We start from the raw sequence: 70,435 nt of genomic DNA on the forward strand, positions 1-70,435 counted from the left end.
ATTTCTTGAATGGAACACTTTTGTGTGGACAAGGCCTTAAAAACACAGGATGAAATTAAATTTAAATAATAAATGAGGAATTATTTTCTTGGGGGTGCTATGGGGGTGCTATGACAAATCCAGGGGGAGCTCTAGCGCCCCCTAGCACTGCCCATGTTGAGGTCATTGCTTATGAGCTGCTTTGGATCCTGCCCTGACAGCTTTTTTTTTTTTTCATGTGACCCTGCACGAGTTTGGATTATTGGATTGTTGTTTTCCATTGGCCCATTAGGTCCATATCGTAGCAGTTGGATGACATTAACACCCAGAATGCAAACATTTATCACAAATACTCTGACTGCTGATTCAACTCTAAAGTCCAGTCACATCACTGTGCTCCACTAAATCCAGTAAGCACTCGCACAACACCCTACGGGTGCATGAGTCTGATGTGACCGGGGTCATGGAGGGAGGTCACAAAGGAAAGCTGTCTGACCCATGTTGACATTTTCTGCTGAGCTGTTGACATGGGTCAAACACGTCAGTGTGACAAGTCTTCAACAGTCAGAATGTGAGTAACACAGAGTGGCACCTGAGGTCGCTGTGAACACCGCCATCACTGTTGTTGTTCTTCCTGTAGTCTGTTCCCATGAGCCTTTGCAGGGAGCAGACGTGTGTGTGTGTGTGTGTGTGTGTGTGTGTGTGTGTGTGTGTGTGTGTGTGTGTGTGTGTGTGTGTGTGTGTGTGTGTGTGTGTGTGTGTGTGTGTGTGTGTGTGTGTGTGTGTGTGTGTGTGTGTTTGCCTTTGAACCACAGGCTCTGCGGTCACAAGCGTTTCATTTGCAATCTAAATCTAAAACACACAGTGCTTGAGAGACACATCAAAAGGTTTTTTGATAGCTCAGATTGAGGAAAGACTTGAAATAAAACGGCTAATTGTGAGTGTTGATGAGCAGGCTGTGGACACTACGTGGTAATTAGATTGCACAATGCAGCACTGCTTTTGTTTTGCTGCATGTTTTGCAAAAACAGCTGAGATATAAAGGCTATTTTGGTGCACCAAAATATTTTTATCAATATGATACCAACAAAAGAACCTTCGGGGTCTCAGATCGCAACAATTTTGTCAAATTATTTACTGTATGAACATCAACTAGGGGCAATGATAGGTCAGTGTCGGAGCAAGGTAATGCTGCTCAGCTTTGCATCATAACTACTCTAATTTTACAGTATGTATTTTAATTATAGAATGTCTTAAGCACTTCAGCACTTCTCTTTCCCGTGCATTTTAATGACTGCAAACCAACATTTTGGAAGAGCCTAGGCATGCACCATGTACAATTCACTGACCTATATAATGAATAAATTGTGCAAATGTTCAACGGCCAAATGAATAAATAAATCTTGGAAATTAATTCAGTTTGTTAACACAATCTCTCAAAAACAATGAAAGTCATCACAGGGCTAATGCATATCCTGTGCCCTCTGCACACTGAGATATTTATTTTTTGAGCAAACAATGATTTCCTTTTATGACTTCCTTGTGGCTTCACCATAAGTGGCTACATCATAATCATCACATACGAGGTCTATTAGAAAAGTATCTGACCTTATTATTTTTTTCAAAAACCATATGGATTTGAATCACGTGTGATTGCGTCAGCCAAGCTTGAACCTTCGTGCGCATGCGTGAGTTTTTTCACACCTGTCGGTTACGTCATTCGCCTGTGAACAGGCTTTGAGTGAGGAGTGGTCCACCCCTCTCGTCGTTTTTTTTCATTGTTTAGGAATGGCTCAGAGACTGCAGCTTTGCTTGATCAAAATTTTTCAGAAACTGTGAGGGACATCAAAGTGGACACCATTCGAGAAATTCAGATGGTTTTTGGTGAAAATTTTATGGGCTTCAAAGAGATTACGGAGTGTTACTGTCGCTTTAAGGACAGCCCAGAGCAACTGGTGGTGCGCCACGCTCCGAAGCCGCCATCGACAGGCTGAGCGACCATTTCATTTCTAAACGGATGGCTGTGTGGATCAGTGACCATCGTGTGCAATTTCTCTGGTTATCACAAGAGCTGGACATCAACCATTTTCCGGCAGATTTCACTTTTAACAAGAGATTTTGTCATAGAAAGTCAAGCGGAGGCTTCGCGCGTCACGATGGATTCGCTACTGGAGCGAGACAAAACCACCTCCGTTTTGGTCTCACAGGACAGCTTTGAGATGGCGTTCAGACAGCTGTCAGTGGTTTTTCCATCGAGTGATTATCCGAGAAACTGTGGATGTGCCTGGACATGCCAGAACATGTCCTGTGAGGCTTCATCACGGCATTGCTGTGCGCCATGCGGCACGGCCGCGACGCGCGGAATTCCTCCGCACGTCTGTCTCAATGTGCCGAAAAAGTGCTGATGTCCACATCTTTTCACAATTCCTGTGCTAGTCAGACGACATCCCAGATAAAACACAGCGTCCAGTTTGGAAATGAACGACACATTCCACTGTTACAGGAGCTTTTGTCATGGAAAGAGGAGCGGAGGCTTCGCGCGTCGCGGCGGTGCTGCATGGCGCAAAGCGATGCGCGGAACTCCTCCGCACGTCTGTCTTAATGTGCCGAAAAAGTGCTGATGTCCACGTCTTTTCACAATTCCTGTGCTAGTCAGACGACATCCCGGATAAAACACAGCGTCCAGTTTGGAAATGAACGGCACATTCCACTGTTACAGGAGCTTTTGTCATGGAAAGAGGAGCGGAGGCTTCGCGCGTCGCGGCGGTGCTGCATGGCGCAAAGCGATGCGCGGAACTCCTCCGCACGTCTGTCTTAATGTGCCAAAAAAGTGCTGATGTCCACGTCTTTTCACAATTCCTGTGCTAGTCAGACGACATACCGGATCAAGACAGCGTCCAGTTTAGAAATGAATGGCACAGTCCACTGTTACAGGAGTTTTTGTCATGGAAAGAGGAGCGCATGGTGCAAAGCAACGGCGTGATGAAGCCTTCCAGGACATGTTGGGGCATGTCCAGCTCATGCACAATCACAATCGGATAATCACACGACTGAAAAGCAACCAGAATCCATCTGAAATCCACCTGAAAGCCGTCCTGTGAGACCAACACGGAGGTGGTTTTGTCCCGCGTAATGAACGGCTCCGTGGCGCGTCCCTCCCTTTCCATGAAAAAAACTCCTGTAACAGTGGAATGTGCCGAAAAAGTGCTGATGTCCACGTCTCCTGCCTTTTTGTGAAAGTCAGACGAGGTCCCGGATCAACAAAGCCTTCAAATTGTAAATGATCTGGTTGTTTCAGCGGGGTCTGAGCATGTCGATCGGCGCTGGGAGTGCAGTTGTGGGCCGTCCTTAAAGCGGCAGTAACACTCCTTAATCTGTATAATCCCCATAAAATTGTCCCTGAAAGCCATATTAATTTTCCGAACGGTGTCCACCTGGAGGTCTCTCACAGTTTCTGGAAAAAAATTGATGCAGCAAAGCTCCAAATCATTCAGACATTTATTCGCAATAAAAATCCGACAAGAGGGGTGGACCAGTGCTCACACAAAGCCTGCTCACAGGCGAATGACGCAACCGACAGGCGTGAAAAAACTCACGCATGCGCACGAAGGTTCAAGCTTGGCTGATGCAATCACACGTGATTCAAATCCATATGGTTTTTGAAAAAATAAAAGGTCTGATACTTTTCTCACAGACCTCGTATTTTGCTGATCATAATAAACTTCAGATCACCTCTCCAACCCTATTGGTTGCAGAGCTACAGCAGAAAAAGTTTTTGCACCATGTCTGTTGACCTTACCCTTGACCTGTGTAAGATCTGCTGCAAAAGTTAATCATTTGGGGATGTCTGCCAAAGTAATACTCCCACCAAGTTTGGGGAAAATTCATCCAGTCATTTTTGTTTTGATTTGTTTTGTTTTGCTTTTTTTTGGGGGGGGGGGGGGGGGTATCTTGTTCATGGACAGACACACACACACAAGACTGATTACAATACCTCTGCTTCACAGCTTTACCAGCATGCAGGCAGGTTCCAAAGTGAGTCACTCACCATAGAAGTCCATGTAAAATGTCAACCTTTACAACTGCAATAAACATATTTCCAACCTGGTACAAAAAACTGACTGGGGGGATTTTTTAATATAATTCCTCAATGTAAGATTAAGGCATAAAGCTCTGAATAATGGGCGTGTGGTCGCTTTGAATGCCAGTGTGCCGGTACAGGCAGCCACCCGCTAGCAGAGGCAGCTATCAGTGGTCACTAGCTACTGTCGACTCAGCCGTGTTTGTTGCATTTTGCTCAAATATCTGAGATAATATTTGCATCACAGCATTCTATTCTTGCCTTTGGTCAGCTGGTCCAGGACTCCAGGTTTCCACTACCTCATCGCTGGCCTGTGAGGATCTCCAGACAGGCCTGCATGCAGGAGAATGTCCACCCACTCAGTTGTGTTTACCAGCGACTGATGGGCCACTCACTTCATGTGGCGCTCATCACCAGATCGCTTACAAGTAAGATTTTCATCCTGAATGACTTTTTCTCCACTTGTGCTCTGGACTTTATCCTGTTAATGCAGACCTGGCTAAAACCAGGTGAAAATAGATCTTTTCTGAGCTCCTCCACCCCCCTTTGTCAGGACGGGGAGGGGCCCATCACCAGGAGCGGCTGGACCTGCAATACAGACTTGCAGATTAGGCTTAGGTGTGGGAGGAAATCATGGTCTTTAATTCAGGCTTGGGTTTGGTACACAAATAATCAGTCAGCGCGGCAGAGGTACAAACAGGGTCAGGCTGAGACGCAGTCATACACAAGCAGGGTTCAGAGGCACAAGCAAACACCCACATCTGGGATGAGGCGAGAGGGATGGTCAAAGAATTCAGAGCAAGGTTCAGAACACAGCAAGACAAAATCAGGACTGTGAATGGGCGGTGGAAAGCGTACGAAGACAAACAATCTGACAGTGAAGTGAAGGACTGTGAGGTTTAAATACAGGTAGACTAATCAGGATGTGAGATCAGGAACAGGTGGTGTTAATGAGGTGCACGTGAGGAAAGACCTAGAAGGGGCGTGGTTAGTGAACAAAGATTATACACGGGCAAGATTGTGAGGAGGGGAGTGCCCAAACTGATGTGATGTGAAACACAAAGACATGTGAGTTGGTGCAAGAGTGGGAGTGAAATGGAAACACAAAGCAGACAATCAAAGTGAAGGGAAAAAACATACAGGTGCAGGGCGTAAAGTGAACAGAAATAACTGGGTGTGAGATAAGGAACGAAGACATGATGGAAGGTGCCGAGTGGAAACAAATGGCCAAAAAACAGAACAGAGCTAAAATGGAAATCAGTGGCAGAATATAATGCAACAGCAAACCAGACATGAACATGAGAACTGAAAGAAAATAAACACCAAGACAAAACTGAACTGGAACTGACTAAGAAAACAGAGTGGTTAAACAAACCAAAAATTAAAACAGAGACTGTGATAACAAAACCTGACACTAAAGCACAACAGATAATTACGGAGCCTGGAAGTGTCATTGCAAAAGTTTTGCACGTTTTTGTTAGATTGTGCGCACGTTTTGTTATATTGTGCGCACGTTTTGTTATATTGTGCGCTCGTTTTGTTATATTGTGCGCACGTTTTGTTATATTGTGCGCTCGTTTTGTTATATTGTGCGCTCGTTTTATTACATTGTGTGCACAAATGTTCATTCAATATTGTCATGACACATAAATGTTGGCTATTAACCAACAAACCAGCAGACAGTGTAATACATTTCCCCTTTAGAAATGGATCTGGTCAGAGTATATCATCATGGTTTGGGCGCACAAGGACATACAGAGAACTCCAGCTGCCCAGCATGGCATCATTTGGAGTTTAAGCACATTAAAAAGGATGCTGAGGGCGAAGCGTCTCCCCGTCGTGAGGATTACAATTTAGGTCATATTATGAATTTCATTTTGAACGAAAGGAAAACGTGCACGTTTTATTAATTCAAGGGCTCGATTAAAGGAAAACGTGCGCACGTTTTATTAATTTGAGGGCTCAATTAAAAGAAAACGTGCGCATGTTTTATTAATTCAAGGGCTCAATTAAAGGAAAACGTGCGCACGTTTTATTAATTTGAGGGCTCAATTAAAGGAAAACGTGCGCACGTTTTATTAATTTGAGGGCTCAATTAAAGGAAAACGTGCGCATGTTTTATTAATTCAAGGGCTCGATTAAAGGAAAACGTACGCATGTTTTATTAATTCAAGGGCTCGATTAAAGGAAAACGTGCGGACGAATTATCATGGCCATTAAAAGGCACGTTTTATTAATTTGAGAGCACATTTTATTAATTCGTGGGCTCAATTAAAGGAAAACGTGCGCACAAATTATCATGGTCAGAAAAAAAATATCACTTTAAGTGACCTCTCCCGGGTTCCGTAGATAATATAACAAATGTGTTGGGAAGGTGTCGTAGCACGGACCCACAACAGGGGGCGCAAAGGAACGGACAATGAATAAGCCAATAAGTAACAATTTAATGTTGTGACAACACACAACTAAACACACAAGATCTGTAAAGTCAATTAACACCAGGTGACGTGTGGGCAGGCTCGAAGATAGAAGACCCCCGACGAGAGAGAAGCCGCGTCCCACACGGCTTCCACCACCAACGGCCTGAAGAACACCGGAGCCGCCAAGTCCCGAGTCCCCAGGTGGCCTCTGTCTTCGGCTGTCGACCCTGGTACTGCTGGCAGAAAACAAAGACAGGATGGATGAGTGTGAATCCGCACACTCAGTAACCCACAGTCTGCACTCAGTTAGGAGGGAGCACCTCCACCTCCAATCACACACTCGTGCAGCTCCTGTTTAACCACTTATCTGGTTTGGGGTGTGAGGCAAAGCTGTCGCTGATCACACCAAACGCCAATCCCACAGATAAGGCAAGCACCAGGAAAACGGCTGCAAAAGAAGTTCAGATTATTACTCAACGTACGAGTCAGCAGAGAAAATTACCTCTTCGGTAGTTGATTTCTCGGCGAGGAGGTGGAGTTGCAGTCCGGCCTTTATGGTGATGGTGATGATGATGAATGAGTGACAGCTGGAGCTGAGGATGAGTGACAGCTGTCACTTCTTCTGGGTCTGGTGCCCTCTCGTGCTTGGAGCCCGCACTCCAAGCAGGGCGCCCTCTGGTGGTGGTGGGCCAGCAGTACCTCCTCTTCAGCGGCCCACACAACAAACTGAGAAGAACAAATAAACAAGTGCTAAACAATGGAAACACAAACTGGCTTGAACAAAACAAGAGCAGAAGTGGACAATGACTAAAGTATGAAAGTAGCAAAGAAACAAAGTAGCAAGCAAATAGAACACAATAAAACCCGTGATAAATAACTAATAAACAGAGCTGTGGCAGACAGTGGGTAAAAGAACGGAGGAAAAATCAGAATTGAAGCCCAGAGCCGGCCAAAATCGTGACACCCCTTAATCGTATTTGGCTGAGAGGAGTTTTTCCATTATGATTGGCGACCTTTCCTTATCAGTTCCTCCTCTTTGTTGTGGAGTGCCACAGGGTTCTCTTTTTGGCCCTGTTCTATGTTCATTGTACATGTTGCTGTTGGGTTCAGTTATAGCTGAGCACAAACCTGTTCCTTTCGTTTTTATGCAGATGATCTGCAAAATCTATCTCCGTATGAGTACTAATGGAAGGGTGTTGGGGTGTGTCACATAGCATGCAGGAGTCCAAATATTGACTTTTGTGATCTATGTGATAGACATCCCCAAACGCACCATTAGAAGCTTAAATCATGCTAATAGGAGAAACTACATACAGACACAAATTTCACAATTATAATTTATATAGTGCCAATTCACGACACAATCGTCTCAAGGCGCTTCACAACCATAAAACAATTAAAAATTTAAACACAATAAAAACAACCATAAAGAAAAACAGCAGTAAAAGAATACAAGATTAAAAAACCCATCATAACACTAATGATAAAAGTAAGTCCCTTCGGCTGCTCCCTTGTTTGCACTTGGGGTCGCCACAGCAAATCCAAGAACAGGGAAAATAAATGAGTCTTTAAACGTGATTTAAAGGTCTCCACAGTGTCCGACTGCCGAATGTGTGCCGGCAGATCGTTCCACAGAGCTGGGGCACGATAGGAAAAGCTCTGTGACCAGCAGACTTTTTATTCACCCTGGGAACACACAGAAGTCCTGCACCCTGAGAACGCAGGGCCCGAGCTGGTACATAGGCTATCAAGTCAGCCAGATAGGGAGGTGCAAGTCCATGAACAATTTTATAAACTAAAATCAGTACTTTAAATCTTGCAGAAACAGGAAGCCAGTGCAGGGACGCCAAGATTGCGTAATGTGGTCAAACTTTCTGCTCCGTGTCAAAAGTCTGGCAGCAGCATTCTGAACCAGTTGAAGACCCCTGATCCTGGACTGCGGTAAGCCAGAGAATAGAGCATTACAGTAGTCCAATCTAGAAGAGACAAAAGCATGAATCAAAGTCTCAGCATCAGCCATAGACAGAATAGGACGAATCCTCGCTATATTTCGCACAATGGAAGAAGGCAGTCCTTGTATGTCTCTAATGTGGAGATCAAAGGACAAGCATTACTCCAAGGTTCCTCACTTTATCCATATGATGTATAACACACGGACCTAAGCTAATGCTAGCTGATCAAATTGATGCCGATATCTTGCTGGACCAAAAACCATAACTTCAGTCTTATCAGAATATAAAAGTAGGAAGTTACTAGACATCCAACTTCTTATGATGCAAGACAATCTTCCAAGGATTTTATGTGAGTAAGATTACCAGCAGTTATTGGCATATACAATTGAGTGTCATCAGCATAGCAATGAAAGGCAATCCCAAAAAGCCGCACTATATTCCCGAGGGGTGCTACATAAGAGAAAAAAGCAAGGGGCCCAAAACGGATCCCTGAGGAACCCCAACTTTCATGTCTCTACGATCGGAGGAGGTTCCATTACACAATACACAGTAGGAACGATCTGGACAGGTACGACGTCAACCATGCAAGAGCAGGTTCCAGTAATCCCAAGTGATTCTCCAGCTTATTGAGTAGAATATGGTAATCCACAGTATCAAATGCAGCACTAAGATCCAGCAGCACCAGGACCGTAGTGATATCCGAGTCCATTGCTCGCAAAAGGTCATTCACTACTTTAGTAGTGCTGTCTCTGTGGAGTAAAATTTTCTAAAAGCAGACTGCAGTGGCTCAAAAAGATTTATTCTCAGTGAGGTAGTCCACAAGCTGTCGCGAGACCACTTTTTCCAGGATTTTAGAACAAAATGACAGATTTGATATCGGTCTATAATTCTTCAATACACTAGGGTCGAGATTACATTTTTTTAAGTAATGGTTTGATCACTGCAGACTTAAACACTTAGGAACAGATCCAGAAGTAATAAGAGATTTATAATTTCCAGCACAGTTGGTCCAAGAATGGGCCACAGGTCCTTAACAGTTTTGTTGGTATAGGATCAATTAACAGGTTGTGCTTTTAGTAGACGTCACGAGCTTCGTCAGAGCGCCTAGCGACGATACCATCAAAATCTGTAAATCTGGATACCACCTCAGTGGGCGCATCCACCTCCACAGCAGTATGCAGTGGTTGGGCCAAAGCCTGAGATATACTCAACCTAATATCCTCAATTTTCTTCTCGAAGTAATCCAAGAAGTCCTGTGCTGAGAAAGGAGAGTGAATAACAGGTGGCTGTCCATATTCTGAAGCTTTGGGGTTGTGTAACATCCGTTTTCTATACCTGCTTACTCCAGTTAAGGGTCACAGGGGGCTGGACCCTATCCCAGCAGTCATAGGATGTGAGGCGTGGTACATCTAGACAGAACAGAAGTCTATCGCAGGGTCACATAGAGACAAACAAACACATTCACACCTGTGATCAATTTAAAGCTTCCAGTTCACCTAACATGCATGTTTTTGGATGTGGGAGGAAGCCAGAGCACCAGAGGGAACCCACGCAAACACGGGGGAGAACATGCAAACTCCACACAGAAGGGGCCCAGGTGAGAATCAAACCCATTACCTTCTTGCTGTGAGACACAGTGTTGAGATGCACAAAGGAAACACAATAAAGCTGATGGAGAAGCTGTGCTATTGGATGGGAGCCTTTGATACTGTAAATGAAAAAGGCTTTTGAGTATTTGAAGGAGCTCTGCTAGTTTTACTCGCAACTTTGAAAACTTAAATAAGAATTTAGTCTAACATACAATGTGTGGTAAGGATATCACTAGCTCCATGATTACCCCAATACAATACATATCATGATACCCCATCACAATTCGATACAATTCACAATACATAATTACATCACTGTTTGCATTAATTATGTAGAAAATATGTTCAGTGCTTTAACTTCAAAGAAACAAATTATTTTCAAGTTTAAACTGTAATCCTTGATGTTATTTGTTCTCTATTTGTATATTTTATCAATTATTTATGATGCCTCTGCAAGCGGTCATTATTTCTTCTGTGCAGTAGTTGATTATTCAGTGGTATGTTGTTGATAAAAGAGTGAGCACATTACACCTATCCTGGCCTCCCTCCACTGGTTGCCTGTGCACTTTAGGGTTCATTTTAAGATTCTATTTGTTTTAAAATCTTTAAATGGCCTTGCCCCGTCCTACCTCTCTGAGCTACTTCACGCCTACACCCCTGCACGGTGCCTCCAGTCAGCTGATCAGCTGCTTCTTGAGGTACCGATGTCCAAGCGAACGCTCAGAGGGATCGAGCATTTTCTGTTGCAGCTCCAAAAATTTGGAATGATTTACCTTTGCACATTAGGGAGGCCTCTTCATAGTGGAGCAGATAACTGTAACAATTGTTCATTTCTGGAAAGAAGCACCAAAGTTGGCACAAATACTCCTTAGACATTACTCTTTTGAAAAAAACTGAGTAGCCACTTGAATTTTCAGTAGGCGGTCAGGTGGGGGTCAATTGAAGAATTACACAGGGGTCAAATTTAAAATGCTCCAATTATATTGAAAGCTATACCACATTATTTGTCTGATCACAACGATACCAAAAATGTATAGTTTGGACTATCTATGACTGAATGTTATGGAGTTATGGGGTAAAAACAACAAGAATGGTGACAAAGGTCAATTTCAGTTTGTACAGGGGTTAGAAGTTAAAGTTGCTCCAATTTTGGTAAAAAGTGGTGAAAATTATTGGTTGAACTGATAGGATTAATGAATGAAATTGTTTTGACTGTGTTGAGTGCTTGGTCTGCAAGGTAAAGGTAGAGCAATGTTGGCGTCCATTGGATTCTATGACATGTGACACACGAGGTCTGTCCATAAAGTATCGTACATTTTATTTTTTTTTTCAACTATATGGATTTGATTCATATGTTTTCACGTCAGACAAGCTTGAACCCTTGTGCGCATGCGTGAGTTTTTCCACGCCTGTCGGTGACGTCATTCGCCTGTGAGCACGCCTTGTGGAAGGAGTGGTCCCACCCCGTCGTCGGATTTTCATTGTCAGGAAATGGCGGAATGATTTGGGGGTTTTTTCCATCAGAATTTTTTCAGAAGCTGTTAGAGGCTTTCACCTGGAAACCATTCGAAAAATTTATCTGGCTTTCCAGCTCTCCACAATTTCACTGATACTTACTGGACTGGTAAGCACTGAAAGCCGAGATAGACATGTCCAACTTGTCCTCTGACATGCCGAACGGAGGTGTTCCTTTGTCTCGATTCCAAAGCCAATCAGTCGTGATGCGTGAAGCCTCCGCGTGGCTTTCCATGACAAAATCTCTTGTTAAAAGTGAAATCTGCTGGAAAATGGCTGATGTCCAGCTCTTGTGATAACCAGAGAAAGAGCACACGATGGTCTCGTATCCACAGAGCCATCAGCTCAGAAATGATCCAGTGGTTTGTGCCTCGTCGTACAGCTCGGAGCGCGGCGCGCCGAGCGTCCTTACAGCAGTCGTTAAAGCTGTAGTTAAAGTCCTTATTCTCTGTGAAGCCCATAAAATTTTCACCGAAAGCCAGATAAATTTTTCAAATGGTTTCCAGGTGCCAGTCTCTAACAGCTTCTGAAAAACTTCTGATGGAAAAAAGTCCTTTTCATTCCGCCATTTCCAGACAATGAAAATCCGACGAGGGGGCGCGGAACCACTCCTTCCCAAGGCGTGCTCACAGGCGAATGACGTCACCGACAGGCGTGGAAAAACTCACGCATGTGCACGAGGGTTCAAGCATGTCTGATGTGAAAACATATGAATCAAATCCATATAGTTTAAAAAAAATAAATAAAAAGGTACGATACTTTATGGACAGACCTCGTATGTTACACGGTACATGATAACTAAGCATGCCACATAGTGCAAACTGTTCCTTTTTTAAAACCCTATTAACTCAACCAATAATTTGCATCACATTTTACAATATTTAGAGCAACTTTAACATCTGACCTCTGTACAAACTAATGCTGACCTTTGTTACCATTCTTGCTGTTTTTACCCCATAACTCCATACCATTCAGTCATAGATAGTCCAAACTATACCTTTTTGGTATCGCTGTGATCAGACAAATAATACTGTATAGCTTTCAATATGATTGAAACATTTTTAAATTTTGACCCCCTGTGTAATTCTTCAATTGACCCCTACCTGAACACCGATTGAAAATTTAAGTGGCTACTCAGTTTTTTCAAAAGAGTAATGTCTAAGGAGTATTTGTGCCAACTTTGGTGCTTCTTTCCAGATTTGAAGGATTCCTCTGTAAATATTCTGTTATCTGCTACACTATCACTGTCTTAAAAGCAGTCTTAAAACCCACTTTTATTCACTGGCTTTTAGCACAATATGCGACTTCGCTCTGTTTGATTTGTTTTGCTTGTTTATTGCTGTTGGGTTGCTTTGTTGTTTTTATAGCCTTCATGTACAGAACTTTTTCAGTTTTGGCAGTTCGAACGTGCTCTATAAATAAAGTTGAGTTGTTGTCCTTTTGGCTGCTCCTGTTTGTTCAAGGTCAGCAATCACCTTAGTATGTCTTCTGTTTTTCTTGTTGCTTAATGCTGACAGATTACACTGTATTTGTCTTTCTGATGCTTGATTCTGCTTTTTTCTTTTCTCTCTGTTTGAGGTGCGGCTCCATCCAGAGATGGGTGTGGTATCTGTTCCGGAAACCGTCCTGTGCACTGGCAACACTTCCTGTATGTTTGTTTTGTGAGGAAGAAACCTCAAGCAGACCCCTTTGAGTCTGGTCTGCTTGAGGTTTCTTCCTCAGAGAGAGTTTTTCCTTACCACTGTTGCTCTGGGGGTTGGTAAGGTTAGACCAGAGGTCTCAAACCGGTTCCAGAAAGGGCAGAGAGGGTGCAGGCTTTCTGTGCAACCACCCACTCCAGCAGGTGATTAAACTGAATAACTGGTTTCACCTACTCAAAGTGATGTTATTCAGTGAAATCACCTGCTGGAGTGGGTGTGCACAGAAAGGCCTGCACCCTCTCTGCCCTTTCTGGAAACTGGTTTGAGACCTCTGGGTTAGACCTTACTTGTGTGAAGTGCCTTGAGGCAACCTTGTTGTGATTTGGCGCTATTATAAATGAAATAAATTGAAATGGAAATATATTGAATGAAACAAATATATACTGAATGGAAACTGGATTATATTGAGCTTCCATCAATATATTCAAGGTTTCCAATGTTTCTCATATATATATATATATATTATCTATATATATATATATATATATATATATATATATATATATATATATAATATATATATATATATATATATAGCAAGGAACAGAGAATAAAATATTTATCTTCCTTCTGTTCCTTATTGTTCATGATAAATGTTTATGACATGAATATGAACAAATAAAGTTGATCTTTTGCTTCATGTAAGCCACGTTTTATAAAATGAAATGACATTAAATCCATTCATGCGCATGACACTGTCGCGCGCGCGGTGATCAATGAGCGTCGGTTTAAAAAGCGACAGCAGCTTTGAGAAATCACATGCAGATCCCTGACAAAAGAGGTGATCATCGGGGGGCAGAGACGGCGCTGGATTCACACACAATGTGAGGTGTTCTTGCTTTTTGTGACACCTCGGAGACACAAGCCGACCGTAAGGAGCCTTATACAGGACTGCTGCGAGAAATCAAGCCGATAATAAAATAACCGTCTGATCCGCGGAAGGAGGGATGTGCTCGTCTGGATGAAGGACCCCTCGCTGGGTGAAGACAGCAGCTGCCATCGAGCGGAGACAGCGAAAGCCACGGACGGAGACGGAGCGCAGCATCCTCGAACGTCACGTCACTGGTCATTTCAAGGCTTCATGCATCATTTACGCCTTAGCTGCTGCCACCTTCCAACCGTCGTCGTAATCGAGCAGCGATATTTGCTGTCAGCAGACAAATCCGTTCTGCAGATGTGGCAGTGCACGAGGCCTGCTCACGGATAACACGGCGAATATTACCGATGAGTCTGCTGAACAATGTGGATGCTGTGTTGGATTTTGTACTTGAAATACCCTGAATAATGAACGAGCTGTTCTTGCATTCTGTCATTCTACTGATCAACACAAGGTCCTCCACAGAGGTAGGTCCTTGATGAAGATGATTGGCTGATTTTATGTCAAAGACACACATGCACTCAGTGGAACTAGTGTCAGAACATCCGCCGGGTATGGGTAAAAATGACAGTAGCGTTCCCTGGGAGGATTCGACATGGTGCTCCAGTGCCAACAGCGTGGTGAAGATGTTACTCATATCTGTGATCGTGTGCGTGTCCCTGTTTGGGAATGTGGTCGTCTTCTGGTGTTCCAGAAGAAGCCCCAGCTTCTTCATGTGGCAAACCGCTTTGTTCTGAACCTACTCTTGGCGGACCTCCTCCAGACGGTATAGTCATGCCTTTTGCTATTGCGGCCACCGTGCCGAGGTGTGGCCTCTGGATGTCCGACTGTGCCAGATCCTGGTGGTGCTCATGCACCTGTTTGCATTGCCGGCATCAACACTGTTGTAGTTGTCTCTGTGGATCGCTACCTGGCTATCATCCACCCCTTGTCCTATCCTACCGTATGAACCCTCACCTGGGCACCAATCTGATCATCGGCACCTGGGTATTCAGCTTCCTACAGAGTAAGCCTCCCCTCTAGGGTTGGGGTGTCATTGCATTTGACCACCCATCACCATGTGTGCTCGGTGGTTGTGGTCTTCAAGCCTATCCTACTCCGCTGTGGTGTCTACCTTTTCTTTCTGGTTGCCGGTACTCATCATGCTTGGATGTTATTGGATGGTGTTCAGAGCAGCTCGGAGGGCAGAATGCCCTTGTGCACCCATACAGACACAATCCTACCATCAGCCCTACCAACAGGATTTCCAAGGGTCTGGCAGCCACAGCATCAACCCCTGCAGGTCAGTTCACCGAATGGCCACTCAACCAGGGGGTACCCAGTTCGTGTCAGGCATAGACGCTTCCACTACCACTGCAAGGCAGCTCGGGTTGTTTTCATGATTATGGCCTCATACATCCTTAGCATGGGGCCGTACCGTATCCTGAACACGATATCGATGAGCCCCCGACGAGTCGTACCCCAAATGGATGTCTTCCCTTGCTCTTGTGCTTCTTCTTCTGCAGTGCTGCCTTCACCCATACATTATGGATACATGCACCGCAGCGTTAGGAAGGAGTTCCTGGCTTTGCTTTGCGGGCTGTTCTGCAAGCAGAACCATCTGAGCCAGAGCTCCATGGCTGAGAGCTGCTTCACCCGACGATGGACGATCTGGGGTCCAACCTCACCTGCCTCAGCTTGGCTGCTCGTGGTTCTTTCCTCTGCACACATGGGAAGAATGCACACATCCTCCTCTCCAACGTCTGATAGAAAAATCAAGGGACAGCCGTAGAGAGACCATGTCTACCAGCATCAGCTCTGAGAAGGAGCCTCACCGTGCACAGCAAGGAGAAGCACATAAACAGAGCAGAAGGTCCATTTTATGTGTTATGTTTTACAGTATAATCATGTACAAACAAAATATGCCTTCTTGACAACAGGGTTATTTATTCTGACATCACTGCCATTCTGAATATAGCTTTTGTTTTTAGTATCATGACCTTGAAGACTTTATCCACAATTAGCTGGTGGCGGGGCACAGTTAGCTTCCATAACACCTAATGTGTAGCTGGAAAATTAGCTGTGATACGCTGATAAACCACTAAAATATTTAGCTGAAACTACTGATAACCTCTTAACTGCTAACTTTATATATCCCTGGGGGGAAAAACAGACCAAAAGAGCTGAAATTTTAATATGTTGTAGCTTGTAGCATAAACATGGAGTTCAAAAAAAGGTTTAGTATGCTTAGATCAGATGATGATCAAACAGTAATTTCCATTCAACATAGTTTATTCACAGTAAAGAAACTATTAATCCAATAAGAAAAATTAAGAACAAAAATATTCATGGAAAATAATTTTAATTATACAATTAACGGCTTGGCCTGCTTCTCCTCAATGTGATGAGGTTACCTTTGCATGATGTGTCGATTTACTTAAGCTCCAAAACGGAAAAAAAAAGATGATTTTAGTGTTTACAAACATTTTTTGTCCGTTAACTTTGTCAAGAAAAAAGTTAACTGACTTAGTTAGCAAAACTAAATATAGAAGAAGCTAAACGGTCCACTAGTGGTTTTCAAGGTTATCTGAAAAGCTAATCTACTAATGAAAAAGTTAGCTTCTCAATTAGCTGTGAGCTGATTAGCTGAGCTGTGCCACCACTGATCCATCTCTCCATTTTCCAAATTAGCTTATTCCAGTTAAGGGTCACGAGGGAGCTAGAGCCTATATTCTAGCAGTCTTTGGGCGAGACACGGGGTACATCATGGACAGGCTGCCAGTCTATTGCAGGGCCAACACATACAGACAGACAAACACATTCACAGCCTACGGTCCATTTAAAGTCACCAATTCAAATAACCTGCATGTCTTTAGAAGTGGAGGGAAGCCAAGACACCTGGAGGGTACCCCACGTAAACAACAAGCAACAAGCTTCACCCATCACTAATAAACTCAGGGTATGGCTGGGTAAAAACTATATAACATCCATTTCTGCTCTCGATTCTTCTTGAGCAACGTCTGGTTTACGAGTCATGGTCAATGTAGCTCTTCACCAATTTAAAAGCGCCTTTTGAAGAAATTATATTGTAGTGATTCATTGTGCCTATCAGTTTATAACGCACAAGTTCTGGTGACTCCTTATCTCTGATCAGGTGGCCGCAAAGTTTACCTTTCCTCTCTCAACTTAACTGGGGGAGCTAAAAATGAACCTTGTACTTGACTGTAATATTGTATATTAAGCTCAGTATTTGCTGCCTTTATAATGTCAGACTGTCTTTGAAGACGCTCTGTGTTTTAGCCCTTGTATAGAAAGGCAGGTTGTGTTGAAATGCTCATGTTGGTATTATCATAGGCTGTCTGCTGTAAGATCTTGCGAATTGTATTCTATGTTCATCAGTGAGCTCGCTGTAAATGTTCCATCTGATGTTTTGTAATAAAAGCCTTTGTGCTTCAAGCCATGACAACATACACAATATTTCCCTCATGTGTGCTGGCCTCAGCAGAGAAAACATAACCGCAGTATTGATCCGAAAACCATACGATTACATCACATTAGTGTTATGATTGTAAAGCTGGTGTTCAGTCAGTATCGGTCTACAGAGATGCTCGTATTCGGTATTTGGGTGTGTCTGACAGCCCCACCCACCGACCCAAAGAGAGAAACAACATCTTGGGGGGGTTCAAAAATCTGTCCTTCTTTCCTCTAAATGTAATATGCAACAAATTTGTAATATTCATGGCCTTGAAGAATCTGCAGTATGATTTCAAACACCCTAAAGTGTACCACTTTCTTATCCTGAGTTGAGCCACTCTTCTGCCAGTCCATTTACCATTTTAGCATGGACTGTATATATAATGGACAAGCCCTGCGTATGTCACCCACAGCTTTTCTACAGACCCAGAACAGCCAATATGAAGCCATATCTGGGTGTTGCCTTTGTCTACATCATGATGAATCCATAATGGATGAAAAGGTGGAGGGTTAGTGGCTTCGTTGTCTGATGACAAAGCCCTGAACAAGTTCCTATCTTTGACTCCAAATCAACTAAGCTAACAGGCTAACCGCAGTGCAGTTGTTTATTAAATCATATTTTGGGGACTGTGCAGTGGTTCTCATAATTTGTTGTGGGCATAAAAACCTTACGAGGCATTTATTTCCTCAGTAATCGTGCATTAAATGGACCTACCGAATGAAGATATCGGCAGCTTTTAAAAGTGCTATTGCCATTAGCATACAGCATTAAATAAGATGAGAATTTCACTCAGTGCAAATACTGCAGCTGGGACATCTTAGATAATCTGTTAGTACATTTCACCACACAACAAACCATACTATTCAAGGTGTTTGTATTAAAAGGCTCAAAATGACACACAACCCTCCACAACAGCTTCCGGTAGCAGCCACACTGAGTGGAAACTGGGCTACCAACGTTATGAGAGGCAGAGTCGCTGCACTTAGTCACTCAAAGTGACCATGTTCCTAAGTACACATAGCTTTATGGCTTAAAAGGTCTTAAACCAAGAATTTAGGGGAGGAAATGCCCTCCCACACACACGGTTTTGGTCTCTTGCATAGAAACTTTAGCAACTTTTTCTTCTTCCGGGTGGGCCTCTGAGGCCATCAAGCTTACTGCTTGACTGTTTGCTAGCTACAGTTAACTTTTGCCTTACCTAATACCCACAATTTTTATTGTATAATTCCAAACTGTGGGCAGAAGGAGCCACCAACTTGTGTTTCAACTGATAAGAGAAGGTATCTAATAAACCAATCCCAACTGATAGTGTGTGCCAACATGATTGTGGGCTTGTGTTTGAAGCAAGGCTTCAAACTGGATTCCCCCGAATGGTTTGTTCATAACAGATATTTTAACATTTCTGGTTCCAGTGTCTTTGAGATGCTACAAAAATATTTGTTTATATATTATGTTTGTATAAAATTTCTGTTTAGATTATTATGTCTATGTTTTAGTGTATAGTCTAATTGCTAATGTCGCTGTGACAAGCTAGGCTATGCTGGACACTAACTGGAGCTAACTATTGCCAACACTATTTCTTTTTACGCCTGACCATCAAACATGGATGAAGTTGATGTCTAACACCAACATTTATAAGGTACAGTGCACAAAATTTACCTCCTCTGGATGGAAACAGAGATCATCTCACATTTTACTTTAAACACCCCTGATGATAAATTCAGACGAAGACAGGAGCTAACTCAGCACCAAGTTATTGTAAATGGATAACATTTTAAATTCGTAATTTAAAAAATATTAACCGGTTACTATCATTTCAAAAAAAGATTTTGTTCTGTAACATTAAAACAAGGTTTTTGGCTTTGTTTTGTTCTTAAAGATATATCAATCATTTCCAGGTTTTGTTCCTTAAAGCAATTCCAAGCCTTGGTTTAACATGCACTGCTTTAAATTGAGGCTTATTCATTCTATCACTGGTGACAAATAGATACTCCAGTATGATCAGTGACAATCAAATCTGTGTATTAATACACGCAACATCTTTCAGGGTGTTGCTCTGTAAACAAGACCAGTATATAGTACACAATGTATTAGTGTTTCATCAAATGTGAGAAAATGTTTCAAAGTTCTTTGCAAGTGTATATTTTTGTGATGCTCAGTTTATTTCATAAATTGTGTTTAATAAAAGATTAAATCAGTGAAGTGAGTTGTTTTGTATGTGAGCTTTTTCTTTAACCACAAGGCACAGCTTTACAGGATTTTGAAATGTCAAAAATAATCTGCGGAGTAGAGCTAAAAATAGAAGTGATGAACGTTTTGCTCAGAGCAAGATACCACAAAATCATTGTGAGGCATCCAAAGACCCATGCCTGATTGAAATTCTTAAAACTGGAGTGAAATGAACGCATGATTTACCCATCAGTTAACATTATGAACATCTGAGATTTTTAATTGTGAAAAACATGACTGCATATCCTTTTTAATTACTTGTGAGACATGAAATACAGCCAATGAACAGGTTTATTCCTGTTCAGTCAACCCCGATTAAAATTGAATGTTGTAGACAACTGTTCACTTGCAAATCCATCTTGCCCTTTGATTAATTCAACTGGATATTGTTTCCATGTTGTAATTGTCAGAATAAATTAGCTGCCAAGACTACCAAGAAGAAGCTGAACGTAGACAAAAATGACAGCAGACATGAGTCTGTGTACGACTATTTCTGAATTTTTAAAAGCTTGCAAATCCATTTAATTCATATAACAAATATTAGACAGGTATTGTGATGAGTAGTAATAACAAAGATTCTGTCATGTCCTAAAACATTCAGTTACGATATGATTAAATTACCAGATGACGTAGCCTGAATATTTTTCTTCGGCGTGCACATGGGTGTGATGTTTCGTGTTGCTTGGAGATTAATTTGCACAGCTTGTACTCAGGTACATAAGGATTTGGAAAAGCAAGCCATTTGTCTAGTACTAGGCAGGTGACAGTTGCGTGGTTGAAGCTGTGGGGTTTTGACCAGCATTGAAATACCCGTCAGACCAGAAAATCACCAATGGCCCTTGGGCAAGATAAGAATTGGGCAAGTTGCTCCTGGTTTGCAGTTGAGCACTTTGCTTGTGGCATGGATCTGGGTTGGGGGTGCTGTAGTGGGTTGTCCCACTAAGCCAACACGAACACATCCAAAAATGCTACACGCAATATTTAAATGACAATTTATACTATATTTCATTTAAATACCCTACTCTGTGTCAGGGCAGATATTAGGCATACACACACTTCAGCACTGATACAACTAATGTTACCAGATTCCATTATAGGCTACAACATTATAAAATCATTATTCAAAACTTTAAAAAAAAAAAAAAAACTTGAAAAACCTGTGCTAAATCAACATGCAGAGCCATATTGGTGGCCAGCTCTCAGAAGAGTCCTGGTGGATCTGAATATCTTCAGTTTACAGATGATTGAGGCCACTGTGCCCATTGGGACCCTCAAAGCAGCAGAACTGTTTCTGTACTGTTCCCCAGATTGGTGCCTCGACTATCCCGTCTCAGAGGTCTAAAACAATTCCTTTGACTTTGTGCTTGGTTTGTGCTCTGACATGCACTGTCAACTGTGGGACCTTATATGTAGACAGGTGTGTGTCTTTCCAAATCATGTCCAATCAACTGAATTTACTGCAATTTGACTGCATTTAAGCTGTAGGAACTTCTCAAGGATAACTAGAGCACCATGCTCAGAGCGCAAACCTTCGCCAACACTAGTTTCCAATTTCACAAAATTTTACCTTGGAAAAAATTATCAAGGTCAAAGTCCTGTTTTCAGAAGCCAAATTAGATGTGATGTCACGAGTATGCTTTTAGTTGATGCACTTGAATCAAAGTTTTTTGTGTTGTCACTTTTTTTCTTTCAACTGTCAGTTTCTGAATTCTTTTTCAGATCATTTTCACAGACCACTGGTTCTCTGCTATGCAGTTTGTCATTGCTTATTGGCACCTGGTTTCTGGAAGATAGACAAACTGGTAGAAAATTGGAACCGCCATCCAATTTTGGTGGTGTAGGTAAATCCATAACAGAAAAATAAGTCATTGAGGCACTTTTGATTAAGATATGATGCAAAATTTACACTAAATGGGCTTTTCAATATTAAACTCAAATGTCCACAAAATCCACAATCTGGACCACATCCAGATCAAACTTTGTCAGGTGATAGTGAGTACCAATCTGCACTTCACTTTCAAATGTGAGTCATTGGCGCAAATTATATATATATATACATACATATATATATACATACACATATATACAACCCCTGGCAAAAATTATGGAATCACCGGCCTCGGATGTTCATTCAGTTGTTTAATTTTGTAGAAAAAAAGCAGATCACAGACATGACACAAAACTAAAGTCATTTCAAATGGCAACTTTCTGGCTTTAAGAAACACTATAAGAAATCAGGAAAAAAAATTGTGGCAGTCAGTAACGGTTACTTTTTTAGACCAAGCAGAGGGGAAAAAAATATGGAATCACTCAATTCTGAGAAAAAAATTATGGAATCATGAAAAACAAAGAACGCTCCAACACATCACTAGTATTTTGTTGCAACACCTCTGGCTTTTATAACAGCTTGCAGTCTCTGAGGCATGGACTTAATGAGTGACAAACAGTACTCTTCATCAATCTGGCTCCAACTTTCTCTGATTGCTGTTGCCAGATCAGCTTTGCAGGTTGGAGCCTTGTCATGGACCATTTTCTTCAACTTCCACCAAAGATTTTCAATTGGATTAAGATCCGGACTATTTGCAGGCCATGACATTGACCCTATGTGTCTTTTGCAAGGAATGTTTTCAGTTTTTGCTCTATGGCAAGATGCATTATCATCTTGAAAAATGATTTCATCATCCCCAAACATCCTTTCAATTGATGGGGTAAGAAAAGTGTCCAAAATATCAACGTTAAACTTGTGCATTTATTGATGATGTATGACAGCCATCTCCCCAGTGCCTTTACCTGACATGCAGCCCATATCATCAATGACTGTGGAAATTTACGTTCTCTTCAGGCAGTCATCTTTATAAATCTCATTGGAACGGCACCAACAAAAGTTCCAGCATCACCACCTTGCCCGATGCAGATTCGAGATTCATCACTGAATATGACTTTCATCCAGTCATCCAAAGTCCACGATTGCTTTTCCTAGCTCATTGTAACCTTGTTTTTTTTTCTGTTTAGGTGTTAATGATGGCTTTCGTTTAGCTTTATGTATGTAAATCCCATTTCCTTTAGGCGGTTTCTTACAGTTCGGTCACAGACGTTGACTCCAGTTTCCTCCCATTCGTTCCATTGTGCATTTTCAATTTTTGAGACATATTGCTTTAAGTTTTCTTGTCTTCACGCTTTGATGTCTTACTTGGTCTACCGTATGTTTGCCTTTAACAACCTTCCCATGTTGTATTTTGGGCCAGAGTTTAGACACAGCTGACTGTGAACAACCAACATCTTTTGCAACATTGCGTGATGATTTACCCTCTTTTAAGAGTTGATAATCCTCTCCTTTGTTTCAATTGACATCTCTCGTGTTGGAGCCATGATTCATGTCAGTCCACTTGGTGCAAACACTCCTTTTTAGATGCAGACTAATGAGCAGATCTGATTTGATGCAGGTGTTAGTTTTGGGGATGAAAATTTACAGGGTGATTCCATAATTTATTCCTCAGAATTGAGTGAGTCCATATTTTTTCCCCTCTGCTGGTCTAAAAAGTAACCGTTACTGACTGCCACAATTTTTTGTTTTTCTTGATTTCTTATAGCGTTTCTTAAAGCCAGAAAATTGCCATTTGAAATGACTTTAGTTTTGTGTCATGTCTGTGATCTGCTTTATTTCTACAAATTAAAATACTGAATGAACATCCTCCAAGGCCAGTGATTCCATAATTATTGCCAGGGGTTATATATATATATATATATATATGAATGAAATGTGGTTTTCAATGTTAAATTTAAACGGCCACAAAACCTGTAATTCAGTTCAGTCGAACAAGGATATGATCCTACATAATGCTCTCAATTAAGAAATTTGATCTTTTGATAGTTGTGAATTTCTGAAAATTCATTCAATGTTAAAGGATAGGGATTTTTCCAATTTTCCAAGATTTTTCCTGACTTTTGACCTTGAAAATTTAATCAGTTCTTGCCCATCAGGATATGAATCCTCTAAAAATTGTATAACTATATGAAACTGTGGGTTCCAGGCATACAAACAAAGAACCTCTGCCAAACTTTGTTGGCACAAGTAATCAGTGGAAACAGGATGCACCTGAGCTAAATTTTGAGCTTCATAGCAAAGGCTGTGAATCTCAAAAACCTTTCACAGCCATTATGGGGTATTGTGTGTAGAAGGGGGGGGGGGGGGGGGGGAGTGAATGTCATCCATTTTAGAATAAAGCTGTAACATTAAAACAAAAAGTGGAAAAAGTAAAGCGCTGGGTGCGCTGTATGTACGTACATACAGTGGATCAGATTCTAATTTCTGTTTTGACAGCTGAAAGAAACTGTGCAAAGGTTTATTCCAAGCATGTACTTATTATGAATTTTATCAAATGTGAACTTGAGCAGCCAAAAAAGTAAAAATTCTTATTAAGCCCACTTCAGCCATAATGTGAATGCAGCCTCAGAATTGGATCGAATTAAGTACGCACGCGTATTTTGCCTATGACAGTGTTGAGGTGGCGTCAGGTTTGCTTTGTCTCTCATCATTCAACATGATGCTTCAAGTCCCCTTAATCAATACAGAAATCATAATGGGTAGTGGCTGAAATTGTTCAAAGTATTTTTGCAATCATTGTATACTCAGCTTTTTAGCGCCTAGGTTCATGACATTAGCACGCTCACGTCTTTAAAAATTAAGTTTCAAGTATGAAAACCTGAGCAGATATTAGCACGTTTACTTCCAGAGCATTATACTTAAAAAAAAAAAATAAAGTGGAAAAAAATGTGGCCCACAGGTAAAGTGTACATTTCAAAAAAGGTGCTGCTCATTTCCAATTTAACTGCATTTATTTGTATAACTGTTATCACCTTGGGTGATGACTCCACACTGCTGAAGCAAAGGCAGCAGTGTTTTGTGTAGTTACAGCCTCAGCAAACCACTTAGTAAAATTTAAAAGGGTGCATCTCTGTATTTCAAGAAAATCAAGTGTCTGCATTATGATTAAGTGACAATCCTCTGTATGGTCAAACGAGTGACGCCATTAAGAAGTGGCCTTAAAATGTACAACATTCCTGTAGCATATAATACAAATATGCTTCATAACCAAAAGTACATTTTTTTCTACACAACTTAAATGTGACTATCAAATTGGAGCAAATGGATATGTACCATAGCAATACTTCAACTACATTATAGGCCATTTACATTTAATTTCAAACTCCTTTACCTGGAGGAGAAGAAACAAGAGAAAGGTTCCAAAATGTTGACAATCATTAAGTAGCACACAATCTCTATACAGTATATGTACACACAGACTCCATTACAGAACAGCAATGAAAAAACAAAATATTTATGCATACGAGAATAGAAGTGGAAAATGCAAAACATTTTACTTTAATTAAAAATTAAAATATAATTTGAACTTCTGTTAACCCCACTAAATTATTGTAACCCATAATGCTTCACGCACCACTCAAAATATTATCTGTCAAGAGTGGAAAAAGCAAAAACCCCAGTATCTGGAAAGAAGAAAATAAGAGCAACAGAGGTTTAAAGCACAAAGAGGACGGGCTCTGCTCTTATGCACTGTGATAACTTGTAGTTTCAGTTCAAGTCCAATCAGACCACTTTTCACACTGTCACCACTGAGGAGGCCAGTACCGTGACAGCACTCAGGATCATTGGTCCTTAGTCCACCTTTACCACGCTGTAGATCTTATTTACAAACCAGAAGCAGGCAAAGAAACCAATTGTACCTGTAACAAGAAAAGAAAAATGACATTTCATTTGAAAGCGTGCAAGTATGACTGGTAGCTGCTTCTGTCAGTCTGAAGGTCATCTCAAAATGGGGGGACTAAAACAAATCAGGAACTACAAACATAACGCCACACCACTGGGAACTGAAGTTAGAATTTTTAATGTTAACAAGTGTGACATAGATTTTTTACATTACTTTGTTAGATTTTCTATTTTCCATTTTATGGACATGCTGACAGTGATGGGGAAAGAAGCATATTCTCCAGAAAATGTAAACACATGAGCACTAATACTTCACTATGTCTGTGACAGGTTCTATTTCACTGTGCCCATGTTACAGTGCATCCAAAAAGTGTTCACAGCACTTCACTTTTTCCACATTTTGTTATGTTACAGCTTTATTCCAAAATGGATGAAATTCAGTGGGGGTCTTTCCCCCTCAAATTCTACACACAGTACCCCATAATAATGATGTAAAAATGTTTTTTTTATTTTAGATTATTGCAATTTTATTAAAATAAAATTAAAAAGGAAATCACTTTGTACATCTCTTGGCGACGTGTGTAAGAGAGGGCACATAAGCTGCTGAACATAAAGACAAAAAAGCTGGGGTCTAGGGCCCTGTGGGTCCCCAGAATTAAATTTTTATCTAATGATACTTTTTCAGCATCTCCTGGAAGAACAAATCTCGAAATTAGTGGATATTTAAATGATCCTATATTAAACCTTTTATTTGACCTCTCGATGATGATGTTGAAATAACAGAATATGACGTGGAAGTAGGACCTGGAATGATTTTCCTTTTTAATTGTAAACCAAATTATGCATTATGCATTAACTCAGAACAATTAAACTACATGAAATTTATGAAGACTGAAAAGACTTTCAGCTTTTCAAAAACCACAGCTAAAGCTTGTAGAATATTTGGAAAATCATGGTAAAATATTAACATACCTTATAGTAAAAAGTCACTTATATTCTTGTGTAAATTCATGCAGCCTAAATTCATTCAAAGCCACAATGTCTTTTATACAATGAAAGAACGTCACATAATCTTGTCTAAAATCCTGTTTGAACAGCAGAATGTTTATTTTCCAGGGAGAGAAAAATTTTTACCATGTTTTCCTGAGAGGGCACAGTTCACTTTTCCCGTTTCTTTTATCTTTCAGGTGTGTTGATGAAGTGACAATTCCACGGATTCTTGTCCTTATCAGACTTTTTCAAACAGTCTTTCTGGCCATCTTCTCTCTGTGCGACGTCGGTCCGTGACAGACATGCTGCACAAATCTTTAAAAACTTGAAAGCTCTAAAAGTTTGGGATGTTCACATGCGTCGCACAGGAGCCACACAGCGTCGCCGCAGCAACCAACCAGTCCTGCTTTACGAACACTATCGTAACGGCTACACTTTGAGTGCATTTTTCCTCCGCGAAACCCCGCGGATCCGAGGAAACTGATTTGTATCTGTAACACACAGATCAGTGTCCGCGGACTTATAAACGTACACGTCGTAAAAAAAAAAAGAACGCTTTGCGATAGGCATTTTAAAAACTTAGTGATGTTCACAATTATGAGCCGACGTAACATGAATTTCTCCTCTGTGAGATCAATAAAGTTTATCTATGATTAAAGAGTACATCACTAACACCCCACCTCCCCTCCCCACGATGAAATCCGCAGAATCCCGCGGAGTTTTCACAGCCTGCAACTGTCCCAAATCCCAGCCTGACCAGAAAATCACTAAGGGCCCCTTGGGCAAGCTCCTTCATACCCTAGTTGCTCCCGGTGTGTAGTGAGCACCTTGTATGGCAGCACCCTGACATCGGGGTGAATATGAGGCATTATTGTAAACACTTTGAGCGTCTGATGCAGATGGAAAAGCGCTATAAAATGCAGCCATTACCATTTATGAGAAAAAATTCTTGGTCTGATGAGGACAAAGATTGAACTCTTTGGCATGAATGCCAGGCCTCATGTTTGGAGGAAACCATCCCTACAGTGAAGCATGGTGGTGGCAGCATTCATGCATGTGGGGATGTTTTTCAGCAGCAGAAACTGGGAAACTAGTCAGGATTGAGGGAAAGATGAAATGGAAGAAGTTTAGATTCACCAGGACTCTTCCTAGAGCTGGCAGCACGTCTAAATGAGCTATCAGGGAGAAGGGCCTTAGTCAGGGAGGTGACCAAAAACCCGATGGTCACTCTGTCAGAGCTCCAGCATTCCTCTGTGGAGAGAGGAGAACCTTCCAGAAGGAAACCATCTCTGCAGCAATCCACCAATCAGGCCTGTATGGTAAAGGGCCATATGGAAGCCACTCCTTAGTAAAAGGCACATAGCAGCTCACCTGGAGTTTGTTTAAGAGACTAGTCAGGATTGAGGGAAAGATGAATGCAGCAAAGTACCGAGACATCCTGGATGAAAACCTGCTCCAGAGCACTCTTAACCTCAGACTGAGGTGACGGTTTATCTTTCAGCAGGACAATGACCTCAAGCACACAGCCAAGATATCAAAGGAGTGGCTTCAGGACAACTCGGTGTCCCCGAGTGGCCCAGCCAGAGCTCAGACCTGAATCTAATTGAACATCTATGGAGAGATCTGAAAATGGCTGTGCACAGATGCACCCCATCCAACCTGCTGGAACTTGAGAGGTGCTGCAAAGTGAATGGCGCAAAACTGTCCAAAGATAGGTGCGCCAAGCTTGTAGCATCATATTCAAGAAGATGTGAGGCTGTAATTGCTGCCAAAGGTGCATCAACAAAGTACTTGAGCAGATGGTGTGAATGCTTATGTACATGTGTGTGATTTAGGTTTTTTATTTGTAATAATTTTTTTTCCATGTCATTATGTGGTGTGAAGAATTGTTTTTGTTTTTTTGGGGGGGGGGGGGGGGGAGGAATTTACTTTCTATTTTGGAATAAGGCTGTAACATAGCAAATGTGAAAAAGTGAAGCACTGTGAATAATTTACGGATGCACTGTAAATACCCAGGACAGGTCAGAATCTTGTTATCAATTCATCCATATGTAACTGCAGAACACTCTGGTTTTGTAGTTACAACACCAAACCACTTCAGAACTAATCTGTGATCAAAGGAGGGTATAACACAACAGACAAGAAAATAAAGACTTAAAAGGGAAATGACAGCGAATAGGATTATTTAGATGAAAAATGAAATGAGGAAAGAAAATGATAATCTGACTTGAATCCTTGGATTATTTCTTGGTTCTAATCTCCAGACATCTCTTTCCTTTGCTACTTACAACTCCGTTTTTAAGGTGTCAGACGTCGCTGCAGATGAAGATGAGCGACGATGCGAGCTATCGCTTTACTGACAACACAAGAAATACCATGGTGCAGAGATGCTGCATCCTTTCAACGTCATGAAAAATATGACATTACACAGCCCTGGGTGCTGCCGAGGTGTGCAACAGGCCCTCAATGCAGCCGTTACCTAATTAGGGAACGGGGGGTACTGCATTTGGACTGGACTACCACATTGACCATGATTACTGTGCTGCACACTTCATACTGTTTTGAACATCGTCACTGCAGGATGTGCACATCTGCAATAGTACATGCAGGATGGTGCAACATGAAGAAAGACAATCACACTTCATACGTGTGTTACATTGTGCAAAATGTCACCGATATCATTTAAAGCAGCTTAGAAGAGTTCTGCTGATATTCATGTGGTGATGGCATCAGTTAGACAAAATTAGTTAAGGTCTGGGTCCCACCAAATAATGAGCCACACAAGCATGTTTTCTTTGCTAGGACAGGGTTTCTTCAACTATCCTGGGAGTTTCGTGGCTCTTAGAAGCATTATCTTCATTTAATGAGACATAAAGTTAAAAGTTGTATCACGGTGACTTGTAAGCTGCGGAAGAAATAAAGAAATTATGTGTATATAAAAGCAGCCACCTCATTCTGTATGCAGAACAGCACCGCACGCAAAAGAGCGATTTTGCAGAAATAAATGAATAAACACAAAGTTAAAGTGGGATCACGGTGTAAAAATGACTGTTTAAAGTCAGGGAAAAATAAAGCCAGCAAGCCACGGATGGAAAGGAAGCCAGTGAGTAGGAGCACAGAGGTGGCTGTCCATGAATGGACAGCAGTGCACGCAAAAGAGCGATTTTGTAGAAATAACTGGACGAACACAAAGTTAAAAGTGGGATCACGGTATGTGTTTAAAGCTGCAGAAGAAAAAAAGCCAGCAAGCCGCTGAGCCAGCGAGGAGCACAGAGGTGGCTGTCTAGGAACCCTTGGTTCGGTTCTAGCTGGTCTGGTGAATTAAGGGGGACAGCAGCCTGGCGCACAGCGCACAACCGTGGGTCTGTACTGGAGCATCTATTTTTGGACTGCATTTAAAAAATGTGCCATCTTTAAATGCTGCTGTGAATTGAAGACCCACACTTTAAAGGGACCAGGTGTGGGAGGGCTGGAGGTTTGGACCAAACCCCTGCTTAAACGTGCGCCAACATGGCGTTATCATGGCGCTACGTGGCTTAGTGTGGCTGATGCGAGCCATTCAAGGCTCTAATGACAGGTCGGTTGTGGCTCACTAGAGCTGTTACGTGGCACACGCTGGGTACAGAGAGACACCATCATAGTGGATACGTGATAGATGAAAACGTGGGTCATTCTTTGAATAACTGCTGACACAGCCATGTGTGGCTCATTATTCATGGCTTATTCGGTGGGACCAGGCTTTAGCCTCCGTTGAGGATCTTACACCAGAATAATGTCCTTCATTCTTTGATGAGCTGTGCTTACAAGACTCAAACAGGCGGGGTGATTCTGACATACTCCTACCCCATGTTTTTGTTTGCAGGGAGTATAATCAATTAAGTCCCACAACAGCATCTTTACTTAAAAAAAAAAAAAAAGTTCCATCATCCATGAGGAAAAAAAAAAAAAAAAAAAAAAAAAAAAAAAAATCTATAAAAGAAAAATCCTGTCTACTCAAGAACCCTTAAACCCAGAATAAATCATAATAATTTAAGGGTTCTTGAGTATACAGATTTGTTGCCCATTAGTGAGAAGCAGGCTCTGTGTTAAGTTATGGGCCAGTCACACAGCGATTCCTGAACAAAGGGAAAAAAGTAAAAAAAAAAAAAAAAGTCAAATTGTTGAGAAAAGGTGGCGCCGAACGAGCGTTATCACCGAATAGCGTGCGAACCGAGATTGCAAAAGGGACGAAAGAGGAACAAAATGAAACCGAAGCTAACAATCTCTGCGCTTTAAACGAAACGCCGCTTGGAGCCACTGCTGTAGCAGTGTGTGTCTGCATCTCTGCGCTCCAGGACTCGGTGCTGGGACGGAGCACTGTAGCACCTAAGTCCTGGAGAAACTGCAAACGGAAGCGCATGATCCGACCCACTGTGGAGATGTGTGCGCAAGTCGGTGGGTCCACCTGCTGTTCAAGTACCATCAGAAATTACACAAACTTTTTTTTATTTCAAATTCAGCAGTTGCATGTGTCAAAAATAATTGTATCCACACACAAGATTAATTCTGGCCTATAGAACCTGCCTGAGCACAGTCACCCCCCCACCAAGATAAAAAAAAAAATCCAAGCAAACAGGCTGAGTCTGCCCTGTAATTTCCAGTGGTACTTGAATGCAGCAGCGGGCAGCAGCGCTCACAAACTACTTCTGTACTGCATGAAACATTCAACTAAGCAAACGAATAAAGTAAAAAAACTACAGCAAAATGAAATACGGACGAACTGAGGTTTCCGGTGGCATTCATTCAAATTTTTCAACAGTTTAATCCTGACAAAGCGTCAGCTGCAGGAACGAAGCTGCGCAAAGGTTAAACGATGCTAACTAAAGTCCAGATTTCTGTTTCATTTGGGCTTCATTGCCCTTCAAGTGCTGTGTGACCGGGCCTTTAACCCTCAAGGTGTCAAATTAACTTTGCTCGTCTGTGCCTGTCAGAAGTAAACTAGGAAGGAGGTTCCTGGAGATGTGACATTGAAACATTAATTGTAGGATTTTTGTTTTTTTTTTTAAGATTAGTTGACTAATCAGAACATAATCTTCATAATAAAACAAATAAATATCTTACACATCTACTACTTTAAGTCAATAATAACTTAATATAAAAATTTTGTTGCAGCCCACGCATTCTGATTATTAGCTTCCATGTGACCAGCGCCAGCTACTCTTTGCAAATGCCAAAAGATTACTTTCAGTCATACAGCTATATATTAACAACAACTTTAACAGGTGTACTCAGGATTCTGTGCGCATATAGACCTATTGTCTAAGTTAATGAAAAGATGTGGGAGCCGTAGCTTTAGATCTAAAGCAATAAGGAAGTCACAAAAACACCAAACCACTGACAGCAATACTGACCCAATTAAGTCTAGAAAACTAGAACTGACCAAGAGGGACTTAGAATGCGCTACTCTCATTGCCCATAGTCTATGATTCCAAACAAACTTCAAAGGGACTCACAGATGGACAGCTCAATGAGATATGTGAATAAATACTATTTAACTTCACAGGACACAGTGCCACTCAGTACTACTACAGACTTAACTGCTCAGGCTTGGCTTTAAAATATAAGCCAACAAATATTGCATGATGACAGGTAACATCCTGCTCTGCTTTTTCACCAGGAACAGGATGGTGATCCTGCATCTTCACAATGCAGTTGATAAAACGTGCCTCCTAACTGGCAAACAAAGCCACAGACACCTTGCTCTCACTCTGACAACAGATGAACAGCAGCAGGTGCCCAATGATTGTAACAAGTTTATGCATACATTCAGTGGACATTAAATACACCATTATCATAGTAAAAGCCCCACCCAACACACGCAATGAAACTAGACAAGCTGGAAAGAGCTGTGGTTGCCAAAGGGCTTATATGTAGCTTAGATACCTCACCTGTGAAAAGGAAGAAGATGAGGACCATAATCATTGTGTATCCAAAATAGAGGAAGGTGCTGGCTGCTCCAATTATTTGCAGCTTGGAAAAGAAGTAATGCACAGCATAGATAAATAGATACACTGCTGTGAATCCACTGGTCAGGAAAGAGCGCCACCACCAGTGATAATCCTGGAAAAAAAAAAAAAAACATATCGGGATCATGTAGCTAAAAGAAATCTGGATTGTGTTAAATACCACATAAAAAATACCTTAGGATGACTGACGTGATTTGGCACTATATAAATTATATGAACTGAATAAGTAATTTGTACTGATGCTGACAAGTCCAATTTTATTTATGAATAATATTGTAAGGTCAATAGCATATACACACACACACACACATAATGAATAAATGAATGAATTTATTCAGCACACAGTCTAAAACAACAAAAAAACAACTTACAATGAAGAAAATGGGTTAACTGTGTGTGTGTGTGTGTGTGTGTGTGTGTGTGCGCGCATACATATATACACATACATACACACAAGCAATTCAGCAGCATGGAAACGGCATTTCTGCTTGGGGTCATATCATTATCCACAGCTTACCATTTATGTCAGAGGAATGTGTTAAGAAGTTCTAGTATGCGTTACTTCAAGTGAAATTGTTTTAAAGCCCCCCCCAACAACAACCCTCAGTTAAAAAGTGAGAGAGAGCTAAAAACTCTCATTCAGGTACCTCAGCACACAGGTGGAAGTAGCAGAGCAGAATTGTGGCCTCGGAGCAAGTGATGAGTAGAATAATGAAAACCAGGAACAGAAAACCAAACATGTAGTACATCTGGTGCGACCTAAGACACAAACAACCCTTACTAATTATTAACGTGGAACAAGGCTCCAACTTGCTTACACAAGTACCTGCTCCTAACCCAATACAGGAATAACAGGATTCCTGTCTTCTTACCAAATGCTGTTGAGGATTAAAGAAGCTAGCTCGGATGAAAAATGCAACCAAAAGGAGGAATTCCACCCATAACGATACCAGGTATAGGCTTTGTAACGATATGTACTGCTCTGGGATCTGACGATGGATTTGGTTTTGTTCGCACTGGTTGCTCAATAGCCTGACAAAATCAGAATGAAAGTATGAAGTGGTTTTAGAGCACTAAAACACGTTTAGTTTCCTGCAGTGTCTATACATCGGGTTGCAAACATCTCAATTATACTTTTGCAGTAGTGAAACATAATGTCAATACAGACAAATTCCTAAACAAAGACCCAAAACTCACAGGTTTCTTGAATCCAAAGTAGGCTCCAATGAAAGTGAGGGGCACAGAAATTCCAAAACCACAGGGCTAAAATAGCAACTAGAGTGCCAAAGGGGGATTGCTGCAGAGGAACCCTCCACCCAGAGGATCAGGTTCATCATGAAGAAGTCTGCAAACACAATGCTAAGGGCCAGAAAAGGAAAGAGGACCAGGACAAGAAAACCAAAATATATAACAACATGAACATGACAGTCCAACAGCCTACAGAGTAAAACCTAACCTACCCTGGGCACAAGAGTGCCGTCAACAAGACGTTTGTCTTCCACTTCTCACCTTCCGAATGCTACAAACAGGTAGGACAAAGGAGAAAGAATAAGTCAAGTAAGAAGACTGGATGGAAAAGACTCCGCTTTGAATGAAGTTGGTCTTTACTTTTATAGAGTCGTGCAGATACATAGCCAGCAGGGGTGCCCAGCAGCACCCAGAGGACCACAGCACACGTCATAAGAGCACCTCTGTTGGCTGGCGACAAGAAGCCCAGACAGGCCAAGACTAGAGCAGACAAACAAGTCATCAATGCACTCAGTCGTACCTGCACAAATGCAAATTATGTACTGAAATATAAATACACACTGCTTTCCATAAGCCCTACTCATAGATGGATAGCAGTGCAGTCTCAATTAGTGGGCCGAGTAATCACCAACAAAAAAAAATAAAATAAAAGTGTGTGGTGGGGGGGGTGGAAATCAGGTGATAATTGTTTCCTTGGCTCACTGCATAAAGTATAATTCAACAATTCTTTATTTTATTTTTTTTTAAGGGAAACAGCATTTGCTTTGTGTGCATTCCGTGAAGACAGTAAGCGGTCTGTGGTCATTATGAACATTAGGTCACTTTATTGTCTGTGACTTTTAAATGTGGTCCACAGTGCCGCTTCATATAACACAGCTCTTACACAGCGTGATGAAGGTCATGATGAAGATCTGGGTGCCCTGACCAAGGAACACAGACAGTAGCATGCCTTTCCTGGGTGGACGGAATACATCTCCATGCACCTGCTTCCCACCCCGATCCTCCTGCGCATCCTCCTGTGAAGTCAGATTAAAAAAATAAATAATAAATAAAATGACAGCAACACATATCGCATACAAAAATGTATTAAGTAACAACTAATGATTAAGTAAAAGGCAAACCAACCACCAAGCAGTAATGCACATTCGAACAAGATAGTAAATCAATGTGAACTGAAAAGGTTTGGTTTAAAAGAGGCTGTGAGTTTTTGTGAAAGCTCTTCAGCCATTTTTAAAGTAAGCCCGGCTGTTTTGGAACTACATGAGAAATGAGCCACACCACAATTTACAGTTTCTGGTGATTATCACTTTAAACCACAAAGCCAAACACCGAATTAACACAAAAGGTTTGAAAACTGCTTTCAATAAGCTTACATATGGTTAGAGTGGTTTTTCCCTGGGATGATGGAAGCTTTATCAAGTCTGCCTGTGAAATGTAACAACATATTCAAATTTCTGGGTTGTCTGCAAGTGTGCTGTTGGCAAATAGTGCAGGATTTAAATACAATGGTGTCCAACCTATGAGCTGTTGCCACATCTGAATACTGAAACAACAAATTTATATATACATACACACACAGTAGGGAAAGTAAGTATTTCATACACTGTCAATTTTGCAAGTTTTCCCAACTACAAAGAACTGGAGGTCTAATTTTTTAATCGCAGGGTGCATTTCAACTATAAGAGAAAGAATCTAAAAAATAATAAAAAAAAAATCAGGAAAGCAAGTTGTATGATTTTTAAATAATTGATTGGCATTATTGCATGAAGTATTTGATCACCTACCAACCAACAAGAATTCTGTCTCACACAGACCCGTTAATTTTCTTTAAGAAGCCCTCCTGTTCCGCACTCTTTACCTGTATGAACTGCACCTGTTCGAACTCATTACTTGTATAAAAGACACCTGTCCACACACTCAATCACACTCCAACCTATCTCCCACAGCCAAGACCAAAGAGCTGTCTAAGGACACCAGGGACAAAATTGTAGACCTGCAGAAGGCTGGGATGGACGACAGGACAACAGGCAAGCAGCTTGGTAAGAAGGCAAAATAGAAAATGGAAGAAACACAAGATGACTGTCAAGCTTCCTTGGCCTGGGGCTCCATTTAAGATCTCAACTCGTGGGGTAAGGATGATTCTGAGAAATGTCAGGAATCAGCCCAGAACTACACAGGAGGACCTGGTCAATGACCTGAAGAGAGCTGGGACCACAGTCACAAAGAGTACATGAGTAACACACTACACCGTCTTGGTTTAAAATCCTGCAGGCATGCAAGGTCCCCCTGCTCACACCAGCAGATGTCCAGAGTCATTTGAAGTTCACCAGTGACCATCTGGATGATCCAGAGTAGGCATGGGGGTCATGTGGTCAGATGAGACCAAAATAGAGCTTTCTGTATCAACTCCACTCACTCCACTCGTGTTTAGAGGATGAGAACAACCTCCAGAACACCATCCCAACTGTGAAACATGGGGGTGTAAACATTTTTGGGGGTGCTTTTCTGCAAAGGAGACAGGACGACTGCACCGTATTGAAGGGAGGATGGATGGGGTCATGCCACCATCGACATTAACGCTTGTCCGATTGTCCAGGACAAGTGTAAAATGTGATCAGACAAGCAGTAGCTCTAATCGTTGTCCGACCGGACAAGTGGCTTTTTCTTTTGGTTTAAAACATTCAAATTCTTCTCGCACCTCGCGAGGGAAAGTGTCTTCAGTTTTTCCTGCCACTCTCCATGCAGCGGACAATCGGAAAACATGATAACACAGAGTTCTCCCCAAACAATGGAACAACAGCGCCGCACCCACAGTGTTCTGACAGCGCCGTCACATTCTGTCCTGCTATCAGGTAGTTTTTTAAAATACAGCCAGGCTGTTTGTGCTGCACTGGCCGCTCCCCCTCCCCCGCAAACAGAGAGCCGAGCAGCGCCGCAGCGGAAAAAAAAACTCCGTCAAAGTCTTCACATTAAAACGAGCTCCTTCTGCTTGTATAGCTCCAGAAATCATTTTATAGGTTTATTTTATAGTTGAAAGCCTTCATGTTTCCAAAGTTTGCTCAATACGGTGTGAGAGTGAAGAGTCTCGTTCCCTCACACAGAGCCAGAGAAAGAAAGAGACAGAGGAGAAAAGAGGAGAGAGAGAGGGAGGGAAGGAGAAGGAAAAAGTATTAGACGTAAAAAAGCAGCAAAACAATTTTAATTTCAATTTTCACCACAGCCTCAATTGAAACAGTAAAGTGCAAAAAACTGATCAGAAATATTTTTTTTCATCCAGGATTCATCTTTAAAAGAGCAGATTTACTCCTTTACTTCTTCCAGAATTTTTTTTTCATTTCTTTTTATTGTTTTTTATGCTACGAGCGACCACCAGATCAAATTACCTTGTATGTGAGAACTTACTTGGCAATAAATATGATTGATTTCACAATCAAATCAGTCCATATTTTTTTTTAAATAAGTATGCAATTCACTCAAAAATGTTGAAGAAAAAAAAAAAAAAAAAGCTTAAACTGTCAACATGACAGAAAAACTCTGCCTGGACTCTTACTGGACTAAGGTACAGTGTGGCCATTTTCAAAGAAGAGAGCAATGTTATGTCCATCAAATATTAATGTGTTTTTAAACTTTTCAATGTCATTTATTTTCTTAACATAGACAGAAAACACAAAAAAAGAACTTGCTATTACAACATAAGTGTACATTTTTTGTCTATTATTCTTGCTTTCAATGCATCTAAAACCAGTCAAAATGACTTGCAACGCACCGCCTGGGTGATAATTGCCAACAGCACCGCCATACTAAAAATTGCTGGGGAGAACCCTGTATCATGTGTGCATGAGACCACTGTATGGAGTGTGCGTTCGTAGATCTTCTTGCAAGATGCTGTAACGGGAAACATTAGATAACGAACATCACATCGATTAACGCTCTGTTGAAGAACATATTGAACAGAATGTCTTTTCTAAAACCTCCAAAACCGGGCCAGCTACCAGGGAAAACACCAAATGCAAAGCATCAACCCCAGCAAGTGTAGAGCTTCAAAGAAGAGGTATGAGAGAAAGGAAAGATGGACACAGTCTGTCGGGGTTTTCCTTAAATTGCGGACCAGTAAGGCATTTTTAAATGTTGTAAATAAAATAATTTGATTTATAAAATACATACTGGCAAGTGATCATACATTGAACAGTGATGAATTCAGAAAACACAGGAAAGAAGCAGATGCATATTGCCATTTACCAATTATTTAAATTTTTTTCCCCAATTATGAACAATGGCAGTAGAGAAACATTATGAGTATGTCTTGGTTAACGGATTAAAAGGCTAGAGGCTATGCATGCAATATGTGATAAAATTTATTTTTTGGAAATTCAATTTTACCACCCACACAGGAGAGAAGCAATTTATGAAAAAGTGTAATTTCAGTACTTCCACAGTAGTCATGCCCCCAGACAACCCTAGGTGACAGGCGCCATTGGTGCATGTATCACGTGCCTTTGGCACGCTTCACGCGGCTCGCGCCATGTCCGGACAACCAGCTTATCCTAGAAGACAAGTAAACTGCCAGGGTTACTTGTCCTATGGACAAAGTACTCTAAAAGCTTAATGTCAATGCCTGTCATGTATCACAAGCATTTTAGCAAACAACCTCCCTCAGTAAGAGCATTGAAGAGGGTTGCGGCTAGGTCTTCCAGCATGACAATGACCCGAAACACACAGCCAGGGAAACTAAGGAGTGGCTTCGTAAGAAGCATTTCAAGGTCCTGGAGTGGCTGAGCCAGTCTCCAGACGTTAACTCAATAGAAAATCTTTGAGGGAGCTCAAACTCAAATTGGAAAGCTGGGATGAAGATCTGTATGGAGAGTGGACCAAAATCCCTGCTGCAGTGCGCAAACATCAAGAACTACAGGAAAAGTCTGACCTCTGTAAGTGCAAACAAAGGTTTCTGTAACCAATATTAAGTTATGTTTTTCCTACTGTATCAAATACTTATTTCATGCAATAAAATGCAAATGATTAAAAAAAAATCATACGTGATTTTTCCGGATTTTTTTTTATTTTTTGTCTCTCAGTTGAAGTGTACCAACGACAAAACATACAAACCTCTCCATTCTTTGTAGGTGGGAAAACTTGCAAAATTGACAGTGTATCAAATACTTATTATCCCCATTTATTTTATTTGATGCACTGTCGAGACATATATACATGCATAAAAATCAGCCTTCTGTATATAAAAAGTAAACCCCTTTGGCTGCTTCCTTGTTTTCACTTGGGGTTGCCATAGCAAATCCAAGGCAGATTCTGCACGCTGAATAGAGTTTTATGCCGGATGCCTTTCCTGACGCAACTCCACATTACTTGGAGGAAAGTGGGCAGGGAAGAGGTTCGAACAGAGAACCTTCCACACTGAAGCCCAAGTGCACTAACCACTTGGCCACTCTCAGTGAAAACTAATCTTTACAACATGACAAATGAAATAAAAATTATAAGCCAAAATGATGGGTTGCATAAGTAATGGCAGCCTTTAGCATAACACAAACATATCACTTTTACCCCCAGTTTTCTTGAGATACTTTAAGTCAGGGGATGGATACATGAACATTACCAATTTAATGATTATGTCTGGATTTCAATTATATCAGTATTAAGAATCAAACAGCATGGTACTGTCTGATAAATCTGTTTCAAATAGGCAGCTCTCACAAATAGAGAAACTGTGCAACTTTTAAATGATGCATTGACCACAGTTTCATAGTGGGCTGGAAGAGAAGTATTTTTCATTCAACAAAACAGATCATATCAAGGCCTGCATCTCAGATGTACTTATTGGCAAATTGTAGCTGAACTTTCAGGTCTTCTTCATGAAGCTGTACAACTGGTGAAGCAAAATGTAAAACTTGCACTATGCACAATTTCTCCAATCCCAGACACAGAGGTCTATAATTTCTTCAGGGTTGTCTTGATGTCTTTCTCATTGGTCTCCTTCTTGCAGTTTTTGAGAACTGACCCAGATTTACCACACTGTACCATACTGCTTGTATTTCTTAACATGTAAATGAACCCCAAGACATATTCAGCAACTTGGAAATGTTTATGTATCCATCCCCTGACTTGTCTCAACAAAACTGGCCGTAAGTGATGATTTACTTTTGTCAGCAATTATTTACACAAACCTTCATTTTGAAATTTGTATTTTTATTTCATTTGGCATGCTGTAGAGATTAGTTTCTACTACTGGTTTAAAGAATACCATTTTAGTAATTTTTATAGGCATAAACTGTTACAATTACTATCTCACAACCCTTTTAAACCCCAATGCAAAATTGCATCACTGTCTCGCTAAGGCCGGTTTTCAAGCTCCTAAAAAGCTGTTATGTTGAAGATTGAGGCCCCACCTCAAAGAGAAAATGGCTAATTTGGAATCCTCAATAACACACATGCACACAAAAAGAAAGGAAAAAAGATTCATGCTGTCTGTACTCATTTTGTTTCTTCAACTTGGATTTTTCCAGAATCACATCATTGCACTACTGTGTTACATGTATGTATGCAATGGTGCTACAGCTGGTTGTTCAACATTGCTTTTACCTGGTCTACTTGGTTGTATCGTGCAATATCCTTGTGCAGGGTTCTCAGCATGATCATGGCAACCATCCCAGATAGGAAGAGAACAATGACCAAGGAGTTCATGATGCTACACAAACACAAAAGACAATGTAATAGAAAAATGAATAAATGCTTTTTAAACTCTCATGAACAGTCATAATGTAGAAAAACAAGATTTCTATAGATATTTGCAATTGTGCCAGTATATTAATGAAGAAATAAGTTTCCCTCTGGATGTGCAGGAACTGGTGCTCAAGGAAACACTAAATTCATACAGTGCAAAATCAAAAAAGGTCTAATATCTCGATAGTTTATAAGCAAAAACTCATTCAACACAATGTGAATATGAAAAGGGAAAAGGATGGCACCATTATAATGATTGATGAAGAATGGCGGGGTTAATGTACATCTGCATAGAAATGGACAAATTCACATTCCTGGAGAGAATTCAACTGGAAATGCTAAATCAGATTTTTTTTTTCTTTTTTTTTTTACTCCAAAGCAAAAGATTCATGGTAATGAGGAGGAGTTTAAGTGCTGGAGACAGTGTGGAAGCCAAAATGCCGATCACTGGCACATATTTTGAGACTGCCCAATAATAAAAAAATATTCTGGGAGGACCTACACAAAAATATGGAATCTCTATTTAGTGTTACAATACCTTTTGAAATTATTTCTTTAATTATGGGTAAGACTGAAATGCAATTGAACAATACTTATTTATATAGAACTTTTCTCCCTGAACCACCTAATCTTGGAAAATGGATAGATATTGTGAACAAAATATTCCAGATGGAAAGAATGACTTTTTTGCTCCGGTTACAGATGAACGAATGTTCAACGCTTTGGTCAAAATGGTTATTTTATATTTATGTTAACCAAAGGCAATATGCAGAAACCCTGAATGCACAAGACATGTCAGTATAAATAAAATGTATTTGGAATAGTAAGAATTTTTCTTTTCTTTTAATTTATATTTTAGACACGACAATTAACTCCCTTGGTGATTTCTGATTTTTGTCACAATGCATCCAATGTTCTAGTTTTTATTTATTTACTTTTTTAAAGTGTTGCGAATGGAATTGGCCACTGGTCACATACTAGTTCTGTGACCATGAGGGAATATCAGTGTATGTCTTGTAATTTTCCCAATGTTTCCAAATAAAAATTTGAAGAAGAAAAAAAAAAAAAAAAAGACAATGTAAAATGAAAAGCACCAAGTGAGCTACTGATCTGATGCCACGCAGTACGGAAAATCTCCTCATACCTAAACCACTGGATATTGGTGTGAGGCATGGACACCAAGATGTAATCCCACCTGGAGGCCCACTTGATTTTATTATTTTCCTGAAAACAATGCAAAAAAATATTGCAAACACTAACAATGTCTGGATGTGTTTATTTGCAGACAAGATTATGTTCATGCCATTTGGAAACTTACCTCAAAAGTCACAGAGTAAGAGTAAGTTATTTAACATCATTCTCAAATTCAACAGGAATCTCCACTGGGGTGCCTCCATCACAAGTTGGATGCGCCTCATCCACATGTTTGATGCTGTTGTAATCAAAACACAAACACTTGTTGACAATTAGCACATACATCCAGCCACTTGTTGACAATTAGTACATACATCCGGCTACTAATACAACCAATTCTGGAGTATGAACAAGTCAGCTGCAATATACTGAACCACATTATACCAAAAGCTAATTATAGTGTCACCTATCTGTATCCAACGTTGAGCATTTACCTCTTAGGCTCCAGAGTGGCACTGACTAGCCGAGCCCCGGTCCATCCTTCTAATTCTCCGCTGTGGTAAGTGATCCTGATGTCCACATGGTTGAAGACGTAAAATGTGTTCTTCTTGTTGAACTCGGCCTAGGCAGTTCAAATCATTGTTACAATCATCATACAAAGTGTCTTCCATGATCACTTCAAAATATTACTCTTCTGCTACGGACTTTGATTCAATAGACTAACTTACATTTCTGGTTTCTGTCCAAAATATTTCAGGTAGAGAATGGATCAGTGTCTATTCAGTTTTAGATTTGTAATATGGATTGATTTAAGAATTACAATTCCTCTGTATAAATTCACCAAAATAAATGCTTATCTTCAATTTTTGTGTAATTTCAAACCTTTTTCCTTATCTGATTATTTTCTCTATCTAGATGGATACAGACACAGATTTGTTTGATTCCCCATATCCAAAAGTCTACATTTTATTTATATTGCACTTTACATTCGATCATTTCCAAGTGCTACAGGTTAAAAACATTAAATGCTAGAATAAGAACATAAAACCATAAAATAACTACATGAAACATGGCAAAAACTTGAGGTAAAAATAAAGCAATTATTCGAGGTAAAAATGATAGGATCAATTATAAAAGGTCTAAGAAAAAGCTCTAATAAATAAATGGGTTTTCAGTCTTTGTTTAAAGAAATGTTCAGACTGTGGCATTCTCAGATGCTCAGGGAGAGCATTCCACAGACTGGGCGCAGAAAGCCTGGTCTCCTATGATCCGAAGCTTAGTCCTGGGTTTTTTTTTTAAATGTTAGCAGTTCCAGAGCGGAGGTTGCATGTGGCAGTTTGGGGGTTAAGGAGCTCCTTGAAGTAGGGAGGAGCATTACCATGGATGCAGTGATAAGTGAGGAGGGAAACCTTGTACTCAATCCTGAAGGGAAGGCAGGAAGCAAGTGGAGTGACTTAAGAATGGGGGCGATGTGATCGTATTTACGCATCCTCATCAGGATCCTAGTGGCACTATTTGGATGTACTTGAGCTTCTGAATGCTCTTGCTAGGGATCCCGATGCATTGCACTGCAATAGTCCAGCCTGGAGGAGACAAAGGAGTGGACGAGCCTTTCTGCATCTGCCAGAGTAAGTATGGCTCTGAGTTTGGCAATGTTCCTGAGGTGGTAGAAGGTCTTACACAGATGTTTGATGTAAGCCTCATATGACAGGTGATGGTCCATGCTAACACCCAGGTTGGTGACTAAAGTTGCAAGGGGCATGTCCTGGCCAGAGAAGGAAATGCTGGTTATGGAAGTTGACTGAACCTGGTGTGGGGTACTGACAAGGATGGCTTCCATCCTGGAGAAGTAGGGCTGAAACGATTAATCGAGTAACTTGAATAATTCAATTACAAAAAATGTTCGAGGCAAATTCTGTGCCTCGAAGCTTCGTTTAGCGTTGTAGTACATATGTCAGGCCTGTGTGTGGCGCTGCAACGGCCACAGAAAAAAAAAAGAAGACTGGAGCATAACAGCTAATCAAATAGCAACGATAGCTACCGCTTTCCAACGTGACAGAGTAAAATAAAGCCTTTTAAGAGAAAGATGGTCCACACTGATCATCTGAAATAGACTTACTGTGCATTTAAAGCGAAGCAGTGTGTTTGTGTATTTTTAAAAAACACACGGACCCAGTGACCAGCTACTGTCTCTCTCTACCCAGTGTGAGGGGCTCTCAGACCAGGCGAGTCACAGCTCTGTCCCCGGCTACATTGACAAACAGCAGAAGTCCACTCTTTCTTCTGTGTTTCCCTCAGACTCACACAGTCTTTGACTTTTTAATTTTTGCTTTTTTGGGCAACACACAACACTTCACAAACACGGTAACTTAAATAAAATAATAAAAAAAAAACAGGCTTGCATGTTCAACCTCCAGCTGAAATGCATCTGCTGAATTGCAGAGAAAGAGGGATAGAAAGAGAAAAAAAAAAAAAATCAGGGACCAGTCCATGAACCTTTATAAAAAAACAAAAAAAACAAAAAAAAAAACAAAAAAAAACAAAGATGCCCAAGAAAAAACAAAGCCACATCCCATCGCCATTTCAGCAAAATGTCAACACTTTGGCGCAGTGGCATTGTGCCATTGCTTAGGGAGAGCCCTGGACTATTGATGTTTAAAAATGCAGAAGTACTTTTTATCCGATTACTCGATTAATCGCCAGAATAATCGATAGAATACCCAATTAGTAAAATAATCGATAGCTGCAGCCCTAATGTTAAGCTGTAAGAAGTTATGCTTCATCCACGCCTTTATCCCCTCCAGGCAGGTGGCCAATGCACATGATGGCAAGGATGCAGAGTAAGTAGGATTGGTTCTGAGGTAGAGTTGCGTGTCATCAGCATAGCAATGGCATGATAATCCATGCCGTCTGATGACACAGCTGAGGGGGAGGATGTAGAGCATAGGTGTCAAATTGATTCCAGAAAGGGCCAAGAGAGTGCATTCCATCTGCTCAAAGTGATGCTAATTAGTGAAATCACCTGGTGCAGTGGGTGGTTACAAAGAAAACCTGCACCCTCTTGGCCCTTTCTGGAATCAGTTTGACACCTATTATGTAGAGTGTGAAAAGGGTAGGGCCAAAGACAAATCAGGCACTGCTGCATTCCAATGACATTAATGAAAAGGGTTAATGATTCTACAGTGACTGAAGAGTCAATCCTGCTATCAAACCCCATTGGGAGAGGGAGACAATCATTCAACTAAATTCTAAAAACTGATGTGCAAAAATCCAGTTAGTCAGCCAACAAAACTGATCACAAGACTGAACTTAGACTGAACCTATAAAGAAATCCCTTCCCATTCAGTTCCTTGTCATTTTACAGACAAAAAAAAATCTCATACAGCCCAAAGTCGGTAAGGTGCCCGTCAATGAGCGTGGTTGCTTCTTATGTTAATTACTGTATGTTATTTTTAAATGTAAAAGTACGTTGTAATACATAATGAGCACCAGAAAGTGCTATAAAAAAGGTTTTTTTTAATCATCATCATCAAGACAGAACAGAAGGCACAACAGAGAACATAAGGCAAATTATTATAAGAGGAAAATTCCAGCTCTGACATCTAAATACAACTTTACTGGACACAATGAGGGGAGAACTGAAAAGGCAACAAGGTATAGCTCAGAGTTACAAAGAAACAGTGTGTAGACTCTGTATGTCAAAGCAGGATCTCATTTAAATTTACTTTTTACTCTTGTTGTAAAGCACTCTGTCATGTTAGTACTACGGAAGTAACGGTAAATCTATTATGTAAATTTATTATCATTATGAGTGAATTATAAATTCAAACACGCAAAGAAAGACAACTCACATTGATGACACAAGCATCTTTAGCTCTGCCATCTGAGGTAACGAGACAGCCAATAGGGAAGCCTGGGTTGCAATACTTTTGACCATCCTCCACATCATAGCACCATGTCACTGGCATGTTGTCAATGATCCTGCAACAACCCCAAAAATGGCATGATGACTTTTTTTTTTATTTTGTACACTTTCACATGTTCCTTATTTCTTCAGTACTTTCAATTCTCAGTGAAACAAATACCCCGTAAATTAACACCACACATTTGAACAAATCGCTTCCTCACCAGTGATGCTGATAGTTAAGCTGCATTCCCATCTTGAGGAAATCCAATTTTGTTACATCGTCACGGTTATCTTTCTTGTATGATTTAGTGCACACTATTTGGCATTTCTGGTCTTTTTTGAAAGTGAACTGGAAAAAGACACAAGCAACATTACAGCAACAGAATACACAAGGGATGATGGACAGATATGCAATGTAAATATTTGTTCAGCGCTAACATTTTAACAATTAACTGAGCCAAGAAATTCAATGCCAACACACACCTTGTATGGTGATGACTCGATTCGTTCACCAAACAGCACTTGCCCAAGGTTCTCAGATGGCCTCATTTCTTTGCATCTTTGCAAAAGTCAAACCTGAAAGAATTCCCCAGCACAAGACAATGATTACTCAAGTAAAGACATTAAGACATGTATCACAAAAGAAGACATCAAATGTCACTTACACGTCATACTCATAAGGCAGCACTGACTCCACTGTGTCCAAGCGGTTCACAAAAAGCTGAATTTCTGTCTGTATAAATACATAAACAAGTAAAATTGTAATAAACTAAAACAGTTCATCTGTCAGCTAAAACCTGCTAAAATAAACAAGAATACAGTTGCATGCAAAAGTTTGGGCACCCCTGATCATTTTCATAATTTTCCTTTATAAATCATTGGTTGTCTGGATCAGAAATTTCAGTAAATATATCATATAGCAGACAAACATACTGATATTTGAAAAGTGAAATGAAGTTTCTAGTATTTACGGAAAGTATGCAATAATTATTTAAACAAAAATGGGCATGTGCATAAATTTGGGCACACATCATTTTATTGATTTGAACACAAGCACTAATTACTGGAACACAAAATTGGTTTGGTAAGCTCATTGACCCTTGACCTCCTTACACAGGTGAATCCAATCATGAGAAAGGGTATTTAAGGTGATTAATTGCAAATGTTTCCCCTCATTGCATCTCTTCTAATGAGTGGAAACATGGGAGCATTTAAACAACTATCAAATGACCTGAAAACAAAGATTGTTCAACATCATGGCTTAGGGGAAGGATACAAAAAGCTATCTCAGAGATTTCTGCGGTCAGTTTCCACTGTGAGAGCATAGTGAGGAAATGGAAGACCGCAGGCACAGTACTAGTTAAGGCCCGAAGTGAAAGGCCAAAAAAAATCTCAGATAAGCTGATGCTAAGGATGGCGAGAACAGTCATAGTCAATCCATACACCTGCTCCAAAGACCTACAACATGATATTGCTGCAGATAGTGTCTCTGTGCATTGTTCAACTATACAGCACACTTTGCACAAAGAGATGCTGTATGATGCTGTAATGCAGAGGAAGCCTTTTCTGCGTACACGCCACAAACAGAGTCACATGAAGTATGCTAAAGCACATTTGGACATAAATTGAGTTATTCGGACATAAGGGGCGCTTGCATGGCTGAAAAAGAACACAGCATTCCAAGAAAAATGCTTGCTACTACAGTAAAATTTGGAGGTGGTTCCATCATGCTGTGAGGCCAGTGCAGGTACTGGCAATCTTGTTAAAGTTGAGGGTCACATGGATTCCAGTCAATATCAGCAAATTCTTGAGAACAATGTTCATGAATCAGTAACAAAGCTGACGTTGCGTCAGGGCTGGATCTTTCAACAAGACGACCCTAAACACTGCTCAAAAATCTACTAAGGCATTCATGCAGAGGAACAAGTACAACATTCTAGAACGGCCATCTCAGTCCCCAGACCTGAATATTATTGAAAATCTGTGGTGTAATTTTAAGTGGGCTGTCCAGGCTCAGAAACCAACAAACCTGAATGAACTGGAGATGTCTTATAAAGAAGAATGGTCCAAAATACCTTCAACCAGAATCCAGACTCTCATTGGAAGCTACAGGAAGGGTTTAGACGCTGTTATTTCTGCAAAAGGAGGATCTACCAAACACTGATTTTTTTTTCTGTTGGGGTGCCCAAATTTATGCACCTGCCTAATTTTGTTTAAAGAATTATTGCACTTTCTGTGAATCCTATAAACTTAATTTCACTTCTCAAATACCACTGTTTGTCTGCTATATGATATACTTAAGGGTCATTCCATATGAAATGAGCCAAATTGAGAACATCTTCCAGTTTTATCATCTCAGAATTGCTTTGTTTTTTATATTTTGTGGTATGAGGTGTAAGATGAAGATTGCACTTCGTTCCAGTTAAATATCTCCACCCATTCCGATTTTATAGGCTGTTGAAAAAGGGGGCATGGCAACGTTAACCTTTTGTTATTGGTTGTAAGCATTTTTAAAAGGCTCTAACTCAAAAACTAAAGATATCAATTTGATTTTTTCAGAATGTATTAACTCTGTCTTAAACACTCAAAAAATGATTTTTACAAACATTAACCCTCCACTAGCCACACAGGATCAGGGTGAAAATTGAAATTTTAACGGTACTGAAGCAAAATCAGCCGAATATAGGCTCAATTTTCTCACATACCATTGAAGATAGTGCTTTGCTTTTAGTTTTCTGGAAAGCACATGCCAGGGGCTTCCAAAGGAAGTGAACTCCAGACTGATGCTGTTATTTATTTCAGAGCAATGTTAACCCTTTCAGCCTTGGTTGCCGGGTGGGGCACTTTTGGACCCCTTTTTTCACCATGTGGGTATCTTCTGATTTTCAAAAACTTTGTATCATCTAAAAGCTCTTGATATGTGCTGCTAGAAAAATTACCCACTGATATAAAACAAACACCCCTACACATAGAATTAAAGCCCTCTTTTCAGGGTATATCCCACTTTTTGCACATATTTTAATGTACAGTCGTATGTACATAAATGTACACAATACATAGGAGTTATGGTGCATAGTTACCTAAAATACATAAATAATACATGTACAACAGCTCTTTCATTTTTTTTTTAAATATAAAATATGTAAACCTTGAACTAACTAATTATGTTAACATCCTAATGCATTCTGTTATTCACAATCAACTTGTACCTCTGGTTCTGGACAAAAAAAAGCCCACAATTTTGCCAGGCTACTCTGTAAATATTGACTTCTACTCTGTTGCCAACTTCAGGCTGTCAAACCATGCCTGCACTCTGGAAGCTTCTTGACTAGATAAAACATAGTTCCTTCCAAGTCCAGTGGTGTCTGGAGCATCCATCAAGAGAATGTGAGTCAAAGGTACCCAGCATTCGTCCACCCTACGAGGCCAGTGGAAATTTGAGGCTGGTCCATTTGGGTTGCATAAATGAAACTTTGACATCGTCATTCTCTTGAGATTGCTCAATGATATTTGCCAACCACCAATGGCCATACAAGCAGGCCACATAATGACCAGGGATACAGTCTGCCAGTTTTAGAGGCTCAGGTATAGGGGTACCGCACTCAAATCCGACCTCCTCTTCACCCGACAAACGTTTGACGAGAATGGTACCATTCCTAGTTACACTGAAACAGTGGTTATCCTGGTACCCAGAACTTTCTTAGCCCCCTCAAATCTCTTCAGCTGCTGCTTTGAGTGCTTCTGAACATCCTCACTCTCAACAAAAATTGTCTCAACCCCCTTGATATTTGCGTGAGCCCACTCAAATAAGTCATGGGGAGTAAGAATATGACCTGAAGCAACTGCTTTCATACTGTGCCTGGCTGCCTCCTGCTTGATTGTGCCCCCTATTCCATCGCAAGAACTCTTTCCATGAGAAGTGGCAAAAAAATGCCATTCTGCTTCCATGACAAAGTCTTCCTTGTGATGGAGAAGGTTGCAAAAGTTCTTGAAATTTTTATATTGGGAGGCTGCCCCATCGCTGAAGTAATATGCTTTGCTTAAAGTTGTCGGGATACCTGTTTTGATCAGGGGCACAACCTGAGTGAGGAAATAATGAACTGCAATTGTGTCGTGTTCCAAGTGATTGCTGATTACACATATGCTTCGACAATGCAGGGAATCATTCATCTTGTAGTACACAGTAAAGGGATGCAGGGTTGCTTGGGAATTATCCCAATGGTAACCCTGTGCTACATCCTGTACTACAAACGAGTAATTCTCAGCAAAGTCAAGCAGAATGATGCATTCATCTTCCCCACGTTAGTTTTTAGCTTTTCCAGAAAAGCCCCCTGATTCTTAGCAATAAAGTGATGGGTGGTTAGTTTATCAACCATGGAAGCCAACTTCTCAGTGTAGGCCTGACAATCAAGAACATGCTCTACAATAGTTCTGTCAATGGTAACCCATTGCTTGAATCTAATTTCCTCAAGCCCTGCCACAGCCAACCGTTCCTCTAGAAAAGAGACAAGTGCCTCATTTCCCGGACATAGCTCACATCGGTGAAGCATGCAAGTTTTTGACTGCACTGAACAGACCATCTTTGACATCAACTCATGATAATCAATTTTATCACCTGGCAAGCTTGCTAACATTAATTTGACATTTTGGTGTATAGTACAAACACATGGTTGATTCTTTAACTACGGGCACTATTGGCCTTGTAAATGTAATTTCCACCACACCATTGCCTTACAATATAAAGCGTCTTGGGGCAACTGTTTGTTGTGATTTGGCGCTATATACATGTGCTCTGATGTCACTGTTTATCTCCATAGAAACTACCCAAACAATCTTTCATACAAACTGTTTAGGGACATTACAGTGTTGTGGTGGAAATTACGGCAATAGTGTGGGACAACTACATTGTTTTAAAAAAAAAAGTAAAATCACAACAGTTGTATGACATTGAATACCCCAATTATGTTTTGATTATTTTACTGATATTTTATTCAGAGATATTTTAAAACATTAGAAAAAACGTTTCTTTAGCATTCATTTATCATTGAAGATCAAACGTCTGGGTGTGGGACAAGCACAAAACGACAATATTTGCATATAATGATGCTGAAAAAAGGTGAAAACGTCATCATAGACTACTAGAACAAATTTCTTAACACACTTTCATTGTAAAGATAACTATAAAAGTGTGAAATTTCCCCTTTTTTCTGTTTTTCATACAATATGATCAAAGGACATAAGTGCCCGTAGTCTAAGAATCACCCACATACCGAGTGGTTCCCCTTTGCACCAACAGTAACACATTGCTTGGGTCTCAATTCACAAAATTTGGACAAGTCTATCATCAGGGTACTGCTTTTTAAATTGAATGTACAATTAATTTAAGTTCAACAAAATAAGTCTTTTCTGCACCCGCTGCTTCTCCCCATTCAAATCTTTCACATTTACAAAATCTTTTGCCCCTGGTAGCATTCTAGTAAATTGGTCATTTTCATAGAAAGCCAAGACCTTGTTAATTGTTTCTAAAGCTATTTGCTGACTGCCAGTTTTATTGACTACTCCATGAAACAGGGGCACATGTAAGCAGTTGTATCTTTACTCTTGTTGATGCAGCATCCACTTTCATCTTTAGCTCATCCAAGAAGATGTCAGTCCCTGCATACACACGGCCTTTGCCATTTAAAAATGAAGCAACATTTTCAACACCGTCACAGACTATCAAATGTGGGAAAGTGCCTGAAAAGAAGGACATTCCGAGGGAGGCATGGGTATGGTTTAACAGTTTTGCAAACCTGTGTATTGTGTACATTTATGTACATATTACTGTACATTAGAATATATGCAAAAAGTGTGATATACCCTGAAAAGAGGACTTTAATTCTATGTGTAGGGGTGTTTGTTTATATCACTGTGTAATTTTTTCTAGCAGCACATAAAAAGCTTTTAGATGATACAAAGTTTTTGAAAATCAGAAGATACCCACATGGTGAAAAAGAGGGTCCAAAAGTGCCCCGCCCAGCAACCAAGGCTGAAAAGGGTTAACATTGCTCTGAAATAAATAACAGCATCAGTCTGGAGTTCACTTCCTTTAGAAGCCCCTGGCATGTGCTTTCCAGAAAACTAAAAGCAAAGCACTATCTTCAATGGTATGTGAGAAAATTGAGCCTATATTCGGCTGATTTCACTGGTCAACAACAAATTTGTTGTCTGCGTTTTTTCAGCTGATTTAGGACGAATCTGATGCGCTGAATCCAAAAATCACATTGGTTTTGCTCAATCAGGTCACGTTTTTGAGTTATGGCCACATGTCGTTTTTTACGTTTTTGTTCACATGTACGCATGTGTTTCTGTGCATGTGGGATAGTAGGGACCGTGCTCAGCATTACACGAAGAAGGACTGGCATGTGCGGGAGGAATTGGTGCCTTGCAAAGAAAGGAACGTCATCAACGACCCTCTGATGGACAGAGACAGAATACTCTTCCCACCGCTGCACATCAAACTCGGCTTAATCAAGCAGTTCACCAAGGCTCTGGACAAGGATGGTGACTTTCACTTACTTGTGCCAGGCTTTTCCAGGATTGACCATGGAGAAGTTGAAAGCTGGCATCTTTAATGGTCCTCAGATCGGTAAGCTCATCAGAGATCCAGAGTTCGAAAACTCAATGAACGAAGTGGAACTGGAAGCGTGGAAGGCATTTGTTCTGGTAGAAAAGAGCTTTCTTCGCAACAATAAGGCCAGAAACTACGCAGAACTTGTCAACAACATGCTGACTGCTTTCAGAAACCTGGACTGCAACATGAGCGTCAAGATGCACTACCTATTTTCACATATGGACCGGTTTCCTGAGAACCTGGGTTCAATGAGTGACGAGCAGGGGGAGAGATTCCATCAGGACATGAAAGAGACGGAGACCAGGTATCAGGGTCGCTGGGACGCAGTCATGATGCCGCTCAGTATTCCAGGAGATCGAATAAACGGAAGTTCAACCCCTGAAGTTTGAGCAATGGTGAAGCAACATGCAATTTACGTGTACTTACCTTTATCATTGCCCACCATTCAGTTTACAGTAATCGATGTTTCTATCAGGTAATAAATATATGTTGTTGGAAAAACATTTCTCTTAAAAACATATTTAGGATGGTATGTGTTGACAAAATCAGCTGATAATGCCACAAAAATGTAATCGATTGTCACAAGATCTGATTTTTTTTTCAAATCAACTTTGCACAAAAACCTGACCTTATGGAGAAAAACGGATGCCATTTCCTGATTCAGCAGTGCAAAAATACCCTAAATCAGTTGTAGAAATCTAGTCAACATTCAAAAACTAAAAAATTGTCGCCCAGTGTTTTGCTTCAGTACCGTTCAAATTTCAATTTTCACCCTGATCCTGTGTGGCCAGTGGAGGGTTAATGTTTGTAAAAATCCTTTTTTCTGAGAGTTTAAGACAGAGTTAATACATTCTGAAAAAATCAAATTGATATCTTATTTAGTTTTTGAGTTAGAGCCTCTTAAAAATGCTTACAAACCAATAACAAAGGGTTAACGTTGCCATGCCCCCTTTTTCAGCAGCCTATAAAATCGGAATGGGTGGAGATATTTAACTGGAACGAAGTGCAATCTTCATCTTACACCTCATACCACAAAATATAAAAAACAGAGCAATTATGAGACCATGAAACTGGAAGCCTTGGTCTTTTCATATGGAATGACCCTTAACTGAAATTGCTGATCCACACAACCAATGATTTATAAAGGAAAATCATTAGGGGTTGCCAAATTTTTACATACAACTGTACATGTATACCTGGTACCAGGTTTAGTTTGAGAGCATTGGTGTAATAATTTGATTCTGTCTGTGCCACTATAATGTAAACAGCTGTGTTCATGTGACAAATTGCACTACGCACTTATTGCACATACTTCATTCAAACCCTCCCATGTCTCCATTTTTGCTCACAGAGTAAACAACAATCCAACATTGTGATGACATTGTAAGTTCACATTTTCATCATAAAACTACCCCAAAAAGCTAAGACTAATCTAAACATGCTCTAAAAAGGCTATGAAAATGTGAGCTTGGAATATAAACAGCACGCATTTATCACACTGTTACAATCGAGATAAGACAATGGCAGTTCCTGAACTTAAGATGACGTTTTATTGCCAAATCAAATAGCCAATCATGGTCAAAATTTGTGAAATGGGAGACCACCCTGCTCAGAGTGCCACTGTGGACCGACATCTCTGCTATTTTGGCATTGTGGGATGCTTTCCCCACGCCGCTCGGCGTGCCGCTCTCGGAGAGACAACACACAGACTGTGTCTCTTCCCAGATAGATCTCTTTCAGTGCAGCTTCTTGTTCTGACTTTAACTTTCCTCCCAGGCAAAATTAGAATTTTTTTTTTTTTTACACATTTTACAAACTTCGTGTCTTGACAGTAGCAAGGCTCCCATTTTGACTTACATGTGAATTGGTCTGTAATTCATGCAGCTACAGTTTGTCCACAGTAGGTTCTGTGATGAATGATGTGTGCAAAACTAAATCATCGGTCTTATCAGTTTCACGGTGCAGCAAAGTACAGAAGAGTTGGGAGGGAGAGGAAGTCTTTCAACTGTAAATGGTAATCAAAATATTCCAATCGTATCTTTCTGAATTCTTCCACATCAAACTCCATTGTGTCAATGTTTACAATGCTCACAAATTTAAGTTCCTTAAATATTTATTACGGCCACTCTTAAAACTTCAGTTCTCGTTATAATTTTATTACTGGTAAATTTTAGAATGAATTTAGATGAGATATACTCATTATCTCATAGGAATATATCACAATTATCTGGGAACTACTTTTTGCGCAGGAATTCATCAAGCACATCGGCCGCGGGCGCGTACTAACACAGAATCCCCAGAAACTGTGGAAAGTTGTTCGGCCATAACGACAGCGTCCGTCCACTTTTAGCTTGTCATAAGCTAAGCTAGTGGCGCTCGTGAGTGTGCTGGGAGACTTGTCAGGATTGAGGGAACGATGAATGCAGCAATGTACAGAGACATCCTGAATGAAAACCTGCTCCAAAGCCCTCGACCTCAGACTGGGGCAATAGTAGTTTTTCAGGAGCACAATGACCCTAAGCACACAGCTAAGATATCAAAGGAGTGGCTTCAGGACAACTCCGTGAATGTCCTGGAGTGGCCCAGCCAGAGCCCAGACTTGAATCCGATTTAACATCACTGGAGAGATCTGAAAATGGCTGTGCACCGACGCTCCCCATCCAACTTGATGGAGCTTGAGATGTGCTGCAAAAAGGAATGGGCAAAACTTCCCCAAGAGTTCTGAGCTCTTCACACCAGACATGCTCACGTACCACAGTAGTGGCAACTCACGACAACTGTAGACACGATCTGTCAATTGTTTCACTGTCTTACTAATGAATATTTTACGTTTTTAACCGGGAAAATAGTGTACATCTCAGTTCATTTTCAGGAAATGACAGTAAATAAAGCACAAAATCAACTAAAGCATCACAACATATTCGGAGATATGGTTCCAGGCAATAGTCGGGCCCTACGGAAAGTCCTAGCTAGCTAGCCAGGGCGAGCGAGCCGATAAATGTTTACAAATTTGTTAATCTCACAATATCCTGAAAACATACAATATTACAAAGTAAGTGTGTGAATAATTATTTTTACAATACCTGGCATTCTTCACCTCCTTTACCTGCTTCACAAAAACTCACTGGTGCTAAACCCGGAAGATAAAATGCCGAGCACAAACAGAAATAGCATACTAGCACATAAACCAATAGGAAACCAAAGTGTATCCGTCTCTTCATTTTAACACGGACAATATAGAACGCCGCTTCGTTTTCGTGGGTCAAAAAAAATGTTTCTTCTATGAGAAAGCTTCTTGGCCGACAAACCACCCGTTTCCACTTCAGACGCCGTGGATGGCTGACGTGTTTGGCGCATAACCAAGGAAGAAGTCAATCAAGGTGGAGACAAGCACACACTGGAAGTTAATTAATTTATCCTTCAAAATAACAGTGGGCCGTGCCATGAGCAGCAAGGCTTCATCAAATCGCATCATGTGTTCTTTTATTTTGAAAAGTAAAAGTCATTTCCGTTGTGACAAACTAAATAAGTAATGCTGACGTACATACCTCTATAAAAGATCAATATTTTTTATTATAAATCATGCAAGCTAAAGTCATTATCAAACTAAAAATCTGCCGTAAACCTCAAAGACAAATTACAAGATAATGGCACCACGCTAAAGAAGAGAAAGGAGTTAAAGGAAGCGAGAAGACAACGTGGACTGGACGGACTAGAAAAACTTGAATTGTGATGCAAATATTTGTCGCTGCTGAAACGAAGACAGTCTCCCCCAAGCAAACCTAAAAAGTCTTCACATAAATATTTGCAAAAAAAAAAAAAGATAATGTGTTTGTGATGATTTTGTGTTTTATTTATTAGTATTATTATACTGTTTTGTATGATAAAGTGACACGATCTCAGCAAAATACTCACAAAATACAATACAATAAATAAACACAGCAATTGTGAGTGAGCTGAGTCGAGATTCTTGAACCAACAGGGCTGGGCAACGCATTTGTTTTCCCTTATCCGCTTAACTTTAGGCTCTAGTGTACAATGGAACATCTGAAAATTTACAAAACTTTAAGCACAACTGACCCCCACCCCCCTTTGGTATCCCTGTTACTTGGAATCACCAGCTGGGATTTGGCACAAGTTTTGGGTGCCCTTTCCTGACACAACTCCTGTTCTACACATAGAAACAAGCTCACTTTTCCTGGTGTTCTGAAGCATCTCCCAGGCAAGTACTAATCACAGCCTACTTCACTTCTGAAATCTGACGGGATTTGGTGTGCTCAGTGGAGCACGTGTGCTTCATGCACAACTGAAATGAACCTTCAAATTTAGCCAGTCTGTGATGTCATTGCCATAAATCAACACGTTTCGATAATATGGGAGCAAAACTTCCCTGTAGGCACTACATACACACACATAAGAGAACCCAGGAGCCAATACTGAACAATTCGAACAGAACTACTTACATACTTTGAAATTATTTTGCAAACAGATAATTACAACTGTCACTGTAGTTACGAATGAAATACTTTATGAAAACAATCATGAAATGGGCCCAGGAAGCACCAGTTGCAAAGACTTGGACTTTCATTCTCCTGCAAATGTATCGGCTTTGCCGAAAATCTCCCAGGTGTCGCTCAAACTTAGGCGTAGCTGTTCCCAGGCATCTTTCAAACTTAGAGGCAGAGAGATGCCTTATATCAGCTCATTCTGATTGCAATTACTTAAATGTGTTTTCAATCATTTTCCCCATTTTACCTCCAGTGCCAGAATAATAAACCTGATTCATATGTCATATGTTAGTGGAACAACAACCTTATATATCACTACGGCGATGCATCAACTCCTCAACTAAGACTGAACTCGAAGCTAGACTGCCTGATGTCTTAGCTTCACATTTGGAAAATACCCAATAAGTAGACAGACTTGTGGATAGTTTAAACTCAGTGCACAAAAATACACTTGACATGATTGCGCCACATGTGTTAAAACCACGCTCCCCCAAAACACAGTCACATTGGTTCAATGATTACTTGCATGACCTCAAGCATAAGGCAAGAGGTCTAGAACGGAAATGGCGTCGTTCAAAATTAGAAGTATTCCACCTTGCGTGGCATGATGTTATCTTAGACTATAAGCATGCATTACTGGCGACAAAGCGGACCTATTACTCTGATTTGATCAACAAAACAAGCATAACTCAAAGTTCTTGTTCAACACGGTGGCAAAAACTTATTCATGGACAACCACCTGTAGTTCGCTCTTCTTTTACAGCACAAGATTTCCTGGATTACTTTGAGAAGAAAATTGAAGACATTAGGTTAAACATATCCCAGCATGCCTTAACCCAGCCGCTACACCCTGCTATTGAGGTGGGCACCACTACTGAGGTATTATTTACAGAATTTGATAGTATCTCATTAGGCATGCTGACGAAACTCGTAACGTCAACCAAAAGCACAACCTGTTTATTTGATCCTATACCAACAAAACTATTTAAGGACCTGTGACCCACTCTTGGGCCGACTGTGCTGGTAATTATTCATCTTTCTTTAACTTCTGGATCTGTTCCTAAATGTTTCAAATCTGCAGTGATTAAACCATTACTTAAGAAACCTAATCTTGACCCTAGTGTATTGAAAAACTATTGGCCGATATCAAATCTATCATTTTGCTCTAAAATTCTGGAAAAAGTGGCGTCACGGCAGCTCGTGGACTATCTTACTGAGAATAATCTCTCGGAGCCACTGCAGTCTGCTTTTAGAAAATATTCCACAGAGACAGCTCTCACTAAAGTGGTGAGTGATCTTCTGCTTACCCGTGGATCATCATATTCTACTTGATAGGCTGGAAAATCATTTTGGGATTACTGGGAGTGCCCTTGCATGGTTGACGTTATACTTGACCAGTCGTTCTCACTGTGTTTTGTACAGTAACACTACCTTTAACCTTAGTGACATGAAATTTGGGGTTACACATGGGTCTGTTTTAGGCCCCCTGCTTTTCTCCCTTTATATAGCACCCCTTGGGCACATATTGCGGCATTTTTGGATTACCTTTCACTGCTATGCTGATGATACTCAGTTATACATGCCGATAACTGCTGGTAATCGTGTTCACATAAAATCCTTAGAAGATTGCCTTGCATCAGTGAGAAGTTGGATGTCTAGAAACTGCCTACATTTAAACTCTGATAAGACTAAAATGATGGTTCTTGGTCCAGTGAGACATCAGCATCAATTTGACCAGTTAACGTTTAGCCTAGACTCGTGTGTCATACATCACATTGACAAAGTGAGGAACCTTGGGGTAATTTTTGATCCTACATTGTCCTTTGACCTCCACATTAGAAATATTACGAGGACTGCTTTCTTCCACCTGCGAAATATAGGGAAGATTCGTCCCATCCTGTCTATGGCTGATGCTGGGACCCTGATCCATGCGTTTATCTCTTCTAGATTGAACTACTGCAATGTTCTATTTTCTGGTTTACCTCAGTCCAGCATTAGGGCTCTCCTGTTGGGAAAGTGAAGTACATGGACCCACGCCAGGGGGCGTGAATGAACGGCCAATAGGATGTCCGAATAAATAACAATTTATTCTGCAAATGTGCACAAACAACCAAATATGCTTTTAGTCTGTCAATCCCAAAACACAGTGACACATGGGCAGGCCCGAGGGTAGGAGACGCCTAACCAGAAAAGAGCCGGGACCCACGATGTTCCACCGCCAACGGAGACCTGCAATACGCCGGAGCCGCCAAGTCCTGAGTCCCCAGGTGGCCACCGCTTCCAGCTGTCAGATCCGGTACTGCTGGCAGGAACAGACACAGGTTAAGGTGGGTGTGTGTACACCCAGCAAACAGTCAGCAACTCACAGAAATCCTCCTGAAGGAATAAATCCAGATACTCCCGGAGTGCAGAGCAAAACTGGAGAACATGCAGTGTCAATGGTTATACTCAGTAAGTCAGAAGTGAGGAGTGGAGATGCCAACTCCTTCAACTTCCACAAACTCGGCTACAAGCTGCAAGTATAAGTCACAACTGCAAAGACTTCAGTAACAATGAATGTGCGTATGGCACAAAACGGCTGAGTAGGTTTACCTATAGGGTAAGCTGATAACTCGGCAGAGTGTGATGTCTCTCCCAGGCTTTTATAGATGGGATGATGATGATGATGATGTGTGACAGCTGTCAGCTCCGTGCACCTGGTGGACTCCTCCGACAACTGCGCCCTCTGGTGCCTGAAACCCGACAACAGGCAGGGCGCCCTCTGGTGGTGAACCAGCAGTACCTCCTCTTCGGGTGGCCCACACAACATCTCCAATTGGTTCAAAATGCTGCAGCCAGACTTTTGACTTGAAGCAGAAAGTTCGACCACATTACACCCATTTTGGCATCCCTTCACTGGCAGTACCTCCTCTTCGGGCGGCCCACATAACAGGACCCCCCCCTCAACGGGCGCCTCCTGGCGCCCGACCCGTCTTGTCGGGGTGACGCTGGTAGAAGTCAGCCAGGAGGGCGGGATCCAAGATGAAGCTCCTCTTCACCCAGGAGCTCTCTTCTGGTCCGTAACCCTCCCAGTCCACCAGATACTGGAAACCCCGACCCTTCTGACAGACCTCCAGAAGTTTCCGTACTGTCCAGGCTGGCTCGCCGTCAATGATGCGGGCAGGAGGCGGCGCTGGTCCGGGGGGGGCAGAGGTCCGAGGTGTGGTGTGGTTTGATTTTTGACACATGGAAGTCCGGATGTCTTCCACACCCGACGGCATCTCCTGAGATGGGCCTGGACCGAGGGGACCTCGACCTCTCCCTCCACGGCTAGAAACAATGGGGGCTGGTACCCCAGGCAGACTTCAAAGGGGAGAGGCCGGTCACTGATGAGATCTGACTATTATGGGTGTACTCGATCCAGGCCAGATGTTGACTCCAGGCCGTCGGGTGTGCGGAGGTAACACACCTCAGGGCCTGTTCCAGATCTTGGTCTGGGGGTGGTACCCGGACGACAGGCTCGCGGTGGCCCCCAGTTCCCTACAGAAACTCCTCCAGACTTGTGAAGAGAACTGGGGACCACAATCTGAGACGATATCAGTTGGGATACCATGCAGATGCACGACGTGGTGGACCAGGAGGTCTGCGGTCTCCTGGGCCGTCGGGAGCTTCGGGAGGGCCACGAAGTGGGCCACCTTGGAAAACCGGGCCACTATCGTCAGGATGGTGGTCATTCCCTGGGACGCAGGGAGGCCCGTGATGAAGTCCAGGCCGATGTGGGACCAGGGGCGACGAGGCACTGGAAGCGGCTGGAGGAGTCCTCTCTCGGGTTGGTGATCAGCCTTGCCCCTGGCACAAGTCATACAGGCCCGGAAGTAATCCCGGGTGTCGGCTTCAACTGACGCCCACCAGAACCACTGCCGGACCACTGCCACGGTTCTGTGCACTCCTGGATGGCAGGAGAGCTTGGAACCGTGACAGAAGTCCAAAACTGCTGTCTGTGCGTCTGGTGGGACGTACAGCCGGTTTGGTGGTCCACCGCTGGGATCCGGATTTCGGGTCAGGGCCTCCCTGACCACTTCATCAACGTCCCACGTGACGGTGGCGACGATAGTGGACTCCGGCAAGATGGTATCAGGTGGATCCAACAGCTTAGGTCAACTTCATGTTCGTGCACCCGGGACAGTGCGTCAGACCTCTGGTTCTTAGTCCCGGGACGGTAGGTGATCTTGAAGTTGAACCGACCGAAAAACAGTGACCAACGGGCTTGCCTGGGGTTCAGATGCTTGGCGGTCTGGATGTATTCCAGATTCCGATGGTCAGTGAGAACAGTAAATGGGACCACAGCTCCCTCCAGCAGGTGTCTCCACTCCTCAAGGGCCTCTTTCACTGCCAGGAGTTCCCGATTGCCAACGTCGTAGTTCCATTCTGCGGGGGTTAACCTGCGGGAGAAGTAGGCACATGGGTGGAGAACCTTGTCGGACTCCCTGCTCTGGGACAGCACGGCTCCTATCCCTGAGTCAGAGGCATCCACTTCAACTATGAACTGGCAGTTAGGATCGGGCTGCACCAGAACTGGTGCAGTCGAAAACCGGTGTTTCAACTCCCTAAACGCGGCTTCGCGCCGATCCTACCAGGTGAAGGGGAGTTTTGTGGAGGTCAGGGCAGTAAGTGGACCAACAACCTGGCTATAGCCCTTAATAAACCTCCTGTAGAAATTTGCGAAGCCGAGGAACTGTTGCAGCTTCCTATGGCTTGCTGGTTGGGGCCAATCTCTCACCGCTGCTACCTTAGTCGGATCGGGTGCGACGGAGTTGGAGGAGATGATGAACCCCAGGAAGGACAAAGAAGTACGGTGGAGCTCGCACTTCTCGCCCTTCACAAACAGCCGGTTCTCCAATAACCGCTGCAGGACCTGACGTACATGCTTAACATGGCTCTCAGGGTCCGACGAGAAGATGAAGATATCGTCTAGATATACGAAGACGAATCGGTGCAGGAAATCCCGCAAGACATCATTAACCAAGGCTTGGAACGTCGCGGCGGCGTTGGTGAGGCCGAACGGCATGACCAGGTACTCAAAGTGACCTAAAGGGGTGTTAAATGTCATCTTCCATTCGTCTCCCTTCCGGATCCGAACCAGGTGATAAGCGTTACGAAGGTCCAATTTGGTGAATATTTTGGCTCCATGCAGGGGCATGAACACTGAATCCAATAGAGGCAACGGGTATCAGTTGCGAACCGTGATCTCGTTGAGCCCTCTATAATCAATGCATGGACGGAGTCTGCCGTCCTTCTTGCCCACAAAAAAGAAACCTGCACCCAACGGGGAGGAAGAATTCCGGATTAGCCTGGCAGCTAAAGAGTCCCGGATGTAGGTCTCCATTGATTCGCGCTCAGGACGTGAGAGGTTGTACAGCCTGCTGGACGGGTACTCAGCGCCTGGAACCAAATCAATGGCACAATCATATGGTCGGTGCGGTTGCAGTGTGAGTGCCAGATCTTTGCTGAAAACGTCAGCAAGATCATGATACTCAGCCGGCACCATCGTAAGATTGGAGGGGACTCGGACCTCCTCTTTAACAGCCTTACTGGGTGGTACCGAGGATCTTAAACACTCCCGGTGGCAGGTTTCGCTCCATTGAGCCAGAAACCCAGACGGCCAATCGATCCGGGGATTGTGCTTAACCATCCATGGAAAACCCAAAACAATCCTGGAGGTAGAAGGTGTCACATAAAACACAATCTCCTCCCTGTGATTACCAGAGACAACCAAGGTTAAAGGCTGTGTCTGGTGTGTGATTACTGGGAGGAGAGTGCCATCTAGTGCCCGCACCTTCAATGGTGAAGGAACAGCCACCAGAGGGAGCCCTACCTCCTTAGCCCATCTACTGTCCAGTAGATTCCCTTCTGACCCTGTGTCAATCAGTGCTGGTGCAGAAAGGGTTAAATCCCCACTGAGGATTGTGACTGGTAGTCGTGCGATTTGCGTCCCAGTGAGATCAGATTTTAAGGTTCTGCTACTAGTCTATAAAATTGTTCATGGACTGGCACCTTCCTACCTAGCTGACCTAATTAAAACTTACGTAGCGGCCCGGGCTTTGCATTCTCAGGGTGCAAGACTATTTTGTGTCCCTGGGGTGAATAAAGAGGATGAATAAAAAGTCTGCGGGTGGTGCCCCTGTTCTGTGGAATGATCTCCCTGCGTCAATAAAACAGTTAGAGTCTGTGGAGACTTTCAAGTCCAGACTTAAGACGCACTTATTTTCCCTTTCATATGGCTAGCATACTGGTATAGTTTTTTTTTGTTTTTTTTTACCCTTTTTACTCTTTTAATTCATTTTATTAGGAAACGGAGTGTGCCGCGGCCTCAACTTTACCTAAATTCTGGGTCTTTTAGTGAAGCTTAGGGCTAGTGGCCGGCGATCACCTTAGTATTTCCTGTTTTTCTTGTTTAATGCTGGCAAACTACACTATATTTCTTGTCTTTCTGATGCCTGATTCTGTTTCTCTCTCTCTCTCTCTCTCTCTCTCTCTCTCTCTCTCTCTCTCTCTCTCTCTCTGTTTAAGGTGCAGCTCTATCCAGAGATGGGAGTTGTATTTATGCTGGAGACCCTCCTGTCCAGTGCACCAACAGCATTTCCTGTATATTTGTTTTGTGAATTGTTTCTGTGAATTGTTCTGTAATTTATTTCATTACATTTCATTATTTAATTCATTGGACACTGGGGTGGTTCCTAATCTGTGGAAAAAATCTCTTATAGTGCCTGTGCCAAAAAATAAAAAACCTAACATGCTTAATGATTTACGCCCAGTTGCTCTTACATCTGTAGTTGTGAAATGTTTTGAGAAGATTGTTTTAAAAAAGCTTCTTTCTGAAGTCTCGCCTTTAGATCCATATCAATTTGCCTATCGTGCTGGGAGGGTGTGGAAGATGCATTGCTGACCTTGACACACAATGTCTAAGAACACCTTGAACACTCAAAAAGCCTGGTAAAAATTTTGTTTATTGATTTTAGCAGTGCCTTCAATACAATTCAACCCCATTTAATGAGGAAGAAACTGTTAAATTTTGGAGTTAATCCCAGACTTATTTTATGGATACTTGATTTTTTGACCAATCATAGTCAGCAAGTCTGTTTTAACTCATGCACTTCATCTGTACAAATCACAGGAGCACCACAGGGGTGTGTTTTGTCACCAATACTTCATACTTTATATACAAATGACTGTCAGTCTACATCTCCAGCCCACACATTCTTAAGTATGCGGATGATATAGCCCTTTTGAGTTTTTTACAGTCTGACCTTCCATCTGTGGAAGGTTTTGAAAGGGAGGTACAAGGTTTTATACAATGGTGCTCTGACAGTTATCTTATTGGCAATGTAAAGAAAACTAAGAGATGATAATTGATTTTAGAAAGAAAGGTACAACAGTGTTCCAATCTAGTATCAATGGTGAACTAGTAGAGCAAGTCCCATCTTATAAATATTTGGGTGTTGAAATTGACAATAAGCTGTCTTTTACAGAATGCACTCTAAACACATTTATGAAATTGCAGCAGAGGATGTTTTTCCTTAGGAAAATTAGTCATTTTAGACTGGACAGCTGCATTTTATAAATGTGTTATAAAGCTCTTTTTCAGAGCGATCTGTCTTTTGGTCTCATCTGTGCTTTTGGTAATATGCATGTGAAGGATCAAAAAAAAAAAAAAAACTGCAGCGTATTATTAATGTAGCCAGTAAAATCATAGGCATCAACCAAGCATCTGTCACTCAGTTGTACAATGAGCTCATCCTCAGGAAGACAGACCAGATTCTTAGAGATGTAACACATCCTTTATTCTCAAAATTTGTGTCTTGCTTATTTATTATATTTTTTAGGATCTGTTAATGTTTTTGTATTTTATGAGGTATGTATGTTTTTTGTATGTGTGGTGTGTTCCAATTTTTTGTTGGGTTATAATATATGTTGTACGACAAGCAATGATGACCACATGAATTTCCCCTGGTGGGATAATAAAGTTTACCTTGACCTTGACCTTATGTCTGTAGCATGGCCCAGGCAGATGGTCACCCCTTTGGGTCTGGTCTGCTTGAGGTTTCTTCCTCAGAGGGAGTTTTTCCTTACCACTGTTGCTCTGGGGGTTGGTAAGGTTAGACCTTACTTGTGTGAAGTGCTTTGAGGCAACTCTGTTGTGATTTGGCACTATATAAATGAAAATAAATTGAAATTGATATGTCTGACATGAGGTATTGTATTGAATGCTTTGCAAAAACCTAAATAAACTTGATCAAAAGGCATCCTATTCTCATATAAATATGTCCAATCCTCAAAGGTTGACAGCAAATGTAGAAAGCATGCCATCCCTGTCTAAATTCATGTTCATCATCAGTCAACATATTATTCTATTCATTTTTTTAAACAATTTTGCACTGTAAGGCTTACAGGTCAGTAGTTGTGGCTCTGCAGACACATACTATTGGATCTATGACCTTTCTTTAATACAGGAATAACATGAGCTAATCTCCAGTTGGCAGGTATACCTTAAACCAATGGCTGTCTAAAAATACAATATAGAGGAAAATATTATAAATACATTCAGCTGCTTTTTTCAAAATTCTTGGGTGAAGCCCATCGGGGCCTATTGCCTTATTAGGATTATAATTCTGAAATAATAACTGTAGGTGTGGATAAAGTATTTCAAGTAAAGTTGTTGTGTGGGCCGCCAGAAGAGGAGGTACTGCTGGCCCACCACCAGAGGGCGCCCTGCCTGAAGTGCTGGCTTCAGGCACGAGAGGGCGCTGCCGCCACGGACACAGCCGGGGTTGACAGCTGTCAACTCATGACAGCTGTCACCCATCTCCACTTCATCAATCCACTCCATAAAAGCCGGATGTCATCTCCACCTCGCTGCCAAAATATCATCTACCTGTGAAGGTAAATGTCTCTGCTGACTTAAACATTGAGTAATAATCTGAACTTCTTTGCAGCCGTATTCCTGTGACGTTTCCTTATCTGTGGGATTCGCGTAAAGTGTGATCAGCGACGGCTTCGCTTCACACTCCAGCCAGATAAGTGATTTAACAGGAGCTGCACGAGTGTGTGATTAGAGGTGGAGGTGACTTTCCACCTTCTGACTGTTTTTGTTACTGGGTGTGCACACACCCACATCTCACTGTTTGTGCTCCTCGCCAGCAGTACCAGATCCGACAGTCGGGGACAGTGACCACCTGGGAATTCGGGACTTGGCGGCTCCAGTATTCACCAGGTTCGGTGGCGGTGGAAATCGTGTGGTTCTGGCTCTTCTCAGGACAGATGTCTTCTATCCTCGAGCCTGCCCACACGTCACCGTTGTGTATTGACTGCTATCAGATTCTGTGATTGTCTGTATAATCGTTGTGCACATTCACAACATTAAATTGTTACCTTTTGGCTCATCTATTGACCGTTCATTTGCGCCCCCTGTTGTGGGTCCGTGTCACTACACTTTCCCCAACAGGATATCTCGGCCAATGTCATGGATCCCGAGGGGCGTCAACCATCTGTTGGACAGCCAATGGAAGAGCAGGGTGCACAGGCGTCGGCTGGAGGCGTGATTGGTGAGTTGCAGCACATCCTCACCGCCTTTACCGCTCGGATAGACCTGATGACCGAGCAAAACATCATCCTTAATCGCAGGATGGAGGCTCTCACCGCGCAGGTGGAAGCGCGCGCTCAGGGCGCTGCTGCAGCTCCTCCTCCTGCCGACCCGGTGCCGAATACAGACATTCCACTGGTCATTCAACAACCCACCCCCCAACATCCCCTGAAGCATACATAAGCCCCCCAGAGCTGTACGGAGGTTGTGTGGAGACGTGCGCGGACTTTCTTATGCAGTGTTCGCTCGTCTTTGCATAGCGTCCTGTGATGTACGCGTCTGACACCAGTAAGGTGGCTTACGTGATTAATTTGCTTCGAGGTGAGGCACGCGCTTCGGCTACAGCGCTTTGGGAGCAAAGTTCACGGCTCCTTGCCTCCTATACTGGGTTTGTGAGGGAGCTCAGAACTGTTTTTGATCACCCTCACAGAGGCGAAACCGTGTCTACCGTGCTGCTGTCAATGAGACAGGGGCACTGTAGCGCAGCCGAATATGCAGTCGACTTCCGCATCACGGCTGCGAGATCCAGCTGGAATATGACTGCGCTCCGCGCTGCCTTCATAAACGGACTGTCGTCGGTCCTGAAGGAGCACCTGGTGGCTAAGGAGGAACCGCGGGATTTGGCTAAGCTTATCGATTTGGTTATACGATTGGACAATCGGTTAGAAGAATGCCGACGGGAGCGAGGCGAAGGGCGTGCTCAGGTACAAGCTGTCCCTCTTCCTCCCGGGTCCGAAAGGGAGCCGTCTTCCCCACGCTCCACAGCCACAGTGCTCCGTGTGGCTACAGCTCCCCCTGCTAACGATGCTAGGGACACGAGCAGGGCCACATTCAGACAGAGGAGGCTGGTCCGCGGGGAGTGCTTTGTCTGCGGCTTGAGTGAGCATCAGCAGAGAGACTGCCTCAAACGGTCAAAACACAAACACCCGTCCTTAGAGACTGGGCTGAGGGGGGTTCAAAACATTCACGTGGGTCATACACATCTTTCAACACGACTCCCAGTTACAATCCTGAGCGGGGATTTAACCCTTCAAGCCCCAGCACTGGTGCACACGGGGTCAGAAGGGAATCTGCTGGACAGCAGATGGGCAAGGGAGGTAGGGCTCCCTCTGGTGGCGCTTTCTTCAACAGTGAAGGTGCGAGCACTAGATGGCACTCTTCTCCCTTTTATCACACACAAGACACTACCTGTAACCCTGGTAGTGTCTGGAAATCACCGGGAGGAGATTGAGTTTTTTGTGACTCCTTCTACCTCCCGCATGATTTTGGGCTTCCCATGGATGATTAAACACAATCCCCGGATTGACTGGCCGTCTGGGGTTGTGGCTCAGTGGAGCGAAACCTGCCACCGGAATTGTTTAGGATCCTTGGTTCCTCCCGGTGTAAAAGCTAATGAGGAGGTTAAAGTCCCTCCCAAGCTGACGGAGGTGCCAGTTGAGTACCACGATCTTGCTGGCGTCTTCAGCAAGGATCTGGCGCTCACCCTTCCCCCGCACCGTCCGTACGATTGTGCCATTGATTTGGTCCCGGGCATTGAGTTCCCGTCCAGCAGGCTGTACAATCTCTCATGACCTGAGCGCAAATCAATGGAGACCTACATCCGGGAATCATTAGCTGCCGGGCTGATCCGGAATTCCACCTCCCCGATGGGTGCAGGTTTCTTTTTTGTGGGCAAGAAAGATGGCGGACTCCGTCCATGCATTGATTACAGGGGGCTGAACGACATAACGGTTCATAATCGATACCCTTTACCCCTGTTGGATTCAGTGTTCACGCCCCTGCATGGAGCCCAAATTTTCACCAAACTGGACCTTAGGAATACGTATCACCTGGTTCGGATCTGGAAGGGAGACGAATGGAAGACGGCATTTAACACCACATTAGGTCATTTTGAGTACCTGCTCATGCCGTTCGGCCTCACTAACGCCCCGCGACGTTCCAAGCTTTGGTAAACGACGTCTTGTGGGACTTCCTGCACCGATTCGTCTTCGTATATCTGGATGACATACTCATCTTTTCCCCGAACCCTGAGACTCATGTCCAGCATGTACGTCGGGTCCTGCAGCGGTTGTTGGAGAACCGGCTGTTTGTGAAGGGCGAGAAGTGTGAGTTTCACCGCACCTCTTTGTCCTTCCTGGGGTTTATCATCTCCTCCAACTCCGTCGCCCCTGATCCGGCCAAGGTTGCGGCAGTGAGAGATTGGCCCCAACCAACAAGCCGTAGGAAGCTGCAATAGTTCCTCGACTTTGCAAATTTCTACAGGAGGTTCATTAAGGGCTACAGTCAGGTAGTTAGCCCCCTGACAGCCCTGACCTCTCCAAAAGTCCCCTTCACCTGGTCGGATCGGTACGAAGCCGCATTCAAGGAGTTGAAACGCCGGTTCTCGTCTGCACCAGTTCTGGTGCAGCCCGACCCTAGCCACCAGTTTGTGGTTGAAGTGGATGCCTCTGACTCAAGAATAGGAGCCGTGCTATCCCAAAGCGGAGAGACCGATAAGGTTCTTCACCCGTGTGCCTACTTTTCTCGCAGGTTGACCCCAGCTGAACGGAACTATGACGTCGGCAATCGAGAACTCCTTGCGGTGAAAGAGGCTCTTGAGGAGTGGAGACACCTGTTGGAGGGAGCGTCTGTGCCATTCACGGTTTTCACTGACCATCGGAACCTGGAGTATATCAGGACCGCCAAGCGGCTGAACCCCAGGCAAGCCCGCTGGTCACTGTTCTTCGGGTGTTTTGACTTCCGGATCACCTATCGCCCCGGGACCAAGAACCAGAGGTCGGATGCCTTGTCCCGGGTACACGAAGATGAAGTCAAGACGGAGCTGTCGGATCCACCGGAGTCCATCATTCCTGAGTCCACTATCACCCGGGAGGCCACCCTCACCTGGGACGTGGAGAAGAACGTCCGGGAGGCCCTGGCATGGAGCCCGGACCCAGGAACCGGTCCGAACAACCGTTTATACGTCCCACCAGAGGCCAGAGCTGCAGTCTTGAACTTCTGTCATGGTTCCAAGCTCTCCTGTCATCCGGGGGTGCGAAGGACCGTGGCAGTTGTCCGGCAGCTCTTCTGGTGGGAGTCTATGGAGGCCGACGTCCAGGAGTATGTCCAGGCCTGTACCACCTGTGCCAGGGGCAAGGCAGACCACACGAAGACACAAGGACTTCTGCAGCCTCTGGTCCCACATTGGCCTGGACTTTGTCACGGGTCTCCCACCGTCCCAGGGCATGATGACCATCTTCACGATAGTGGACCGATTCTCCAAGGTGGCCCACTTCGTGGCCCTCCCGAAGCTCTCAACGGCCCAGGAGACAGCAGACCTCCTGGTCCGCCACATCGTGCATCTGCATGGGATACCAGCGGACATCGTCTTGGACCGTGGTCCTCAGTTCTCCTCACAGGTGTGGAGGAGTTTCTGCAGGGAACTGGGGGCCAGCGTGAGCCTCTCGTCCGGGTATCATTCTCAGACGAACGGACAGGCAGAGCGGGCCAACCAAGAACTTGAACAGGCCCTCCGCTGCATCACGTCCGTGCACCCGTCGGCCTGGAGTGACCATCTGGCCTGGATCGAGTACGCCCATAACAGCCAGGTGTCCTCTGCCACCGGCCTCTCCCCGTTCGAAGTGTGTCTGGGGTATCATCCCCCACTGTTCCCCGTGGTGGAGGGAGATGTCGGTGTGCCCTCGGTCCATGCCCACCTGCGAAGATGCCGACGGGTGTGGCGCACCGCCCGCTCTGCCTTGTTGAAGGCCCGGATGAGGGCTAAGGCCCATGCAGACCGCCGGCGTTCCCCGGCCCCTGCTTACCAGCCCAGGCAGGAGGTATGGCTATCAACGAAGGACATCCCCTTACAAGTGGACTCCCCTAAGCTGAAGGAACGTTACATTGGACCATTCCAGATCCTCAAAGTCCTCAGTCCAGCCGGTCTTTCATGTCTCACGTGTCAAGCCATACCACACCTCCACCCTCTGCACTCCTGGACCGGTGCCGCCTCCTGCCTGGATCATCGACGGGGAGCCTGCATGGACAGTGCGCAGGCTCCTGGACGTCCGTCGTAAGGGCCGGGGGTTTCAGTATTTGGTGGACTGGGAGGGGTATGGACCAGAGGAACGCTCCTGGGTGAAGAGGAGCTTCATCCTGGACCCGGCCCTCCTGGCCGAC

General features: G+C 42.5%; 2 protein-coding genes across 2 annotated transcripts; one reads left to right on the forward strand and one right to left on the reverse strand.

The window, feature by feature from the left end:
- Positions 1-13,976: 13,976 nt before the first annotated feature.
- Positions 13,977-17,291, forward strand: gpr101 (G protein-coupled receptor 101). Its single transcript, XM_034181841.1, is given in 13 exon segments — positions 13,977-14,788; positions 14,791-14,880; positions 14,883-14,915; positions 14,918-14,977; positions 14,980-15,051; positions 15,054-15,163; positions 15,165-15,188; positions 15,190-15,373; positions 15,376-15,572; positions 15,574-15,634; positions 15,637-15,748; positions 15,750-15,921; positions 15,923-17,291. Coding segments are annotated over 13 exon segments (1,365 nt in total). The 5' UTR covers positions 13,977-14,613; the 3' UTR covers positions 15,998-17,291.
- Positions 17,292-24,611: 7,320 nt separating this feature from the next.
- LOC117520354 (transmembrane 9 superfamily member 2) lies at positions 24,612-55,538 on the reverse strand. Its single transcript, XM_034181682.1, is given in 25 exon segments — positions 24,612-25,541; positions 32,442-32,613; positions 33,167-33,278; positions 33,392-33,417; positions 33,420-33,551; positions 33,717-33,773; positions 33,775-33,810; positions 33,812-33,878; positions 33,980-34,029; positions 34,031-34,038; positions 34,128-34,247; positions 34,651-34,783; positions 35,141-35,146; positions 35,148-35,192; positions 40,356-40,461; positions 41,641-41,720; positions 41,815-41,846; positions 41,849-41,928; positions 42,125-42,252; positions 45,482-45,611; positions 45,759-45,886; positions 46,021-46,085; positions 46,088-46,113; positions 46,203-46,270; positions 55,234-55,538. Coding segments are annotated over 25 exon segments (2,013 nt in total). The 5' UTR covers positions 55,372-55,538; the 3' UTR covers positions 24,612-25,473.
- Positions 55,539-70,435: the final 14,897 nt, after the last annotated feature.

The sequence above is a fragment of the Thalassophryne amazonica genome, chromosome 11 (assembly GCF_902500255.1).
Source record: "Thalassophryne amazonica chromosome 11, fThaAma1.1, whole genome shotgun sequence".
NCBI lineage: Eukaryota > Metazoa > Chordata > Actinopteri > Batrachoidiformes > Batrachoididae > Thalassophryne > Thalassophryne amazonica.